This window comes from Eumetopias jubatus, unplaced genomic scaffold (genome assembly GCF_037043125.1).
Source record: "Eumetopias jubatus isolate StellerSeaLion01/CBP00866 unplaced genomic scaffold, mEumJub1_p1.0 scaffold_5, whole genome shotgun sequence".
Lineage (NCBI taxonomy): Eukaryota > Metazoa > Chordata > Mammalia > Carnivora > Otariidae > Eumetopias > Eumetopias jubatus.
In genome coordinates, this window is record NW_028274811.1 from 70479491 (window position 1) to 70551579 (window position 72089).

The window sequence follows — 72089 nt, forward strand, 5'->3', positions numbered from 1 at the left end:
AGAAAGATCATTCGGGATAAAGAAGATGTGGTATATATACACAATGGAATATTATGCAGCCATCAAAAGGAATGAGATCTTGCCATTTGCAACGACGTGGATGGAACTGGAGGGTGTTATGCTGAGTGAAATAAGTCAATCAGAGAAAGACATGTATCACATGACCTCACTGATCTGAGGAATTCTTAATCTCAGGAACAAACTGAGGGTTGCTGGAGTGGTCGGGGGTGGGAGGGATGGGGTGGCTGGGTGATAGACATTGGGGAGGGTATGTGCTACGGTGAGCGCTGTGAATTGTGCAAGACTGTTGAATCACAGTTCTGTACTTCTGAAACAACGCAACATATTTTAAGAAAAAAGAAAAAGAAGAAGATAACAGGAGAGGAAGAAAAGGGGAGTATGTCAGAGGGGGAGACGAACCATGAGAGATGATGGACTCTGAAAAACAAACTGAGGGTTCTAGAGGGGAGGGGGGTAGGGGGATGGGTTAGCCTGGTGATGGGTATTGAGGAGGGCACGTTCTGCATGGAGCACTGGGTGTTATGAACAAACAATGAATCATGGAACACTGCACCAAAAACTAATGATATAATATATGGTGATTAACATAATAAAAAAATTAAAAAAAAAAGAAAGATCATTCGAAGTGCATTTTGAAAGATAGATTTAAATCAGAATGGTATTGCTCTAATCAAGGCAAGAAATCAAGAGGAAGGTGATTAAGTTGGTGCCTGTCAGAACTGAGAAGACAGGAGGAATTTCCGAGTTGCTCTGGGTTACTGACTGGCTAGAGAATGAAAGGAAGTTTTCCTGCTTGACAACCAGGTCAAGGGTAGCATCATTTCGATAGAGCATATGGAGGGAGAAAATATGTAAGAGTGAAAGAGAATTTGTAGCTTGAGCAGGTTTAACCTGAGGTTAACAGGATGTATGAGTAAAAATACATAGTAGGAAGTTAATAACAGTGATTAGTAGCTCTATAAAGAGATCTTGTCAAGAGATACTGAGTATTTGAAGTTGTCAGGAATAGGAATGAGATAACACAGAGAGAGTGAGTAAGGTGAAACTGGAAGTGGACAAAGAAGAGAACAGTGAGGAACATGGAAACAAGAGCCTTGCAGATAAGGCCAATGTCCGAAGGAGGGACAAACAGTGTTGTTGGAAAGTAAGTAGAGAACCAACAGAATGTTGCATTTTCCTAGCTAAGGGAGGCAAAACTTTCAAAGATATGGGAATGGTCAGTAGTGCCAAAGGTATCTTTGGGATTAAGGAAAATGAAGGCTTAAAGTTGACCCTTGACTTTGATAATTAGGAGATGATTATTGATCTTAACAAAAGTAATTTTATTTTGGATATTAATCCCTTGTCAATATATATCATTTGCAAATATCTTCTCCCATTCAGTAGGTTGCCTTTTCATTTTGTTCATGGTTTCCTTTGCTGTGCAAAAGCTTTTTATTTTGGTGTATTCCCAGTAGTTTATTTTTGTTTTTGTTTCCCTTGCCTGAGGAGACATATCTAGAAAAAGGTTGCTAAGGCCAATGTCCGAAAGATTACTGCCTGTGTTTTCTTTTAGGAGTTTTATGGTTTCACATTTAGGTCTTCAGTCCATTTTGAGTTTATTTTTGTATATACAGTATAAGGAAGTGGTCCAGTTTCATTCTTTTGCATGCAGCTGTCCAGTTTTCCTCCACTATCTACTGAGGAGATTGTTTTTTTTTTTTTTTCTCCATTGTATATTCTGGTCTTCTCTGTCAATGATTAATTGATCATGTAAGGATGGGTTTATTTCTGGGCTTTCAATTCTGTTCTGTTGATCTATTTTTCTATTTTTGTGCCAGCACCATACTGTTTTGATTACTACAGCTTTGTAGTATGTCTTGAGATCTGGAATTATGTGATTAAGAGTCAAATTTAGTGGTTAAGAAGTGACTGGGAATTGTGGAAATTGAACAGTGGGTGTATATGACTCCTTAAGAAGCTTGAATCTAAAAGAAACAAGAAATTAAAAAATAAGGTTATGACATAGAGAGTGGGCAAGGAAAAAACGTTTTCTAAATTTACCTTTCATCTTTTGTTTTTCCAATGAAAGATGACTAAAAGACCTCAGCTGAGAGGAAAAACATTAAAGAAATAAATTGTATGTAATATCACTTTTCATTTAAAAAATGAGATGTTTAATGTCAATAGAAGCAGAAGGGTATCTCTCAGAATAAAGATGATCCTTGATATTAAATACTTTATGAAAAACTCTATTTCTTTTCTTTTATGATGTTGATCAGTAAAAACTTGATTGTTGAGCAGAAATATTGATCTAGGTAAGAGGCAAAGGTCTTTTCTTGAATAGGAATAAGGGCCATTTCTTTCCTGGAAGCAGCATGGGATGAGATTATGATGTTTGAGGAGTGAATCATTTTTTGAAAAAAGGTAAGAGGCAGGAAGTTGAGAAAATCAATTCTAGCTGATATTGGTTTTCTCTATAAAATAGGAGGCAAATACATAGTAAGGGCACATAGGTAAATGTTTAATACTGGTTTCAAAGGAATAGTGAAGTTTTGGGACACATACTCTGGAAATGAAAAAGACTACTAATAAAAGGCATTAAAAATTACCCACCTAAAGGGCATTGTTCACATCAGAACCCATATATTTGTAAAAGCTCCAAATGTCATGACTTTGTGATTTTTCTCTTATACCATTCAGTACGTAGAAATGAAGAGAGTGGATGACTGTGCTTACCTAGGGCTGAATGTGTACAGGGCAGAATAGAGGACTTGAGATGCTGCCAACAGAAAGACTTCAATCAGTGATCGAGGATTCTTGGCTGGATAAGGAAGAAGGTAAGACCAGAAGAAAACCCACATAGAGAACTGGAGGACCATGAAGGGTGATGCCTGATGCTTCTGGAAATGTAAGTGCACTCAGAGAAAAGAGGGAAAGAATGAGCTCTTCTTGCAAATATACTGGGAACTACATATATCCAAGTGCAGATGAGTTGAAAGAAGTCACAGGAAGTACAAATGACCCCGAGGAAAACAAAATTATTTTACAAAACAAATCAGGATGATTTTCAATTCATCAAGTGCAAAGTGGTATTTTTAGGGCAAAGACAATAATACAAATACAGAGTAGAGAAATAGACAAAGAGGAGTGGAATACATTTGGAAATGGATTTGGGAAATATCTCAACAAATACCTGTATTATTTAAGGCCTTTGGGGTGGAGGAAACAATCTGGATTATTTTCTTTTAGGCAGTTTCAGAAATTTGAGGATTTAGGGACATTTTTGAAAAGTTAGTTGAATGTGTGAGGCAAGATGGAGGTGCATTTCCTAACTGTAAGAAAGTAAAAAAAAAAAATCTATGAAATTTTCTCCCATCTCTACCCATAGTACAAACAATAGGCTGTCAGGGGCAATGTGCAAGAAATTGTTTGTTGCATAGATATATTTATTTCAGGCAGGACATCAGGAGTCTGTATCATGTTCTTGATTATAATTTACATTGTGACTTTGAATTTTTTTCTCACGGTACTAAAAATAATAAGATTTTTCTAGGAATGGATGGTTATATACAAAACAAGCATTAGCTAGTTTGTTCTCTAATGTCAAATTTGTAATTATACAATACATTGAATGGGATAATAATAAATGACTCATGAGTAGATCAAATGATGGATCTCATACTTGACGTGCATGTAGTCTTACCCTAGGCCACTGAGCCAGACTTTCAGATGGGCCCTTACCTTTTCATTGCTCTCTGTGGGACATAGCTCTCGTCAAGCAGTGTCCCTGGACAGCTGGCTCTGCCATGAACCATCTGGAGTTCTTACTCCCTAGTGATGCCCATTACAGAAAAGTTTCAAGTCCTCAACTTCACCTTTAGGGAATCTATATATCATATAATGAGACATCCAGCAGCACATTTGCAAGATGATGTTGACCAAAAAAAATTGTTTGCAAGAATTCTAACAGTTTTATTTTAAGAGAAATTATAACCACATAAAACTATTGGTATCAGGAGAGGTCCACCTTCCTAAGGAGCAAACAGCAAACACAAACTGAGCAATTACTATGTGCCAGGTACTGTGCTAAGTTGCTTTGAATGCATTATTTCACTCTGCCCACCAAATAATTATTTATAATGTATAAATTAGAAATCTGAGTTTTTATGGGTGAAGTAACTTCCTCAATAAATGAAAAGCAGACTATAAATTCAGAACAGTTTGTGTACGTGTGTTCATTCAACTTTTTGTTTATTCAATATGCTGAGTTTAAGGTATTGTTTTAGGTACAGGGAATAAGAAGATATATATGTAAAACATACATTTCCAGTCAAGCAGTTCAGACTTTCATAGGCCAGGTAAATATGCAAACCACCTTCTAGAATATACCATGGCAAGTTGTAAAATAGAACTCTGTAAACAGTTCTTTGGGGGTAGATAGGAGAACATTTTTTTTTCCTAATGAAGGAGAGAAAGACTTCACAGAGGAGGTGAATTTTGAACTGGGCTATGAGTATGATTGGATCCTACTACAGAAACTTGGGGTACACTGGAATGATTCAGCTTGACATTTTGTTCTCTACAACTTGAGAAAACTGACAAGGTCTTATTTACAAAAATTCTGCTGCCTTATGCTTTTGGAGGGTGGGGGTGGGTGGGTAGTGAACAGTAAAAAACAGAAGAAAGGGGGGAAGAGCAAATAGGGAAAGAAAAGAGAGTGGAGCCAGATATCCAGAAAGGAGAGGGAAATTCAGAAGTAGGTATATGTAAAACAGAGATAAAAGAAGATTAATAATGATTTCCGAAGTGATTGAGAAAAGGAAAGACAGAAGCCAAGAGGAGAGAGGAGATCAGGGGACTGTTGTTGAACTAAAACACAGGGAGGGATGTCTGGGTGGCTCAGTCAATTAAGCGTCTGCCTTCGGCTCAGGTCATGATCCCAGGGTCCTGGGATCGAGTCCCACACCAGCCTCTTTGCTCAGCAGGGAGTCTGCTTCTGCCTCTCCCCCTGCTGCTCTTCCTGCTTGTGCTTTCCCTCTTTCTCTCTCTGATAAATAAATAAAATCTTAAAAAAAACAAACAAACAAACACAGGGAGTCATGATGAAGGAAACAGAATGGAGGTTTGGGTAAGAAGACAAAAGCAACTTTAAAAGATATTATTGCATGGTTATTTTATTTATTTATTTTTAAATATTTTATTTATTTATTTGAAAGGGAGAGAGAGCATTAGGATGGGGGTGCGGGAGTGGGGAGGCTAAAAGCCAGAGGGAGACACAGACTCCCCGCTGAGCAGGGAGCCTGACAGGGGACTCGATCCCAGGACCCCTGGATAATGACCTGAGCCGAAGGCAGCGCTTAACTGACTGAGCCACCCAGGCGCCCCTATTGCATGGTTATTTTAGGTTCTTATTATAAAAATATAATAACATGATAATTTTCATGGAAAATTTTCTCAGAAAAAAATGAAAATGCTTGTTCAGAGTAGCTAAAATCAAGAACGTCCAGAACATGCTTTTGCCTTCCAAGTCCATAACAATGATATCTCCAAATAGAGGAGATAAAAGTTAAAGAGAATCTTAAGTGGTAGCTTTCAAGTATCTTATTTTCTTTCTATGTGTCTGAACCATAATTTGAAAACAAAAAGCAGTGATGCTGATTTTGGAGCCAATCTTCTGAAAATAAAATTCTAGCTTTTCAAGGAGAAGAAATGGCTTTGGTTTAGTATTTTTAAAAGGGTACTCAGTTCATATGTGACTTTCATATAGGATTTTTCAACATATGAGTTTTTATTAAACCTGATCTTCTGTTTTACAAATTGGTGGATTGATGTGCTTTCAGAAAACAGAAGACATCTTTAAGGAAGTGGTGGTGATAACACGGCTTTGGTGCTTTGTGAAAACTCCATTTCTGTTTCTATAGAAATGTTTGTGTTTCAATTCCACTCCCACCCACTGTTTTTTTGTTGTTGTTGGCACTGTTCTGATGTCTTTAAGGGTATGTGTGTGTGTGTTTATGGTTTATGTTGTTGCTGTCGTTATTGTTCTAATAGAAAGACTTTGGGGTGTGGTAGACTTTTCTGACTCTATCGCTATAAACTCTTGCAACACATAACAAACAACCGATCAGAGAAATGGCAAACATTGTCTGTATTCTCTGTGCACTTGGCAGGGATTTTTCATATTGTACGTTATTGGCTCGGCTGTGTGATAGCACAACAGAGCCTTTGTAATGCTCTCCGCAGAGCTATTTATATGCTGCGACTCTACTGAGTATCCTTCCCTCTGCTGGTGTTCTTCCACAGACTCAAAGAGAGAGTGATTCGCCCAAATAAAAGAAGTATAGATTGACATTGCTCAGAGCACAGGAGGCTGCAAAGGCAAAATAAGTCTTTATATAGCTCACATTAAGTATTATTATATTCAATTGAATGGCAAAATGAAAGTTAGCCCAAAATGAGGTAAAAAGAGATTTCTTTGTGGCAGCCCAGGATAATTAGAATCTGGTTGGCATGCACCTGTGTTTGATGCTCCAAATATGTTGTGTCAAAGGGCTCTGGACCCCAGGGTCATCTGGCTTTTAGTGATTTCCTTCAACAACTGTGAGCATCAAAACTTAAAGAGATGAATGCCAAAAGGCCCCCTGTCACCTGTGGTCACTTTTTGAAATGGATTACTGAAAATTTAAATGACTTGGCTATACATACTACCCAACAAGCAGAGTAAATGTAAAATCCAACCAAAAAAAAAAGAACAAATGTTATTTTATCTTCATTATATCCCATCCAAACTAGTCACTAACAATCTGAAGCTGATAGTTCAATTACCTAGGAAGATACAGTTATAATTTTCCTTCATCTCATATTTAGGTTGACACTGGATCATATATATTTGAGGCTTTATTTCCTTCTCAAAATTAACCTGAATCATTTATGTTTTTCTGAACTCAATTAAAATTTGTCAGTGCCCTTATGCTTGTACTTTTATAAGGACACTGGGCTGAGATGACATTCTAGCATTAGCTGGGCATGGAATGTGTTCTCTGTTATCAAATTCAACCAACAAGGGCTTGCCTGCAATCTGACATTTGTATTCATATTAAAAGGTCTGATATTTGGATTCACTCATATTCAGTCATGACATGTTCAGCAGCATGACTTTAAAAATAGCATAAAATGCATAAAAATAATAAGAGAAACAGATACTAGCAGAATGTGATGCACCAGTTAATGTCACACTAACCCGAGGATATAGGAAATGTCAATTCTCAGTGGTTGAGGCAGACCACAGATGTGTGTGCAGTACCAGGAAAAAAATGATTATAAAAGACTGATGATCTTTTATTTGCTATTTGTTCACTTCTTGGTTAACTGTGTAAAAGATCAGGGAGACACAGAAAGAGTAACTTTCTGGTCCTTACTAGCACAATAAGGTGAATCCTAAGAGGAAAAAGGAGAAAAAAAAAAAAAAAAACAGCTTTCAGTTTTTAAAAATAAAGCCTTGTCATGTGCTTGCTTAATGAGTGCCATTATTTTGATGAAAAAAGAGCAGGTACTTTGTTCTCCTGCCAATATAATCTTATGTATTCCTTGTTTGGGGATTTTTAAAAGATCTGCAACAACTATATATCCAGTTGTTATCTGATTTGTTTTCTCTGTGTAGGACATGGGCACAAAATATTTACTTAGATTTATTATTTAGAAAATAGTTAAATAGATTGTATTATATGAAAACTTGCTGAGCTAGCAAAAAAAATGAAGACGTGAAATGGTTTGTATTCCAACTTTCAAATTTAATGGGTGTGTTAAAAACTTACTGTAACAAAATTATGTTGAGTAAGAGGAAGTTGACTGACTTGAAATACAGAGGGTTTAGCTAGGTATAAGACAACTATTCTTGGGGCACCTGGGTGGCTCAGTCGGTTAAGCATCTACCTGCAGCTCAGGTCATGATCTCAGGGTCCTTGGATAGAGCCCTGTGTTGGGCTCCCTGCTTGGCGGGAAATCTACTTCTGCTTTTCCCTCTCCCTAGCGCCCCCCCACCCCGGGGCTTGTGTCCTCTCTCTCTCAAATAAATAAATAGATAAATAAACCTTTTAACAAAAAAAGACAACTATTCTTAAAATTAGTTCCTGAAATAAATTAGATTCCTAATTTGATTCCTCAAAAGCCTATAGAGTTTTCCCCCTGAAAAATAACTATGCTAGATCCTTAAAAGTATGGCATGGCCTTTGAACACGCCATTGGGTCTGACAAATAGAGTATATAGAGCTTAGCTATGCTCGAATGACTTCTCAGAGTAGAAATTCAGGCAGAGAAACGTAAAACAGCTTCTCCCAATAGTATATAAAATAGCATATATTATAGAATAGTAGGCCATTTAAATATTTGGAAAAAATGGATTCTCCTGTCAAATATGTGTGGGACACCTTAGGTGTCTTTAACCCTCTCTCAAATTTTTTTTTTTTAAGATTTTATTTATTTGAGAGACAGAGAGCATGCAAGTGAGAGAGCACAAGCAGGGGGAGCAGCAGAGGGAGAGGGAGAAGCATACTTCCCACTGATAAGATCAATAGGTTCCTTACTTCCTCTTCTCCTGGCTTAGATCCCAGGGGCCATTGTTCTATCACCCCCTTGCACCTTTCCCATTGCTTAACTCTCCCTACTTCTTTAGCGGCTTAGTAAATCCTCACCTGTGTTTTCAATAACTCTCCACCCACTCCATGCATCCGTACAAGGTGACTGATCGGAAGTCACCTGCTCTTCCCCTGTCTTTGACCACCAGTTCCTATTTTCTTTCCTCTACTCAAACTTCTGACCCAGCTCCATATCATCATGCTCTGCTGACGACCTTGTTACCTATTTCACAGAGCACACAGAAGCAGGTAAGAATCAGAGAAGAACTTGCACACGTCTGTCAGTACACTTGCACGTGTGTCTGTGTTCTGCCTTCTCTTGGTTATCATGGAACTGATTATTTATCCATATTTCCATCCTTATTTCAACCTCTTTCCTTTACACTAAAGTTCCTCAAAAATCTTGTGTATTTATTATCAGGAATTTCCCTCCCAAGCTCTCTCAAAGCTGTTCTCATCAGGCTTTTTGGTCCTTTCACTCCCCTGCAACAACTGTTGTCACAGGCACCCGTGACCTCCAAGCTGCATGCTGGAATGGTTGCTTTACAACTCACTTTGTAGCAGCATTTTTGACATAACTGATCATCCTCTCCTTCTTGAAACAGTTTCTTCTGTATGTTTGAAGACATCTTCCTCTTGGTGTTCCTACTTAGTGGCTGCTCTTTTTTGTCTCCTTGACTGATTCTCGAGAGGCATCAGCTCCCTGAAACTCTTCTCATTTTTGTCAACTTTCACTGCCTGGATGAGCTCATCTAGACTTCTAGCTTTAAACACCATCTATTTGTTGATGACTCTCAGATGAATACATCCTTCCCAGACCTCTCTCCCATAAGTCTGCACATTGATATCAAAGAGGCACTTCAAATTAGTAATGGATAGAATTGTTGAATCAAAATGTTGTACAACTGACACTAATATAACATTGTATGTTGATTATACTTCAATAAAAATTACTAAAAAATAAACAAGTTAAAATATAAAGTAAAAAAATACTAAAGTGATACAGATAGATAAGGTTTTTTTCTTTAGTTAAAAAAAAATTGAAAACACATTCAAAGATCAAAACAGAAATTCCGAATATCTCTTCTATATAGTCTCCTCCAGTTTTTCCCATCTCAGTCAATAGCAACTCTATCTTTCCATATATTGTTGCTGATTCAGAACAAATACTTCATCATGTAGAACAGCAATTCAGTGGCTTAAGGCATTGTGTACCTACGGACACTTCTGTATTTCATAGATCGCCTTTCACTTCTGTAAGTTCATCTATTTCTGGGTAATGATTTGGTAAGAATGTGAGACTTGTAGGCATCGGTTCTTTACCCACTTCCTTATTTATGAAGCAAATCCCTTGATGATGATGAATGAGACATCTGGTAAGTAATCAGATGATTTTCTGGCAGAAACATGGTAGATAGGGAAAATCCAAATCCAGAAAAACATATTTTTTTCCTAGTGAGCCAAATCTCTGCTTTCTTCATGATAGAAATAGTATAACAAACCATCAAGTGAATGGTAGATTTTAGCCTTTTATGGCAAAATTTGAGGTTTGCAGATTCAACTCTCATGTTGGAATCTTGACACTTGGCAGGGGTAGTGGCCAGATCAATTTGGGTGAAAAAGAGTCCTTTTAATTGGGCTCATAGATGGCCTCTGTATTTGCCATACTAGTACTTTGTTGTGAGTACTATTTATTATATATTAATTTATGTGAAAGTACTGGCTTAAGGAGGTTACTGTGAAAAGAGGCTAAATGGCATTCACAGAGAGGACTATCTTGTCTGCCTGACTTTTGGGAAACTCTTTCATTGTGGAGGTGAGCATTCAAGAATGCAAACATTGAGACCACATTGACAATTTTTCAAGATATCGGCCCAGATACCTTTGCCTAAACCAGTTAGTTATTAATCCTCAGGTATTTTGAATTTCTGACATTTGACCAAACTTTAGCCACTATCCATGTATTGTATAAAGCTTTACATCAGACTATTTCTCCTTCCAGGCAAAGAGGGCAGTGAGATGTGCCATACAAATTTCTACCTCCTGGATTTTCTTCCCTATCCTTCAGGGCTAGTTCTTAAGCTACATTCAGGTTGGAGTCAGCATATGGTACACCTGTAAGACAAATTCAGTTTTTCCCTCTTCCGTTAACTAACATAGGGAACTCCCCTAGAGTCCATAATTAGGGATTGAGAGATCAGTAACTGCATGGCAGGAATTGTCATGTTCAGAGTATAAGTCAAATTTTCCTGCAACTTATTTGCACATTCAGGCCCTCCTAGTCTTTACAATAGGCAAAACTTTCACTTGGCAATTAATGGCTGTTGAGTATACTAGAGTTCATGGTTTTGAATAACTAAGCAAGTCAGGGCACGTGGTTATCTGCTGTTGTACAATGAAGGGTAGAAGAAGTCAAGAGCTATTTCTCAAAAAGAGAACACCTATTTTCAGAAGACACAATTTTACTATAAACCCTGTGAGACGCTGATATGATTCCTTTTGTAACAAGTCTTAGACAGCAACCCAACCCACCTGAGGTTTGGAAAGTACCAATGGATCCACCCGTTCCTAAGGACATAATGACAGAACCACTTCTTTTGAACCTGAAAAATTTGAAGATCCTGTTCTTGTTCTGAGTCTCACAAAAAGCTGGCAGCGTGTGGGGCATCCAGTAATTGGGAGAGAAAAGCACATCTAAATGTGGCATATGCATGCAGTTCTGATATAACACTTTGAAAACACAAATTTCAATTGATGTATTGGGAGACAATTTGTGCATAATGTCTCTATAATTATGATTGTGAGAAAGTCTAGGGGAATGCAGAAAACTGTACTCAGCTGAACTGAGCCACTTAGGCATACACAAAACATACTCATCCAGCCACAATCACACCACAAACCACACCCATCCATGTCTGGTGTAAGTGTTCTATCTGGCTTGAGATAACCCTCCTTCCCCCACTTCATAATAATTCACACTGACTACCTGCTACCATTCACTCATAAGGAAACCTCGGGTGTTTATGAAGGGTAAAGTACCAATTTATTATAGTATTTATGTATTTCTTAACCATTTGACATATGTAAAATTCTGCCTCTGTGGTGTTAAGTTTTGTTTTTTCAAATATGTCACTGATGAAGTTGTGCCCCTAGCTCTATTTTTCTCGTAAGCCCAGTGATTCAACTGTATAATTTTGCATAGCATGGCAATTTTCAGGAATACATATGTCATGTCCGAGCAGAACTAACTGTACAACACAATGTGGGAAAGCAATTCTCACAAACAGGAAGATAAGTCAGATATTTGGAGGCCAAGAAACGGCAATTTTCTATGGAAAATAGAATAATAAGGACTGAGAACTAAAGCAAGAAAGAGATTCCAGGACCACTGTATGGAGTATTTACTATATTCTGGACCCTATGTTAGATATTTTAAACCTCATTATTTCACAGGAGAAGGCTCATGGTAATGTCAGAATGTTGGGACCAGCATCATGTGGCATGGAAAGAGGAAGGGTGGCTACCGAGGAGACAGGTTTTGTTATAGACTTTTAGACACACTGGAGTCATCTAGGCCTCATAAGATAATGGGGCTCTGTCAGTAGTATGGCTTTGACAAGGACAAATTAATAGCCAAGGAAATGCATAAATACAGGATCCACAGGCACTCTCCCTTCGAGCAGTTTAAGATTTATCGTGAGAGTTAAGACATATTCATAAAAGTGTACTAGTGGGTGATATGTTATCAATGCCAAACGTGTGCCATGGATTCTTTAGAGTTGGGACCATGAGAGAACGCTGTTTGCAGAAGATGTTGATTTACCATTCCTTAAAGAAACATTTTGAATACAGAGGAGAAGGGGGAGAGGTCTTTCTCAGACGAACGAAGGATAAGGACTAAGGGGGAGGGGAGAATGCATATCAGAAAACAACTTCAGGAAGAAGTAAATCCAAAGAAAAGAGAGAGAAAGCAGGAAATAAACCAAAGACATTCCGCGAGAAAATGAATGGTGTGCTTAGAAATGTGTGTTCTGTGAAACAGTGGGCATGGAAGTCAAATCAGCTAAATAGGCTGAGGGTGGTGAGGAACTAGAAGCAGTATGGTTCTGGCCATTTATTTTACAAACTTTGATGGAAGAAAAATCAGAGGTTCAGAATGTTGAAGCACTTATCCAAGAGAGGTATGTGTGTGCTTGAATACAGACTTGAAAAAGTATAGAAAAATCTTAAATCAGTGTATATTTTTGACCTAAAGATAAACTAGGCTTATGAGTCAAGAGTATTTCTTTTACTAGAATGTCTCTGAACTATTTTGCATTCCATTTTCTGTTTTTGTCTTCATTAATAAGCTTTTATTTATTTCCCTCATTGTCACATTTATAGACTCGAAAGTGTATTTTTTATCCCAGACCTATAACAGTTCAATTCTACAACAAAATTATGAATATTCTTATAGTTTTCTAATTAAAATGTAAATGTAAATAGTGAATATTGCTTCTGTCCAAACCATGTTCATCTGGAAGTGCTTTGTTACTTATTTATTTATGTTTAAAGATTTATTTATTTGTTTATTTATTTATTAGCGAGAGGGAGCAGGGGAGAGGGAGAGAACCCCAAGCAGACTCCCCACTGAGTGCACAGAGCATGGCTGGGGGTCTGACCCCGGACCCTAAGATCATGACCTGAGCTGAAATCAAGAGTTGGATGCCCAACCAATTGAGCCACCCGGGCACCCCGATTTGGAAGTGTTTTAATCAACTTTGTCATATTTAGTTTTGTTCTCCAGCCCACAAACACTTTTTTCTGATATAGTAACCTAGAACATGGTTTAAGTAAAAGGAATACCTATTAATGAAGATGCCCTTTAATGTCATCTTCACGTATAGCCAGTAAGGATTTGTCATTAGCATTCTTGAGGAAAATTTAGTAACACCTATCAAGAGTCTTAAAAATAATCCTATCACTTGATCTAGAAACTTCAGTTGAGATAATATAAAAATGAATTTCATTAGAGTGCTATTTGTAATGGCGAAAATTTAGAAAAACTCCAAATAGGGGAATGGTTAAATAAGTCATAGCGAAATAAGTCCATTTATGCAATGGAATGTTAGTCAGCAATTTAACAATGTTTTCAAATCTGTATGGTGACACGAATATGCTTCAAGTACAGAGTACAGTGTAAGGAGGGAAATTCAAAAATTACACATTTTAATATGAGTTCAGTGACATGACTATTATGTATATGAGAAAATTTTATCAGAATTAACTAGTTTTTGTTTTGTTCACTGGGGCTTTAAAGATGATTTGAATTTTCCTCTTTGTACCTGCCTGCATTTTACAGATTCTCCTTTATAAGTATAAATTACTTCTATAATTGAAGAAAATTTAAAAATACATATTTTAAAATGACGAACCCCTGATAACATCAAAATTACAAATTTAGAAGAGAGCAAGTTAACTCAGACTCTGACAAAGCTTATACATAGACATGACAGTGTGACATTTTCCACTGTAATCTCAACATGTAGAGAGTGGTGACAACTAGAAATAAGGCAATACTTAGGCCTCCTTGTGAAACCTTGGAAGATGCTGATGACACAGGCAAAGGAGAAATCAAATTCTTTTTTGTGAAGTACATCAGGAGTTTTTTTTTAAAAACAGGATGGAGGTTTGCTACTGAAGCACTTTGCCACCAGATGCTTTCCCTTTAGTTTTTATAAGGACCGTAGTTGTTCACCTCTGAAACATTAACTACTGTTTGGCTGGTGTGCAAATGCTAAGTCAAACACCTGTTTTCAAGACATGCACAGTTGATAATCTGCCGACTCTACTCCATCTGATGCTACAAGTTGCATTTTTCAAGGAGGTATTACCTCAAAGAGGAACTTCCACTTCTAAATGGTGGGAGAACATGGGGGTTTCTCCCTCTGTTCTTTATTTTTTCATTTTTAGATTGCAACCTCTTATTTTTTTATGTTTTTCAGCCCTCATGCTCATTATTTATTTTTTGCTATTGTCTTGTTTTTACTTTGTGTTATTTTCATTGAGAATACATTGTGACCACAGTTACCAACAAGCAATTTTTCTGGTGATTTCATCTTGAGAAATGTCTTCCTCTCCTGTGGAAATCTTTGCTTCTGTTTGCAGGGCTATGTTTCAGAAGGGTTTAGCAGAGATCTCAGCTTTGATTTCAGAGGTAATAGATAGACAGATAGACAGAGGACAGACAGACATAGAGACAGGAAGATGGATATATATGTATGCACATGGAAGTACACACTTCACATCATCGCTATAATAAGGCTTATTTTTCATCTTGAATTAAGTAAATTGCATTAATTTCAAGAGCTTGAATGAATGTGGTATATGGTTAGGTATGAAGCAACAAGTGACTTCTCCATTCATCAAAAGTTTGTTGAAAGCGTGGTTAACCAGTAGAACACAAGAACCTGTGGAGCAGACAAAGATTAATTATACCTGTACTCATGCAGCAATGTTTGTGTTCCAAACAAATTATATTTGCTTGTGTTTAAACGATGCATAAATCTGATGCGTGCAGATGAACGTGTGTTCAGGATGGCTGAGCACACTTGTTTGAATGTCATATTTATCCCTGTATTTTGTCAGAAAATTAACTTCTTTGGAGTTTGTGCTTGAGCTGAGCATATGGTTGTTGATCTCTGGAGATGACAGCCTAGCTGAGCAATAGCTCCTTATGGCTCCAGCTCTCCTCGGCTGGCAGATGCTTTGGGCTTTTCTACAATTAAGTGGAGATCATCACTGTTTTCTTTGAGCACTGCTGTGCCTTGTACTCTGAAGTGTTTTGTTAATCACTGTCTGCCTTCGACAGAAGCTGCCAAAGCTCTCATTAAGTTTGAATTTTGAGATGTCATGCTCGAATGATGGAATTTCATCCTTTTTCTGCATGAATGGAATTGGCTATGGAAAGGTGCCAGAAAAAAAAAATCATGTCACTAAAGTATACTTGCTTTATATTTGGGGGCTGAAACAAAAGGCAGTTAGGGGAGGGGGCTCCCAATAATTTGTCAACTCTAGAGCATATAGTTTCCTAGGTGATGTAATTGTTAAGTGCTCACCCTTATTAACAGGAATGGTTCCTTTGCAGCATATATCAACCATCAGTCATTTCCTTTTTCACAAAGTGAACTTTAAATCTCTTCTCTTTCTTGCCCCAAGACCTTTCATGGCATTTGATATCGACTCTCAAGTATGTTGAAATGGAAAGTAGTATGGAAGTTGCGCAGAAGCAAAGCAATTTCTTTAATAACCTGTCTGTCTAATTGGGGGCAGGAGAAGATATTTGGTAGTAAAGGGGAAAAAAAGCCACTTTTGCCCTTCACAATAATTGCTTGAAGTTGTATAGACTGCAAACTCAATGCATCTGTTGACTATTTAATGATTTGCTGCAGGAAACCAAGTGTTATGGGAAATATGGTTTGAAAAGACATTATCCATTTCTCTTGGTGGATCTAATTGTTTCATTTGAAAGACTAAAAGTAGGAAGTAAGCCTTGAAGAAAAAAAATACTTAGAGTAATTAGCTCTAATGCCTGATCACTGGAGTCATAAGCGTTTGGAAATGTATTAACTGATCCATAACGTCCTATACTTGCAAAGACTGACATCTCCTACTTGTTAGCAAACTTCAAAAGCAACATTGTTTTGTGTCTGCTTTGTCCCTGGCTCACTTTATCTTACTCAACATTTGTGAGGGTTATTTCATTGAAATGTTTTAATGGTCACAAACAAAATAAAATTCAAATCTGTTCCTTCACACCAGGAAGAAGAATGGTTACTCTAACTACAATAACCTTCGCCTCCTTCTTTATGAATACAACATGCGTTTTCCATAAAGCCAGGAGTAGACTTCAGAACACAGACTTCAGAACACACGGTACCATGCCCACTCCTTTTAGACAATTTTAATGAATCTGCATGTTGAAAGTGGCTGAGTAAAATGTTGATTGAGAGTTCTGAGGCAAAATATTACTTACAGCTTTTTTATAGCTGTCTAATGACAAGGAGATTATTAATTTCTACACTCTAGGAACAATTGAGGGACACATTCTAGGCATCTTGCTGTATAATGATAAGATGAGTACCATATGATCTGAGATAGGAACTAGAAGGAAACAGAAATAGAAATAGGAAATAGTCAAGTTTATATGAATATAAATTCCAGTCTTAATCTCCTGTTCCCTGTTTATTTATTTATTTATTTATTTATTTATTTTTTATTTATTTTATTTTGTATTTGACAGAGAGCACAAGCAGGGGGAATGGCAGAGACAGAGGGAGAGGGAGAAGCAGGCTCCCTGCTGAGCAGGGAGCCCGACATGGGGCTCGATCCCAGGACCCTGGGACCATACCTGAGATACCTCAGGACCCTGGGATCATGACCTGAGCTGAAGGCAGATGCTTAACTGGCTGAGCCACCCAGGTGCCCCTCTTCTGTCCCCTGTTTAAACAAAGAAGGTCACCCATCTGATATAATTTGCTTCATGCAATGAGATCCTATTGCCCTTTCCCACCTGGGTTTTAAGAACTGCCTTTAGAAAGAAAAAGGATGTTATATTAAAAAGACACAGGACTGGAAGATCTGGCCTCTGTTCATAGATTTGGGCCAATGGGCAATGGGGAAGCCACAAAACTCTTCAGACTTCATTTACTATTTGGCCTAGATACCTCAAAATGACATTGTAAGTATAATAGAAATTGAGTATAGAAGATCACTGAAAATGTAACACACTGTATAAAGATAAGACAACATAGCTCTAATATCCAACTTCAAAACCTAGTCCTTTCTCCAGACTCCTTTCTCGAGACTCAAGGCTCAAGAAGTATCCACTATTCAATACGAGCCAAAAAGGTATTCTTTTAGTGGACTTTTCTATAATGATATAATAGAGCACTTAGCAAAGCTATGTCCCAGTACATATATTACTTATACATTATTAGGTACACTTTTGAAGACTATATTCTTTGACTTATGATAGCTATTTAAGTATATTTCAATCATATTTATTCTTCTCTAATATTATCCTAAGTCAATCATTTCCTGTGTGTAAAATAAAGTCAATTATTAAGATTTATTTTTATTAATAGCCATTTACATTTCGGCAAGATATAGGCTTGAGGAAACCAACTTCATTTCCAGTAAAATGTGTTTCATACAAAGTGGCAGTTGCGCTGTCTCTTTTCCTTGGATGGTTGGGAGCAGATCGAGTTTACCTTGGATACCCTGCCCTGGGTTTGTTAGTTTTGCACTGTAGGGTTTTGTGGAATTGGGAGCCTAACTGATTTCATTCTTATTTCAATGCAGATCATTGGACCTTCAGATGGAAGTACTTACATTATAGATTATTATGGAACCAGACTTACAAGACTGAGTATTACTAATGGGACATTTAGAAAAACATAGTTATATCCATAAATATTTTTAAAAAGAAACAGATTTGGGCTTCCTTGATTTCAATAGAGCACTCTCAGTATGTGGATTTCCAGATTTTCCTTTTTCTTCATATACCACTTTATGGATTCTTTATAACTTTTTGTTGATATTTTTTGTTTTGTTGTTTTACTTAAAAGCATATTATTCTGAGATTTATTTAATTGGACTTTCTTTGCGAGCTGTGTGATAATTGAGTCTTAGGCTACTGTCTCCATGAGATAAGATAGATATCTTGTTACCCCAATATTCTTTAATGCCTTTTCCAAAGGCGAGTTGTGACTTGTCATTTTTGCTTCTGAAAAATAAAAGAATGACTTATTCACAAAGATTTATTTTTATTAAATGATTTTGAAATTTGTTAAAGTAGAATCTAAAACAGAAAAATGTGTGCAAGGATTTTGTGAAAAAATTCTAAAAGATCTAATCACTTTTAAAATGGTGAATTCTTTTACTTTTATTCAAGAAAATTATTTTGTCTAGTTTCATAAAGGGTACATGGGACAGCAAGGTAAGGGGTTTTTTTTGGTAATTTTAAGTGTCATTTTTGAAAACAAAAGTAGTAACTTCTCATTGTAGAAAATACAGAAAAATACCAGGGCGGGAAAAAAAACAAACACAATCCCATTACTTAGAGATAACTCCCCAAAGATGTAGGAATCGGTCCCTTATCTTAACATTTTTGTCTTATGTAATCATAGCCATCTCAATTTTTGTACAATATTAAATCTTGTGCTTTCTGTATAGTGTTATATGATTCCATGTAAATTCCTTAAGGCTCTAAAACATCTTTCTATATGTGCAATTTTCATATACATGTTATTATTACATATATGGAATATATATTTATTATATATATTTTAACATTTTGCTATTTTGAGCAGGTAGTCTTTTTCCAGTGCTTTGCTGCTCTCTATAAAAATATACTAAATACTTTTGCATATAAAATTTTGTCTGAATTTGGTATCACTTTCTTATTTTAGATTTTAAGAAATTTAATTACTGTCTGAAAGGGCATGAGAATGGTTGAAGTTTTGATATATATAAGGTCAAATTCCTTATTTGGATTTTGACTTGAAGCAGGGTGAACACCCTGTTTTTCAGCAATGGTAGAATTCTGTCTTATTGAACTTCTGATTAGGAAAGTGAAAATATTGTAGTCTTTTACTTTCTCATCACACACACACACACACACACACACACACACACATATTACAAAATGGAGAAAACAATATTTTGCATAAAAATTTCTGATGCCTTTCTGGAAGGAAATCTAGATAACAATGTTGAAATACATATCCGTGAGCAATACCACTCGAGGTTCTTGAGCGGTAGCAGGCGAGGCAGAAAATCTTCCCCAGAAAGGCCACATTCCTTTTTCCTTTTCAGAGATTCTCCAACACTAGCATTCTTAACCTTTTTGTGCCTTTCCTCTTTCTTCCCTCCTGCCATTTCCACTCCTTCGCTACTGTCACATTGGCTTTTAAACATCACCAAGGCATTTTTAAAGAATACAGTTCAAATGGTGTAATAATTGATTGGATTTGCTGTAACATAATCAATCTCTCTCCTTTTTTTGGTTTCCTTTTCATAAGGCTTTTATAAGGATTAAGGTAGATAAGCCATGTTAAGCATCTGACAGAGTATCTAGCATACAACAAGTGCTCAATAAAGCAGGATTTTTTCCTGTTATTAATGAATTGACAGAGCAGTGATACAACACTTGTAAAAACCATAAGGGATCTAGGATGAATTTCCAATATGTATAAAGCGTTCACTGGTTGGAGGAGAGAGGAAAAAAAAATCCTAGAATTTAGGAAACTTTCCCCCAGGGAGAACAAATCTATTATTAAAGGGTCACTTTCTAGAGACATACATTGATTTTCTTTTTTTCCTGCTACAATTCAGAAGAATTTTTCTGGAGCATACACCACTCAAATAGATATCAGAGGTTATGGTAACATTTTAATTATTGGGAAAAAACCAACAAAAATAAAAGATTTTTAAGATAGATTGCTGTCTTTGTACATATGTTTTTGTCTTTTTTTTTACAGAACATTTTTTATCTATAATTAAATGTCACCAGTATGAACTAAGTGCCAAAAACTTTGAAGTATTAAAAATAACTTTTGAAAAATACTTGGATTCATTTAAAATATAAAACAAATTTAAATTATACTCATATTTTAATGTCACATGTATTTTTGAGTATTTCAAAATAATTCATTTTAAAAACAAAATGTGTTGCTTATTTGAGGAAAGATCTTTTGCCAGCAAGCATATCACAGGTATGATGGGATGGCCAGTGGTCTGTTGGAAATAGTGCTGTGTCCTTGCCTCTAAAAAGAGAACATTGGATAACAAATGTAAGAATTGAATTCTATGTTGTGAAATCGGTAATATTTATACCTAATTTATAATACTTCTGTATTGATCATTTTATCGAAAGATATTTAATAATCAATAGGCATTGGCAAATTATTACTGGCATCACATTACACAGTATGCATATTAAGCCCTAACCTTCAATAGAAATGGACATGAAAGTAGATTGAATTACAATACCAATATTCTGAATAAAATTAAGTCCTACCAATTAAAAGGTAACAAAATGAAATATTTTGGATACTCCAGCAGGTGTATAAAAAAAATATTCTCCCTCTGGGGATGCCTGGGTGGCTCAGTCAGTGAAGTGTCTGACTCTTGATTTTGGCTCAGGTCATGATATCAGGGTCCTGAGATCGAGCCCTGACCTGCACTGGGCTCCACGCTCAGTGTGGAGTCTGCTTCTCTCCCTTTCTCTCTCTCCCTCTGCCCCTCCCCCCACTCGTGTGTGCTCTCTCTCATTCTCTCTAAAATAAATAAATAAATAAAATCTTTAAAAAATATTCTTCCCCTAACAGCATTACTTTGGACTTTACTTATGCATATTGTCATAAACCAGATCAGGCTGTTCTCTTCTGGTAATGCTTCCCAGAATAATACTTTTTATAACCAGAAAATTGGGTGTATAAGATCTCTTCATGATCATCTCCCTTCAAAACAAGCCTGAATTTTTTGATGTTGAAGAATGTAAAACAAAATCTATCATTTACAGATTCTTGGACTGATGGGTAAGACTGGTTTTTATTTATTTATTTTTTTACCCCTCTCTCTCTAAGACCTTTTATATTTTATTTTTTAAAGATTTTATTTATTTGTTCATGAGAGGCAGAGAGAGAGAGAGAGAGAGAGAGAGAGAGAGAGAGAGGCAGAGGCAGAGGGATAAGCAGGCTCCCTGCAGAGTGGGGATCCTGATGAGGGACTCAATCCCAGGACCCTGGGATCACGACCTGAGCCGAAGGCAGATGCTTAACCGACTGAGCCACCCAGGCGCCCCAAGACCTTTTATATGTTAGAAGAGAGTGATACATTTGGTACAATTGCTGAGCCTAAACTGATATATCATTATCACCCCAAATCCATACTTTACATTAGTGTTCTTTCTTGGTGGTAGTGTACATTCTGTGGGTTTGGACAAAAGTCTAATGACATGTATTCAACACTATAGTATCAAATAGTGTATTTCCACTACCTTATCTCTTTTTAAATATATGTTAAGTGTATTATAATATAGATTAAGGTATTTTTTTTTTCAGTTTTTAAAATGTCTTCCCTGAGCACGATGATTCTGTTCTTCCCTACTTACTGCCTTAGCTGGTCTTCTAGAATCATTTCTTTCTGCTCTTTTTCCTTATTCCCCTTGCACGCCTCATTATAGTATGAGGGTGAAAGTGTTATTGCAAACAGTATTTCTTTAACCAGGAATCAACTTCCAGGCAACATTTTTTATTGTCTTACTTATATTATTTAATGGCTTTTGCTCTAATTGTTAATCTAATTATTTCCAAGGAGAAAACCTCTGTACAATATATTCTACCCTCAAGGAGTTGACAGTTGAAAAATAAAAGAAAAAATAACCTTCTACATAAATAGAAAGTCAATATAAAACTTTACTATGCTTTTGAATCTTTTGCTTTCTAGAAAATATAACCTTCTCCCTAGCCATCAAATGTCTAGATAAGTATGTGTTATAAAGAAATGTAATGAGAAAAACTTAGTGGGTATTTAGCTTCTGATATTTAAAAAATAGGATTACAGATCTGGTAACTAGCTCTGCAATCAAGGCAATGGTCTTGAGGGAAATTTTTCCAAATTCTCTCATTTTTTTTTTTATGTAGTATTGATCCTGGGGGATCTGGGTCATGGAATTCCTCTAATACATAAAGAAAATATCCCCTTTACCATTTAGTGTTTCCCAGGAATTTGGAGTAGCAAAGAAAGAGAATATGATGTAGTGGAAATTTGTTCTTTTCTAGTTGAGTGTGATATTATTAGAAACTGTGAACAACAACAACAACAACAACAAAAACCAAAACCAAACCAAACCAAAACAAAACAAAAAAACCCCACCAAAAGCGAAACAGAGAAAAGAACCAGTCAAAGTGTCTCCTATCTCACATTTAGAGAGGGGGAAAGTAGCGTTCAATAGATGTGTGGGGAGGAGAGGGCAGGGACTCAGTTACATCAGCATAGCAGCTCCTGGTGGCGGGGTAACAGGAAGACCTGAGCTTAGCTAGTGGAATAGAGATAAGACCAAGAACCAGATGACAAGCAGTCCAGAGAGTTTTACACAGGAGGTATGGTGAATTGAATTACTCTACCTAATATCGCACTAGCTTATGCCGTAGAAGTATGTATTCGCACTGTTTAGTGTAAATTATCAGTGCTTCTGACACTAGTATATGGATCATACACATCTCCCCTCCAATGATTTTGGCTTGGCCATATGATTTTTTAGCCAGTGGGCTCTGGGAAGAAGTGACAGTATGCTATTTCTGAGCCAGAAATATATATATATTTTTAAATTTTTTATTGTTATGTTAATCACCATACATTATATCATTAGTTCTTGATGTAGTGTTCCATGATTCATTGTTTGTGCATAACACCCAGTGCTCCACGCAGTACGTGCCCTTTTTAATACCTATCACCAGGCTAACCCATCCACCCACCCTCCTCCCCTCTAGAACCCAGAAATATATTTTTTAAAGATTCATTTATTTATTTTAGAGAGAGACAGAGAGAGAGAGCACGAGTGGGGAGAGGGGCAAAGGGAGAGGGAGAGAGAGAATCCTCAAGGAGACTCCCCACAGATCACAGAGCCCGATATGGGGCTGGATCCCAGGACCCAGAGATCATGACCTGAGCCGAAACCAAGAGTCAGATGCTCAACCAGTTGAGCCACCCAAGCACCCCTGTCTTAAGAAGCGTTGCATGTTTCTGTTGGCCCCTCTTGCTCTTCTGCTATCCATCATGGAAAGATCCTACTCTGGATAGCGACCGATTCTCAAAAAAACAAACAAACAAAAAAACACATGAAAAAAATCTGAACCAGATCTGTAACCTAAAGCAGAGCCAGCCACACCAAACCATGAACCTTTGAGCAAGAAAAATAAATGTTTTTGTAGGACACTGAGATGCGGAAGAGGAGTTTTGTATGCAACATTATCACAGGGGAAACCTGACTAACCTGACAGGGGGTCACCAGAAGGACTTTGCTGTGCGATGGCTACAGATTGGATTGTCCAAGATTAAATGAAAGGATTCTTGTACCACCAGTCTGAGCCTAGATGAAGCCCAATAGTACATGAACGTTGCTCACTTCCAAAGAGACTGAGATGTCAGATTAGATCATACCATCAGAACTCTCCCCTTCCAAGGCCTCTGGGCAAGCAACACCCATATAACCTTAGGGCCTGGAGGTGGCAGGGGACTTTTCACCTGAGTGCCTGGTCCCACCTGGACTTCATCTTACAGAAAAACATGGAGCAGAGAGGCTGAGAAACAGAAGTATTATTCAAGGCAATAAATACCTCTTAAACTGGCTATATCATTACTTAGTTTAGGCTTTAAAAACCAACCTGTTTATTTCTTTTTTTAAACAGCACCTCTTATTTTTTTTAACTATTTTTTTTATTTGAGTATAGTTGACGCACAATGTTATATTAGTTTCCAGTGTACAACGTAGTGATTGGACAAGCTTACACATTGTGCTGTGCTGCTCACAGGTATAGCTCTCTCTGTCACCATAGGTTCCTATTACAATATCATTGACTGTATTCCCTATGTGGGACTTTTTATTCCTGTGACTTATTCATTCCATAACCAGAAACCTGTATTTCTTACTCCCCTTCACCCATTTTGCTCATCTCCCCCGCCCTGTCACTCTGGCAACCATCAGGTTGTTCTTTGTATTTATATAGCCTTTTAATTTCTTGGTTGCTTGCTTATTTTTTCCTGATAACTATGAACTTGAGGTTAGGAGGAAGACTAATGTGGTTCTAGGCTAAATAAAGAATTTTTTTCTCTACATGATTGAATTGTAAATTGAATGAGGACTAGTTAAGATGGTTTGTAAAGGTTTCAAGGGGAAGTATGATATAATCAGAGTTATGAAAAAATGGGGACAGATAAAGTTTGGTGAATGATGATTAGGGCAAATCTCAATTTTATTCCCTTTTATCTGTATTTGTGCTTACCTGTGCCCTGTGGTTGTTGTGAAGAAGGAAGATCACTCAAAGCCCAGTTTAGTTTTCAAATTCAAGGGAAAATAATATCATAACTTAAATGCCTTTGTTGGTACTTGAGAATTTTTTACTTTTGTCCTTATCAGATAAGAGTGAAGAGCTAAGTAAAAACATGCAAGAGTGTAACTTGTCTTCAACTTAAGGTTCCTATACATATTTAATAACACTTTTCTAGAAAAACTATTTCCGTGAAGGTTAAAAGGCAAAGAAAAAAAAAACATTGTAACATTATTAATTTTCTGAGAAATCACTACCGATGGAACTTTCTTTACCTAGAGTGTACTGTTCTTGCTAAGTAAATCTCTAATAATTCAACTGTCCCCATTCCAATTATTTCTGTTTACTTTACCTGAATCACAGAGGATATTGATATGCTTGTGAAATTTATAAAATATGCACACTGATAAAAAGATGAAGTTATTTTTAAAAAAATCTATCTTTTGGCATTTAAAAAAATCAACAGTACCTGTTTATGGATAGAGTAGGGTTGTGGATATATTTTATACTTTTGGTACTTACAATATTATTGACCCTTAGTCTGTCACATGTTATATTCAAATATCATATGATCTTAATTTATTACAAACATCTAGGATGGGCAATGGAGTCTTCCTGTTCCTGTAGATTATAAAATGAAAGCATAGGGGCTGATTTCATTTATTTCAAGACTATTGATTTCCAGTCCTTCTCTGCTAACTTTAAAAAAGTCACAATAGAGATTCATTTATTTTTATTAAAAATGATAAATCTTCAAGTATATTTTGTCTTTAGGGCTTTCAGATTTTACCTCTTTACATGCTTTTCGTAGTTCACTGAACTATTTCAATGGAAATAATAGTGACAATAGCAGTTTGAACCAGATTAGAAATATAAGTGTTTCCTCTACAGGAAGATGCCTCAGAGATTTGAAGATTGTAGATTCTGTGCATAGATTTTTAGTAAAACATTTTCACTACCTCTGTGTTTGAAAAACATAATAGATAAATATCCTTGATGTTACATATATTCATTGATTTTACTGCACTACTGCACAGGATGCCACCATGCCTTACAAAGCCAGCCCTGCAGATAGAACCTGAAAGGTAGAGTTCCTTATTCTTAGCTCCTCAATAAACATTTTAAATCACGAGTCTCAAAAATCTCAGCCCAATTCCTAGCCCTGGTCACAAAACTAAATGTTCTTATTAAGACAAAACAAAACAAAACAAAAAAATAGAATTATATTTTATAAGTAACGATTTAATCACTTATTGGAAGAGATAAACAGCCTTTCCATCTTTTGGTTTTTGTAAAAATATTTTATTTAGATTTTTCCTTGAAAATAACATATCTAAAACACATCTTTAAAAATATAAAATCACCACTCCTTAAAGTAAGACCAAGAATGTAGACTTCATGTAGTTCTTTCTGAATTTAGTTCTCCTTGCAAATACATGTGTACTGCAATTCTCAGGCATTGGTTCCAGATTTATTATAGTAGCATGGTATTGTAAAAACTCTCAATTCCTCTGAAAAGAATTGTTCTCCAGACTCTTTTTTAAAATGGATTTATTTGTTTTTGTCCAACAGAGAGAGTATGGTAGTTTCATCTCGTGGACCTTGGTTTCCCGATGAAGAAAGATCATACTCCTTCCTTGCCAAAGCCCAGGTAAATGCTCCTCCAAGGGAACACTGCTACAGGTGCTAGGTGTAAGCAGTACTCATATTTGTACAATAAAATTTTTTTCAGGGGCATTATTAAGTTATCTTCAAAATCTTTGCCATATTGTGGCATCTTTAATTTGATACCAAGTCAAAGTAAGTAATGGAGAATTTTCAAAAATCATTTTAGGTTTTGCCTATTTTTTACAAAGTTGAATGCGATTCCTTTTTGTGAACCTATGAAAGGTGTACACAAGGTAGCTACTGTTAGAAAACTTTCTCACTTAGGACCACTCTAGTCAAACGTTTAAAACAAGTTCGTGTGATATTATGATTTCAGTGCTCTTAGATGAAGTGAAAGATACTGTGAGAAAGCTGAAATGTTAAACAAAACAACAATGAAAATAAACCATGTAACTTTAAAATAGATCAACATAACTACTAAAATTAACGAATAAATAAAAAATTTAACATGTCTTTTATAGTTAGGCTTTGGGTTTTAACATAATAATTTTAGCATGGTGTTTTTGTTTTGTGTGTGTGTGGTTTTTTTTGTTTGTTTGTTTTTTTGCATTTTTGTAAATCACACTCACTTTCAGTAATATTGTTCTTTAGGTCCATTTCCATGATATCACGGTTATTCTTTGGAGTTTCCCCAAAGTAAAGACCTTCCAATTCCTTTAGAAATAATATGCAAAGGCAAGTCAGTGCATATAAACACACACGGGCATACACACACACACTCACAGATAGTAAAAAGGAACTTCTGAAATCCTGACAAATGTCATAGATTTGTTCATGGAAGAATACATGAGAGTCACTGAGGGTGCCTTGACATCGCGATGCCATGGACCATTCTTCGGTCTATTCCCATCATCGTTATTTCACATATTTCCTTTACATGTAACATGGGACCCCTTAAAGGTTTTTTTCTACAATTTTTCTTTTATGTACCGTAAAAGCATTTCAAACGCTGTGTGATCAATGTCAACAGCTCTGCAACTTTATTATGCATTCTGATAGATGCATTCTCATTATTACATGTATCAAAGTGAACTTAGGAATTTTAATGGCCTTATTAGATTTAGTATTTGTCTGTATATTGTTGTGTGTGTGTAGATGTATAAATGCACAGACAGAAGCTTCCCATGAAATATGGTATTGAGAGGGTTAGATATGTTCAGAAATCTCACACATAGATTATTGGTCAGATTGTAGAGATATTTGATGCAGAAAAGACGTTAGCTCAGCATAATGAATATGTCTGCCAGCCATTTTTATAATGACTTGCTGCAGTTTTTATTGTCTGACAAACCGTATGCTGTGCTGTGCTGTGAGCTTTCTTGTTCGACATAATAAAAAATGGTGCAGTGTATCCCTAGAAGTCTAGCTGGATGAAAAGAAGGCAGCAGAGTGTTGCTTCTGCCAATAGTTTGGTTGCATAGTCTGTGGAAATTATTTTGCAGGTGATAAATACACAATTACCATCGTTTATAATGCATTCTTCATGATCTCTAGTAGAAACATTATTCAGATATGGAGCTTTTAAATCTATTCATACACCTAAAGTTTTTTTACACATATTTAATAAACCACCAGGTGTATCTGAACATTTTGAGATGAAAATATTTACCTATATTTAGAGAGCCACGAAATAGCTTACTTTTGGTTTGTTAATTTATTACTACTGTATTTCACTTGACTTTTAAAAAAAATTTGCTCATCAGGGAACTAATAGTTTAAGAGATAAAGGGTTCCGGTTACTTAATAGTTAAGTACATCAATATTACATTAAAGATTTAGGCCTAATATGAATGATCATTTTCAGTTTAGCATTTCCATATATACGAAAAGATCTATGCTTAGTTTTAATAAGAATGTATTACTATAAGGTCTGTAAAGTACACTGGGCAGGAGTGTGGTACAATAGAACTGCATGGTATGTATATTCACTTTGGTGATAAATGCTTCGTTCCTTCTTTAGAGGATTATTAGAAGCGTTCTCTAGAGGAATAAAATGGTGGAAGTCACACATTTAATAGCTCAGGTACAAAGAGTCAGATTGTGCCAGTTGGCAAAAGTTAGCAGGAAGCTGTCACAATAAATGGCAGCAGCTGCTCATAGTTCTAAAGAGTATGTCCCAGTCAGAACTGAAAACTGATGGCATCTACATTAATACTACCTTAATGGCCCATCTGCTGCTCCATAGGGTCCCTAGCTGCTGTATGGAGTCATAGGCATTTGACAGGCAGTCTCTGTATGCCAGACGCACATTGTGCCAAATGTTTTAGGCTGCTTCATCTCGTTCTGATCTGTCAAATTCTCCCTACTCATTTATCAGGCAAGGAGTTATGAGGGTTTTTCTTTTCTACACATCATTGGCTTTCAGCATTGGGGCAGCTAAGAATTTGGAAGGCAAACTACTTTGGTTATTATTATTTTTTTTTCTAATTGACAATGCAAGGCAAAGTTGTCTGATATACTGTACTGTAGTGGGTACGTTAACAAAGCGCTGTGACAAGCAAGCCCTGTGGAGAAATCAATCGTGGGCGTTTTAAAACACGGTGCTGCATAAATATGTTTTTGTGATTGTATTGGGGGCAATAGTACATATTTATGTAGAGCCTTATTAACTGGGCAGATATGAGAGCTTACTTTTAGGTTGGTGAGTTATAAAAATACTAATACTGCAACACCGTTAAAATACTTTGATGGAAGATGGAAAGTTAGCATTTAAAAACATCTCTTAAACTTCTCTTTTTTAAAGTGGACTACATTTTACACAGTACAGTCAAACAGGTATAAATAAGGATGTGGTTTGTAACAGTTGGTTAAATTCTGCAGAAATAATATTGTTCAACATTGAGGATAAAGTATTATTTATTCTAAGTATACTGAATAACCAAGGTAGTGCAATTCGTGTATCATTGAGTAAATAATAGCAAATGTATAATCAGGTTTATAACATTTCTTACATCAAAAATTGCAAGTCTTTCTTTTTGAAAAAAATCTCCAGACAGTGGGATCGAGCACTACTCTTGAGTCAAAAGATACGGACTTTTCAATTTTGGGGATCAATTGCAAAATGGCTGCCAAATATATACGTTTTAGACGACCTACCCCCTTTCTCATAAAGACAGTTGACAGGTAAACCCTGTTTCTACTGGGATCTTCCAAGCTTGCCTGACTTTATATAAAGTTTCCGAAACATAACGGTTCCATATTTGCCAGAGTTCTTCATATGTTCTTAAATATGATGGGCTATATGTTTTTCTTGGTGTCTCCTTTTGTTGCCAGTTTTTTGAGTTACCAGCTTTTTGGTCTTACCTGATTGCTTTAAGAATTTATAATAAATAAAAAAAAGATACACAAAAATAACCCTACTAATTGGGGTAAGCAAACTAGATGTGTCACATATTAAGGTACTCAAACAAGAATGTGGGTGGAACTGTTACTTTATTCCAGGTTCCAGCACACTTCCTAATCATAATCAACAACAATATTAATGATAATTTAAAAAGCAGCTATTATATATTGTGTGTTTTCTTAAAAAACTTAAGGAATTTGCCTTGAAGAATAATAGATCACGTTTAAATGACAAAGTTTAATGTAAGTGTGTGTGTGTGGGGGGGGTGTGGGTGTGTGGGTGGGTGGGTGTATGAGTGATTAGGCATGTGACATAAAGGAATGAGGAATGTTTTTGGTGGGTTCACACAATTCATTATTGTTAATTTTTTCTTAATTTCTGTGAGTAGCTGTTACTTCAGTATACATGTTTAAACATATACAACAGTCAACAAAGTTTAATATACTGCTTTTAGACATCCTTAAAATTTCTTAAATATGTTTCTACTTTCAAATAGACCCAATATTACAGTGACTGTTAACCAATCTGCCAGTTGAATTAGAGTCTCAATTAAGTACTGAAACCAATTTGTAATTCATGCTATTTGCTATTGTGACATCTTAGGTGTATTTTCTGGGCAGGTACGTAGCACAGAAACTTTTGGTAGGAAGGATCAGATACAGCTCTATTTTCTTTTTACATGCTCTCGCATCACTGATTTTCATTGGCATTTGGGAAGCTTCTAGAATGAAAAACATAAGATTTAGTATTTAGGATATCCTAGAGGCTGTGTTAGAAACAGTAGGCATTGTGTTCGATCTGTACAGCCCTGTGAAAAAGTATTACTTCACATAATCATACACAGAAGCTGAGGCTTTGCAATGGTGAATGATTTACCCAGGGTCACAATGAGATTGAGCTGAATTTGAACTGTATCTGTGAGAACTGTATCTGTAAGGTTAGACTGTGTCTTTATTTACAGTTATGTTTTGAAAAGGTAAAATATCAGGCATACTACAGATATCCTAAAGTAAGCAGGACTGAAAGTAGCAGTGTGTGCCTTGAGAACCGGCTCACCATAAAGAGTCTGACAAAGCGAGCCTCAGGGTAAGGCCTATACGTCAGAGGGGAGTGCTGGTTCTCACGCAGCATCTTGCTGACAGCAGGGCTCATCATGACCCACCATCGCTTTGACATTTGTAGGTTCTTGAGAAATGGCTTTGTCTGTGGATCGGAAGGGCTACAAATCTTTGGGCTCTAGGCCACTTTGCAGTGGGGTAGCCCTTGATGAAATGTCATACAGACAGAGAGTGATGCTTCTCACTCGGAGGGAGGTGGCCCTGCTGATAAATTTTCAGTGCAAAGAGCATCCAGTTGGCTTCAGCAATTGCTTGTGAATTCCCACGGAAGTATCTGGCCCAGAGAACTACCCCTCAGTTCTAGCTTCTCCCACTGGACACAGAGTGTCCAACAAACAGCTTGATTTGTGGAGGCAGGTAAGCAGACAAGGAAATTGAAAAATAAGAGAGTAAAAACACAGAAGATAGCTGTCCTCTTGTGAGTCAAATAAATAAGACCACCACAGAGAAAGGCATGAGAAGTTTGAGTGTGATAGAATTCATATTTTTAGCCTTTGTTGTCAGAGTTCATTCTTCTCCAGATACTTGAGCATAATTTCAGTAGGCTGGAGATGTGGAAGGTGCCCATCATGTGTCTGCAGTGATTAGTATGTAGGAAGGAATCCAAGGTAATTGGTAGTCTTTACCATTGCTTTTATTGGAGTAGAAGATTTTTTTTTAAAGATTTTTCTTTGTTTATTTGAGATAGAGAGAGCAAGAGAGTGAGCACAAGCAGGGGTCAGGGGAGAAGCAGGCTCCCCGCTGAGCAGAGAGCAGGATGCGAGGCTCGATCCCAGGACCCTGGATCATGACCTGAGCCGAAAGCAGACTCTTAACCAACTGAGCCTCCCAGGACCCTGGATCATGACCTGAGCCGAAAGCAGACTCTTAACCAACTGAGCCACCCAGGCACCCCTGTTTTTTTTTCCCAGAATTTTATCTAAGGCTTTGGGTACATACATTATTTTTGCCCAAAAATAAGTAAAATGAGCAAAGAAACAAAAACTATAGGAATTCTGGAGACAGGAAAAAGAAACAATGAAAAATCATTCTCTTAGTTGTTTATAACTCTAATTTTAAAGAGGTTTCCATGCAACGTTTTCCACTTGGGGGTTTCTCTTTGTCTGTCTGTCTCTCTCTCTTTTTTTAACTTTTAATTACTGGAAAAGCTATATCCACATAAGACCTTTTTACAGATCTTTTATAAGATCTTTCTCTTTGTGATGCCCATGAGCTCATATTACTTATATGTTACAAAACATTCTCAACTAGAATAATAAATAAGGTGATAGCAAAAGAATGGCTCACTATTCCCAGCTAGACATGTTGACAAGATCCCATGCTGACAGGTTTTGCTGTTAAAGAACTTTCTGGGGAGTACTGAATTTTTCTTAAAACACAATCTTGAAAAATAAAAGAATGAATGTGTAAGAGAGTAACAGAGTTGGCCTTAACAGGAAAAAAATATCTTGAAAGTGCCTTCAGATTTATTTTTGAAGCAAACAGTTATGTTGCAAATAGAATTATAAGGGACTCTAAGTTGTTCTCATGTGCCCTTCTAGTACTTCTACTGGGATCTTGCCTGCCATTTGCTCCTATAAATTCAGTTTCCTCATTCAGACTGAACTGATCTAGGGCCTTAACATGGCATAGTATGTCTTATGAACGTGGCTAGATTTTATAAGTCTCTGTGGGTTGGTTTGTTTGTTTAGTTGTGTGTGTGTCTATGTGTGTATTTCTTCATTTTGATGATAATAGGTTATAAGAGTTTTAATGAGATAAACTCATTCTTGTTGTGCAGCTACAACCAATATATTCTCTCTCTAGGTAGTCTACTGCTGTAACGGCTAAAACCAATTAAACTTTTATAAATAGTAATCAGTAAATATGTAATGGACATAAGGATTTCTGGGGGAGGTGGACTCAGTGGCAAATTGGTATTAGACTTTCTAAAAAGGCATTTTTCTATACATTCTTGGTAACTGAGCCCTGGTTTGTCTTTGTAGTGTCTTTGTCTTTCAAAAAATCCGGGGAACTCCCCCACTACAATAGGTGAATCTTGATTTGTCTAAACTCTTACAAGTGATCTCATTGTTCTTTTTTTTTTTTTTTTTGTAGTGTTATGTTAGTCACCATACAGTACATCATTAGTTTTTGATGTAGTGTTCCTTGATTCACTTTTGCGTATAACACCCAGTGCTCCAAGCAATATGTGCCTTCTTTGATACCCATCACCGGGCTAACCCATCCCCCCACACACCTCCCCTCTAAAACTCTCAGTTTGTTTCTCAGAGTCCATAGTCTCTCGTGATTCATCTCTCCCTCCGATTTCCCCCCTTCATTTTTCCCTTCCTTCTCCTAATGTCCTCCATGCTATTCCATATGTTCCACAAATAAGTGAAACCATATGGTAATTGACTTTCTCTGCTTATTTCACTTAGCATCATCTCCTCCATTCCCATCCATGTTGATATAAAAGTTGGGTATTCATCCTTTCTGATGGCTGAGTAATATTCCATTGTATTCGTGTCCTAGAGGCAGAGAGGACCCCTCCCAAGATCAAGGAGAACAGACAAATGCCCTGGCATGTCATAGTAAAACTTGCAAATCTTAGAACCAAGGAAACTATCTTAAGGGCAGTTAGGGGGAAGAGATTCCTTACATACAGAGGGAGAAACATCAGAATAATGTCAGACCTAACCACAGAGATGCCCTTCAACAGATGAATGGATAAAGAAGATGTGATCTCACTATTCTTACCAAGTGAATGATTTAGAGATTGGAGCTTGACACAATTTAATCTGTGGAGGTTTTGGTTAATATACCAAATACAGTTTAACAGAAAGTTAGAAAAATTCGTGTCAATGATATCACTGAGCTATTAAAAAACCAAAGCTGAAAAAAGAAAAACCCACTTGAAGAATTTTTGTTAGGTGAAGTAATAAGCCAGCTCCTATTTAAGCAATTTTGAATTGAGTACTCAGTTGCTAGTAACTGAAATTATTCTAGCTGTTGTGGTCCTTTTATAAAAGAGTTTATGACAAGACATACCGTAGTAAGTTGGTTTAAGTGTCTGAGTCTAGTCAGAGAAGAATGTATATGAGTTGAAGCTGAGGAAGGCAGGTTAGAATTGGACTATGGGGGTTTTGAATTCCAATTTTAGGCATTTGACCGGCATCATGTAGACAAAGGGGAAGGACTGTTTTGGCGACATTGGTCTTGACCTTGTGGCAATGCCTATAATCTGTTGGAGGAGAAAGCGACATAAACTAGAAAAATGAAATAGGAGTCCAGGTGTGAAACAGTGAGGGCTAGGAAGGGGGTCATGATGAAAAGGAAGGGTTCAGCTGACAGATGTCTGAAAGAGAACTGGTGGACACAGTTGCTGATTAAATGCAGGGGATGAAAATATGGATGAGCCGATGGCTGCTCTGAGCTTCTGAGCCTGAGTAAATCAAAGACTGGCCCCATGAGGTGAATACAAGTCAATCAAAAAATGAAGTTAATTTTGAGAGATAGAAATCAAATGGAACTTAAGATAATAGTGGGGCATTCAATAGAACATATCTATTAGGCTGCTAGAAATTCAGAACTGTCCTTTAAGATGAAGATTTCAGACCGAGTTGAGCTGTCTTTTTGTATACAGACACCACTTTTTTATGCAAAACCCACACCTTTTCTTCCACATGGTGTGGGAGTCTCAGTAGGAACTCACATTTGATTAGCAGCAGGAATAGACGGTTGGAATTCCTACATCTTAAATTTTAGTTCCCATTTATTATATAGTACCTAATTTGTTCTTAAGTAGGTGATAACAGAGATTGAACTCTTAAAATAGAGACTGATTATTATGTCATTACAGTGTACTTTAAAAAGAACTCCTATAGACTGTAGGAATGAAGAAAAATATATTGGAGGCAAAGGTTTTGGGATGTGTGCACGTGTGCGCGTGCGTGCGTGCATGCATATCTGTAATTGTTGTAACCCAAGCACATGAGAAAAAAAGAAACATAATACCTTTTTTAATTAACTCTGGTAAATTGAGTAACTGTTTCTTGACACGAAAAAAGAAGAATCTTTTTATTTTTATTTTTTTTTACTCCTGCTCTAGTTGGTAATACCAATTATAATAAGGGAGGGTAGAGGGAAAATATTTTTCTGCAAGGAGAAGCCATAGTGGACAAATCTGAGAAAAGGGCCTGAAAATGAGATGTTAGAATTTCTGGTTATAGTATTCACTTTTTAGAAAGGAATCTGAGCAAAGGGTGCACTAAGAGCACCATCAGTGTAGCTGTATGGGAACACAGGAAGGATCCTTGAAGAGAAATCAGGCAGTCTGTGACTTGGTTCACTTGCTAGCACATTGTAGAAGCCAAACATATGTCGACCAGTTCAGTGCAGTGACTACATCTGAGTGTGGTTTGAAGGATAGTAGGGAGCAGGTTCAACATGTGGTTGCTAGAAGTGATCCGCAGTTGTCTTGCTGAGGACCTAAAGCATGGTCTCTGTCACGCCAATCCCCCACCTTGCTCAGTGGGAATAGCCATTCTCTAATTCACAGAATTGTGGGCAATATTTCAAAATGTTTATATATTTTGAAAAATATAAAATTTTATAAATATGCAGGGAATTAAGATCATTTTATTTGATGGAGTAAAATAATTTTTGCCTATTTCTAACATAAAAGTGAATGCAACCAATTGAGGTATCACACAACCATGGGGGAAGGAGGCCTCTCATTTAAGAAATGATGCAAACAATAAAAGGATTTTATTTTGGATTATGGTTTTAAATATATTCTCTACTCATAATTTTGTTTTTCTCCTTTAGGGACTCAGGGGATATGAATATTATTCGTTCTTTGTTGGTCTTTCATTTCTACTACTTTCTAAGCTTTTTTTACTCTTTTCATTTTATCATTTTTATTTTCTTGGTTGTTTTCAGTGTTGTTTTTTGGTTGTTTTCTTGTCTGTCTTCAGTGCCCCTTATTCAATTTTTATTTGAGTCTTTCATGTTCAGGCACCCAGTAATTTGTTCTTTATTTCTGATTTAATTTTGCTTTATGTTTTTCCATTTCTTTCCTGAGTTCAATCAACTTATTTTTTTTAATTTTTTTCATTTCTTCCTATTTATGTCTGTTTCTGTTTATTGTACTTGGATTTCTAATGTAAATTGTTTTTTTCATATCCTCAAATTTGGGATCTTTTTTTAAAAGATTTTATTTATTTATTTGAGAGAGAGAGAGAGAGACAAAGATAGCGACAGAGATGGCAAGAGAGAGCAAGAGTGGGGAGGAGAGGGAGAAGCAGACTCCCCACTGAGCAGGGAGGCTGATGTGGGACTCTCCATCCCAGGACCCTGAGATCATGACCTGAGCCGAAGGCAGACACTTAACCAACTGAGCCACCCAGGTGCCCTTGAGATTGAGTATTTTAATCATACTTGTAATGTGGATTTTTCATTTTCTTCTGCTTCTTGTTATTTATTTATTTATTTATTTATTTATTTATTTATTTATTTATTTATTTCTGGAGAATGTTTTTTAATCACTTGGTCAATGTGACATTGCGTTTCCTAATTTTTTTCAGTAATTACATGGACTTACTGAGCTTCTTTTTGTTCACTTTTTATGATACTGGGGTATTTAACAAGATTCCTAGTTTAATGTCAGTCTAATTTATTAGTGGAACACAATCTGGGTACTTTGTCTTTTTGTTTGTTTCTTTTCTTTTCTTTTCTTTTCTTTCTTTCTTTCTTTCTTTCTTTCTTTCTTTCTTTCTTTCTTTCTTTCTTTTCTTTTCTTTTTTTTTTTTTTTTTGTATTGGTATAATGGGGCAGAGTTTGAGGCAAGCAAGGGCAGATATAGTAAAACTTTCATAGAAGGCAGGCCTCTTTCCCCTTTGGTTGTATGATACTTCAATTGGCCAAATTTACTTTTGTGTGGGAAATAGTGAAAATTATTTTAGTCTAAACTAGCTATATAAATTTATAGATATATGCTTTTTTATTTTTTATTTTATTTATTTAGTTAGGTTTTGCTTTTCCCCTTCACTACCCAATTGCTAAGGAGTGATTTTCCCATTCTTGTTTGTTCTATTTTATTCCTCAGAAGCTGTAAATTTTGAAAAGTCCCCCCTTTTAAATTGAGCCTGTTCTTTTAAAATCATATGTTCTTTGAAATTCCTTCCCTATAGTCCATGCTGTGATCGGCCTGAACATTTTTAAAATATTTTTATTTTTATTTATTCATTTAATTTACTTTTAAAAATATTTATTTATTTGAGAGAGAGAGGAGAGAGAGAGAGAAAAAGCATGAGCACGGGGGTAGAGGTGGCTGAGGGGCAGAGGGAGAGGGAGAGTTTTAAGCAGACTCCATACTGATCATGGAGCCTGATACCGGGCCCAATCTCAAGACCCTGAGATTATAACCTGAGCAGAAACCAAGTGTCTTTCACTTAACCAACTGTGCGACCCAGGTTTCCCATTTTTAAGTGTTTTTAGATTTAGATTAAACCTAACCTTCCTGACCATTGTTTTGATCCCCCTCAGGTCCTTTCACTAGTTCCCTGTTATTTCCTCCCTCAAGTTTTTTCGGTCTGCCTTTGCTTGCCTCAAAGCCCTGCAACAGGGCAACAGAGCAGGGATGGAGTGAGAGCAGGAAAGATGGTGTGCAGGAATTTGGTGATTTCTCTCTTTATTGTTTGTATTTATTTTGACATTTCAGTATTGTCTATCTTCAGTTGGTGTTGAGGACATAGTTTTGTGTGCAATTTAATTTTCTCCCCTTGTTCATTATTGTTAAGGGCCATATTAGGAAGTAGGAAGCTACATAGCTGCCACTGTCTTTGGCCTTCCAGAAGTACCAGGCTTTTATGTATGACTGTTATGTGTACAAGTTTTTTTTGTGGTTGTATATTTTCATTGTTTTGAATAATTATTTAGAGGTGGAATTGCTGGGTCATAAAACTGATATACATTTAATATTAAAAGAAATTGTCTAAGAGTTCTCTAAACTTTTTGTACCAGTACTTTCCCACTTGCAATAGAGAAAACTGTATATTCTTTTGATACAGACATTAGAGCAGATTGAAAATATTCCATGTTTTTTCTATTGCTGCTGTTGAGAAGTCCGCTGTCCATTTTATTGCTTTCCTTCATATTGGATTTTTAAATTTTATCTCTGGTTACACTTACTATCTCCTTTTTGTCTTTGATGTTCTATAATTTCACCATGATACAGATGTGATTATCATTTAATATGCTTTAGGTTCATTTGGCTTTCTTGGTCTCAGGTTAATGCCTTCCCTTAGCCTAAAAAATTCTATGCCATTGTCTCTGATAATTGCCTTGTCTCCTTATTCTCATATTTTTCTTCAAAATCTCCAAGTTCTAATATGTTAGACCATCTTTAATTATCTTTCAAATTTTCCATTTATTGGTCTGTTTGAATGGTCTGTTTTACATAATTCTTTTGATCTGTGTTTTAATTCAATAATTCTCATTTCACTAATGTATAGTATGCTCTTTAATATGTCCAATTAATTTTACATTTTAATTATATTTTACATTTTGTGTTATATTTTGTTCATTTTCAGTATATTAGTATCCCTTTATAGACACGTTCCTTGCTTGTGTTTTTGAGCTTATCTTTTATTTCTTCTTATACATAGCCACGCTTATTTTATATTTGCTTGCTGATAATTTTAATATCTAAAGTCTTTAGGGATATAAATTTGCTGTTAGGAAATTCCCTTAGATAACATTCATGGTGCTTTTTTTCCTGTGTGTATTTTGTAATTTTTTTGTGAATGTATGCTGCTTATTTACCTTGGAAATTTTTGTGTGAAAATTCATTCTTGCTGGCTTAAAATTACATTCTTCCAGAGGATTTTTGCTGTGCTTCCCTCAAAATCAAACCAGAGCCCCTGAAAATTAAATTTTCCTCATGAGGTTTTTCAGAAAACAGTTACTACATGAGAATATGATTAGAACAAATATGTAAGGGGAAATTTTGTTTGTTACCTTCAATCAGTGCCAAGTTTGAAACAGGCCAATTTTCTTGTTCCTCTCTTCTCTGTGGCAACTTTGTTTTTGCTTCACCATTACACTGATGGTATGTCCAGTAAGGCCTCATCTTGTGATGAGGAGGGTATCTTATTATATTCCCTAATTTAGCAGGTTCTAGGCTTTATATAGCATTCCCCATGCTGTGCAGCCATCAGTGGGAAATTGAGGCAATCTGGATTTAGCAACATATATCATGGAAAGATTTAGCTAACTAGATTCCTCTTTTCACTAATTTTTGCCCATTTCAGTGAATTTTACTTGTTCAGAGTATCTTATCTGCCATTCTGTTAGCTCTGGAAATCTGAACGCTGTTTTAAGTGACTGTTGAGACACTAGTGGAGAAGTTTAGCTAGAGCAATGAACTAGATACTTCTATAAAGAGAGGAGGAAGAGAAAGTTTGATTCTTCCCAGAGACTTGGAGAAAAGAAATTAAATAATTATGCTTCAAAATTAAGAAATATTCCATTTAGCACTGTGTTTATATTGACAATCTATATGCATTTGAAAGTATATTATAAAGAATGTGAAACACCAGTGTCTCCATGATACTCTTGGCTATTTCACCAAAAAAATCAGAGACACAAAGAGATTAATCCCAATTTAAGTCAAAATGTTAACCATAATGATCTCAAAGTTACACAATGCCAATATTTTTCAGTCTTAATAACTATAGAGAGAAAACACAGGCAAAACAATTGCTAGGTAGGAGATTAAAATAGCACTGTTAAGAATTGTAAGCTGGAGATTAATTGGTTTAGAAATTATAGAAAAAAACCCAAAACAACAATGTTTTTAAAAATGAAGAACTGATTCCAGATGCCAATAAAACTGATATATCTCAGTATAATAGAGAAATTAACAAGGTAGGAAATGAATAACTTTGTTAAACCAGAATCATTTTGTATATGAAATTTAACTTTGTTTTTAACAGATTTAATTTTTATTTGCACTTTTTTAAAATTTTGATTTGTACAGTTCTAGTTCCAGAATTTAAATAGACTCAAACTTAACTGGTATATATCTATTATAAAATCTGGCAAAAATTTGGGAATGTATTAAAAACTATATGGTATTAAGTTGTTTGGACAGACAATGCCAACAGTCTCAGTCCAATGAAACATAATGCCTTCCCTCTGAATATTGAAAGTACCTCTTAAATCTTTATTTTCCTGTAAATTAAAAAGCAACTTAGAACATTTTAATTCTTTAAAAGTGCTAAATCTTAATGTTCTTGGACTAAGTGATGAGAACCAGAGACTGGAGCCTATTTCATCTATAATTCATAAATCCATGTACATATTTTAGTATTTTTTTAATTTAAATATCCCCTCCCATTGAGGGCCAAGAACCTTGGTTGTTTATTTTGGTTTAATCAGGTTCTACCTCAATGTTTGGCAGCTTTAGGTGCTCAACAGTATTACTAAATGAATAGTTTAGGAGACTTCAGAATTTTTGTATCTCTGAATGGCCATGATGTACATATTTACAAAGTTTTCACATGTATGCACGCCTCCATGTTTTATACATATGTACATCTTTAATTCTAAATGTTTCTATGAAAAGAGCATATACGTAACCTTCACTCTTCTTGTGTGAAAAATTTGACCTTGAGAGATTAAGAAAAATAGTTGTTCCAATCACTATACTCTAACTCCAGATTTCCTATGTTGGTTAAATGTGGATTTATTTAGGAGATGAGGGGATAAACTCTACTTGTAAGAAAAAATAATCATAGACTTCAAACATGCATTCTCCCACCTTTTCTTGTTTAAAAATACTGTGGGTCTTTGGCCAGCATCCAGAATACATGATGGACATTTAAGGATATCGATTTCAAATTGCTGTTCTTAGAAGGAAACCTAGTTCTTTTTGAATTTATTTCGGTTATCTTTCTTTATCTAACACGATTCAGAGTTGAAAGTATTGCAGTGAGATTTAGCTATTCTGCCTTTGTGCGCTTGTTCTGATTTTCCTTTTGTCTGAATACATCTATATAATATCCTACATTTATTTAAGCTTTATATTTGAAAGCACTTCTGTATCTATCATCTCATTTTATCTTTACAACAACCATCTGTGCTTCATAGGGAGTTACTACTATACCACTTACAGGTGGACAAAATGACACCGAGAAAGGTCAAGTGGTTTGTTTAATATCATGAAATTATTAAAGGAGCCACAGGACTAAAGCCTAGGTGTTCTCAACCTTTGTCTAAGAGTTTTCTCTTTAGATCATATTGCATGTCTTTTCTTATCCATAGTGCAATTCATTTATTATATCAGCAAAAATATACAAAATATTTTATGAAATATTTGATTAATGACTAAGTATTTTTTGAGTGGACACAGTAATTATTTGATTTTAGCATGTACTTGTTCATAAAACTAAGCATTTTACTTTGCTTTGAGTGATTTTATTCAACAAAAGTCTTGGGTTTCTACTATACTAGATATTCTCCTGCACCATGTTTTTATCATGATAATAAAACTCAGTTAATATTTTTTTCCTTTTTTAGAAAATTACTGCAACTTTGCTCAGCTAAAAGGAAGTACTATTCACAAATTCAGAGTAAAAGTAAATAATTTGGAGCCTCCAGTTTTTACCATATTCTTGTTTATACTAGTTTGGAAATATAGGGGGTTGAAAAGTCCATATAGTTTTGAAATGTACCAAAAATTATATTCTGTGGTCATAGAGCTGTATGTATATACATAGTAATATATGTGTGTGTATATATATATGTATATATTCACATAGCTGTATATATATACAAAGTAATCTTATTTATGTATATACCTAGTAATATATGTATATATGTATATATTCACATAGCTGTATATATATATATATATATATATATATATACAAAGTAATCTTATAACAAAGGAATAAAATAAATCAATGCTTTATCTTTCACCACAGGAATAAGGCATTCACATAAGTGAAATTTCCAGACTACCAATTATCAATTTTTCAAATACCAAGTACTAACAATTTAGATGAAAATATTTTTAAATGTAATACACAGTTTCATTTCCTTCTTAACATGAAGCTAATTTAAACATTTGTGATGACTCAGTCCTATCTTTATGCTCATATGTGTTTCAATATTACTATAGTGAGTAGCTCTAAGCCACTGTGTACTTGGTGTTTCTTTTGGCTTCACCTTCTCTTCTATTTAAAATGTCTTATTCTGCCACAATAATCTTGATATTTGTTTTTAATTTCTTTGCTGCATACCATAATTTAGAAAGAAATAATCCTTGAAAGGTAAACACATAGGCAGCTTTAGCTTAAAATCAGCTTGCTTTTCATTGGAGGTAAAACTATACAATAAAATAAATGAACCTAAATGTATGGGAAATGTTTAATCTCAATAATAAAAATGCCTATTAAAACATTTTTAAAATGCCTATTAAATTTCCAGTTTTCTTCCATCAAATTGGTAATTTTTTATATTACGATCACATAATATAATGCTCACATTTTTTAACTGTGGAAAAATGAACATTATTGTATACTGTTGCAGTTTAGTGATATGTATCAATAGCCATAACATGGTACATAGCATTAATATAGAAGTTATACTCCTATATATTTATACTAAAAAAGTTAGGTAATTGCACAAATACTTGAGTAGGTGTATATGTATATTATGTTGTATGTTATTCCTTTGTGTTCTCTCTCTTTTTTTCTTTGTGTTCTCTCTTAGAGACGGAGATAGGTAAATAGAGAAAGAGAAATAGATGTATGTGTATTTGTATAGAGGAGGCATAATAAGTTATTAAATGAAAAAAGCTAGTTTTAACTATTCTCTTTTCATAAAACATTTATGTATTTATAAATATATAGAAACAGAAATTAGTCCAGAATGATGAACAGCAAATGGTCAGTAATAGTTATCTCTGAGTGGTGAGAATATGGAGGAGTTTCCTTATTTTTTACATCTCTGTATAATAGAGAAGGGTATGTGCATGGGTGTATTCCAGGCATTCCAGTCCTAGGGGATCATACAAGTAATGCCCAAGATATGAGAAGTGTTGAAAATGTTCTTGGAACTGGAAGTGGTTGTGTAACTTTGGCATAGAAGGATTGTGAGAATGGCAAAAGCTGTAGAAACAAACTAGGCTGGTAAAGAAAGTGATGATCATATCCTGAAGAGCCTTGGTGCCAGGCTAATGGATTAGAATTTTATTTTATTGTCAGCAGGGAGTCACTAAAGTATTTCTATTGTGTAATGATCTGATCAGAGTTGTACTTTAGGAAGATTAGGTCAATAGTTGCGCATTCTGTGGATTACTGGGGAAGAATCCAGAGTTAAGGAACTGAACTAGGACAGTTTTGAATGTTTGTGTGTGTGTGTGTGTGTGTGTGTATGTGTGTGTGTAAAACTATACCTTTGCCTTTACAGTATCCACAGAACTGATTATATAAAATATTTAAATAAAAGAGTAATGTACCATGAGAGAGATCAAATACTTTGAGAACATTTTATGTGGAAAAAGTATGAATTAATGAAGAACCAACAAAGAGTTATACCTCTATGTCTGGGGTTTGTCCTTTTTTAAATACAAGATGTCCTATTTACTTGGGCTTTTAGTATAATTGGGTTTTTAATATGCTAAGTTGGATATCAAAGCAAAAGTCATTATAATCTGAAAATTATTCACAAATAAACCAATCAGTTATGAAATTAGTGTCCACTGAAGCATTTCCCCCAACAATTAACCCTAATGTCTACCTTGTATTTGTATAGTTCATTATCTTTCTAATTGTCAGATGTTATATGTTTGTAATGGGACTATTGTTGTCTTCATTTTGATTGAGACATGATAATAGAAATTTAAAGGAGATGATCAAAAGTAGTTAGATTAATTATACAAATCAAGACTATAAATGGGTCAGGTTGTAGGAAACTATAAAGAATTTGAGGGGGAAGACTTCTTTGGAAAGAGCATGGTTGGGATTCTGATTATCCTAAACAAAGGGGTATAAGTAGATGTGCTGCTCCTCACCTTGAATTTTCAGCTGGACTGCAGGGACAGCTTGAAATGTGTTCCTTGCAATACAGGGAGACAATGGATGACGTCTGACTCACACTGAAAAGGGAACTAAAGGACCAGAGTCTGGCAAAAGTAGCCTGGGTCAGAAGAGGAGGCCACATGAGGACTTCTGCCACAGCACGAGAGCACTGCAGAAATTGAAGGGAAATATTAAGCCATAAGCCAAAGGATTATAATGATTGCATCATGAAAGTTAAAATTGGAGAAATCCCATAAGGGCATTCTCTAAAATACAGAAAAAAAAAATAGATTTAGGCATTTCCCTCGAACAAAGAGCTTGAAACCATTTCATAAGAAGAACAATCATTTGAGAAATTTTTGCTTTCTCTGGCCCCCTGCCTATTTCCACATCTCTCTGAACTTAACTTGCTTTAACCTTGATTGGAAATGGCAGAAACTCTGGTTAGTAATAGAAATGATATAGACATGTCATATAGATATCATATGAGGAAAGAGGGAAAAAGAAACTTACACGATGCACATTCAAGAGACTACAGAATTTTTCTTCTAACATATCTAGAAGTTGGAAAGATTAAATTAATTTGAAAGTTTCAATTATTATCTGGTTCTGGGCATTCTAAATTACAAGTTGAAACTTAGTACCTAGGGTTACCAATGAAGTCCTGGAGCCTGCCTGAGCCTCTATCTGGGAATGGGGACTGGGGGAGAAAGGTATACACATCAACGGGACTTAAAAGGAAAGTGAGAACATGATAAAGTTGCTTTAATAATTTCACTACATCAAAAGCTAATGATGTAATGTATGGTGATTAACATAACAATAAAAATAAATAAATAAATAAATAAATAAATAAATAAATAAATAAATAAAAATTTCACTACAGGAGTCCTGCTTACTTAACTTAGTGATATGGTGTTGCCAAAAAAAAAAAAAAAAGAGAGAGAGAGAAATTGCAAATTATACAAATGATGAAGATTTAAATGAAGTCAATGGAAACGATATTGGGATTTGATTAACAAATGAAAAGTCAAGTAGCTCATATACATAGTTCTAAAGGAAAAATAATATTAAACCCACTCTTGTAACTGCTATAATTTCACCCTTCAAACAGAATTATATCAACACTTTTGGTTAAATAAATATCCACTGTTTATGTTATTTTTCTATATAACTAGTTTCATAGCTAAATCAGAAAGTGCATCATCATTGTATTTCTTTTCTTATAAGATCTTTTATAAACTTTTTTTTTCTTGGAGCTAACCTGTTTTCAAAAATTTTAAATTGCTTTTTAAAAATGTATTTATTACTAATACTATTCAAAGTTTCCAACAGAACTGTAAAACCTTTATTAGTGTGGTTAAGCTTGTTAGGAGTTTCTATCAGTATTTTTTAAATTGGGTAAATACCTCACAGAATCTTTCATCTTTCTGTTCTAAGCTGAGTTCTTTGCCTTTAAGCCTGCTTCAAACCTGTCATTCTGGATTTTTACCTAAGCACTATCTTGACAAAACTCTAGCCTCTGTAATGTATTGGGTCCCCAGTTTTCCATAGCCTATCTTACATTTTCTTTTTTCTAAGTTTACTTTCTATTTTCATAGATTATATTTTCCAATAGTTTTCTGCAAAGTATAAATGGGAAATAAAAAATTTTGAGAAAAAAAATCAAGACTTTGCACATCAGAATATTCCTTTAATTTATTTTCAGAGCTAATTGAACTTTATCTTGTATAGATAATTCTAGATTGGAAATGATTTTCTGCAAATGCTGAAGGCATTCCTTATTTTCTTCATGTTTTCAGTGTTAGTCTTGAGACATCTAAAGGTCACCTAGTTTTCATTAGTGTTGATGTACTTTTTTTTCTTTCTGGAAAATTTTAATAATCTTACCCCTAGTACTCTGAAATATAATCAAAATATTTCTTATGTTGGTCTTTTTAATTAATTTGTTGCCCTAGGAAATTGGTCTCCTCATTCTGGAAACTTACATCCTTTAGTATGGATTTTCTTTCAAATACTATTTCTCTGATAATTTTCTCTGTCCATTTTCCTGTACTCATTGTTTCTCTTCTGTTTATGAGTCAAATGTTGAACCTTGTAGATATATCTCCTCATTTTTTAAAAAAGATTTATTTGTTTATTAGAGAGAGAGAGCGCGAGCAAGCACAAGTTGGGGGAGGGGCGGAGGGAGAGGGCAGAATCTCCAGCAGACTCCCCGCTGAGCATGGAGCCCCAGGCAGAGCTCGATATCATGACCAGAAGATCATGACCTGAGCCAAAATCAAGAGTTGGGTATTTAACTGACTCAGCCAACCAGGTGTTCCTATCTCATTTTTGTTTTATTTTTTTACCTCTTTTCTTCCTTGTGAGCTTTTGCTAAGATATTATTTCTATGTTATTTTTAATTCCAAGGACTCTTTTTGGTCTCTAAACATCCCTTTCTGTAGAATATTATTCTGAGTTCATGGGTGCAACATTTTTCCCCTAATTCTTTAAGAATATTTATTATATTGTTTTAAATTTTTATTTGTACTACCCACTTTCTTTGAGTTCCGTTTTTTTTTTTCGGTTTGTAAGTATGATCTTTATCTTTCAAGTTAGAAACTTCTCAAGTATTTTGATGATCTTAACTATTGATACTTTCTTTATACCTGTGTGATGGTGAAGCTCTTAAGGAAGCTGTGCATGACACAGAACAGAACTTTTGATTCTGGCCTTCACTATTGAGTGATTGGATTGGAATCAAGGTGTTTGGCAAGATTTTCTCTCAATAAAATGAACTTTCAATTTGTTTACATTGCTACTTTTTTTCCATATCCTTCAGTACTGTGAGAAGTGGGAAGTGAAAAACTTTGCTGTCAAATATGTGGGTACCCTGGCCCATAGTGAGGGAAGAAATGAATCTGAGGCTCTGATGTTCCAGCATGTAGAGCTTTCTTAATCCCTTGGTTTCCAAATACAGTATTTCACATTCCTGTTCTTTGCTATCCCTGGCATCTTCAAATCCTCTGCTCTTTGGTTTAGTCTTTCCAAAGTGTATACTCTGGCCTTCTTCGTCTTTTTTAAGTCTGCTTTCAAAAATAGCTAGTATCTCCAAATTCTGAGCCTCTCTCACTGTATAATCGGTTCACTTCTTCTGGATACCCTTGCTCAGATTTAGCTTTTTCCACTTGGCTGAATAAACCATCTGCTTTCCATCTGCCGAAGTTTAATATCCTTTATGTCTTCTGTCACTTCCTTCACTGTTTTCTTAGCCTATGGTTTATATTATTTTATTCCTTTATTGTCATGGGCAAGAAACAAACTCTTGTGTGGTAAATTCAGTGTTTTCTTCTGAAATGGTCTTTTTCTGTGAGGGTATTGTCTTTATTTCCCCAAGTAATAGCGATAATAAAGGAAGCTAACATTTACTGTCTACTCTTAACAGGCATTGTACTAGGCATTACACAAATTACCCCATTTAATCCTTATGATATCCTATAACATAGTACTATTATTATCTAGGATTTACAGTGAGGAAACTGAGGTTTACAGAGCTTAAGTGATTTGCCTCATGGCAGATAAGCAGCAAATAGGAGATCTGGGATTTGTATCAGAGCCGTCTGATTTTATTCACTTTGTTTTAGCTCTTATTCAGCTGTGTATATTAATTGTCCATTAGTCAAGGTTTGACAAAGTCTGTATAGACCATTCCAGGAATAGTTGGTCAGGTGTTGGCAAAAATGGTTTTATTGTGTTTTGTTTGGGTTTTAATGGCCATAGTTTTTTCTACAAGCCAGAGGACACTATGAGTATTACTATCAGTATTTTTAACATTGTTTATTAATCCATATTTTATGTAACATAAGATCCATCCATTTTAAGAATACAGCCCTGAATTTTAGGAACTTTCTAATGTAAAACAATCATCACCACATATCTGTTTTAGAATATCTTTATTCTTTCAGTAAGATACCTTATACTCTCATATATAGTGAATCCCTATTTCCACCCCAGCCTCTAGGCAACCAATAATTTACTTTATGTCTCTACAAATTTCTCATTTCTGAAAATTTCACGTAAATGGGATCATGATACATAGTCTCTTATGTCTGACTCCTTTTGCCTAGCAAAATGTTTTTGAGGTTCATCCATGATATTGCCTGTGTCAGTAGTTCATTTCTTTTTATCACCGAATAGCATTCAATTGTGTGACTATATCACAATTAATCTTATTCACAACTTGATGGACATTTAATTTGTCCAGCTTGGGACTATTATGAATAATGCTGCCCTTAGGTTGTAAATTTTTGCCGGGTCATATAACAGTTTTATATCTAACTTTTTGAGAAACTGCTAAACTGTTTTCCAAAGTAGCCGCAGCTTTTAATACTAGTATTTTTAAGGCCTTGAAACCTTAACATTTATTCTTCCTTCCCTTGTTTTTCCTGGCCACGGCCTAAATGACCCACAAAAGAGATCGTCTCTCTAAAGTGACCTACAGGATCTCTTCAGACTTCCTCTTTCCATTTTCACATTTTCTCACATTCCATTTTTCCAAACTTTCTTGAAGACCTTTTTAACTTTTAATTTTAAGTAAACTATTTTATTTTTTTATTTATATTTCTTTCTTTATTTTTTTTAGAGAGAGAGTAAGCATGCATGAGCGGGGAGGGGGGGAAAGAGGGAGAGGGAGAGAGAGAGAATCTCAAGCAGGCTCCATGCCCAGTGCAAAGCTCAATGTGGTGCTTGATCTCATGAGCGTGAGATCATGACCTGAGATGAAATCCAGTCGGACGTTTAACCAATGAGCTACCCAGGTGCCCCTAAGTAAACTATTTTAAGTTAAACACACACACACACACATACACACACACACACACACACAAATCCTAAATGAACTGCTTCATGGTGTTTTACAAATTTAATACATACTCATGTAAGCACAACACATTTCATGATATGGGATAAGACCAGCAGACGGGAAATTTGCTCATTATTCCACCCTGTCCCCATGAGAGGACCACTATTCTGCCTTTTATGATAATAGATTTGTTTTTAAAATTATTGATTCTTATATAAAATGAATTGCTTTTATTCTGTCTTTATAATAGCTGTATTGAACTATAAGTTAAATACGATAAAGTATACCCTGATAAAATTAAAATTTATTGGTTTTTATTATAGTTACATGGTTGTGCAACCATCAGCACTATCTAATTTTTATCATCCTCAAAACCTATATCCATTGACCCATATCACTTCCTATGCCCTTCCCATCTCATCTATTTCCATGGTTATAAATAAACATATTCTGGACATTTTATATAAATGGAATCACACATTATATGTATTTTGCGACTGGCTTCTTTAACATAGCAAAATGCTTACAAAGTTCATTCATGTTGTCATATGTATCAGTACTCATTCTTTCTTTAATTTTGAATAAGATTCCATCACATGGATATACCACATTAGGCTATCCATTTATCGGTTGATGGACATTTTAGTTTCCACATTTTGGCTATTATGACTGTTGCTTCTATGAACACTTGTATACATTTTTTTCTGTGGATGTATATTTTTAATTCTCTTGGATATATATCTACAAATGGAATTGTTGCCTTATATAGGAACTCTATGTTTAATATATTGCAAAATTACCAAACTGTTTTCCAAAGTGACTGCACTATTTTACAGTCCCACACTTAATTCATGAGGATTCCAATCTCTTCACTTCTCCTCCAAACTTACTACTGTTTGTCTTTTTTTTAACTATTTTAATGAGACTGACATGGCATTTCATTGTGGTTTTGCTTTCCATTTCCCTAATTACTAATGCTGTTAAGCATCTTTTTATGTACTTGTTGACCATACATTTATATTAATTGGATAAACATATTTTGAAATCTTTTCCTGATTTTAATTTGATTATCTTTTTATTGATGAGTTGAAAGATTTTCTTATATATTCTTGATACAAGTCCCTTATCTGATATATCATTTGCAAATGATTCTTCCTAATATCTGGGTTGTCTTTTCACTTCCTAACTGTATTCTCTGAAGCACAAGATTTTTAATTTTAGTGAATTCCAATTTGTCTAATATTTGTGTGTATATGTGTGTGTGTGCATGTTTGGTGGCATATCTAAGAAATCATTGTTAATCCAAGATCACAAAGATTTACTCTTCTGCTTCCTTCTAGTAGTTTAATAATTTTTGCCCTTATATAGGTCTGTGATCCATTGGAGTTAATTTTTGTTTATGGTGTAAGATAGGAATCCAACTTTAGTTTTTACATGTAAGTATTCATTTGTCCTAGCAGTTTTTATTGAAACACCATTCTTTCTCCCATTCAATTGTCTTGGCACCATTGTTGAAAATCAATTGACCATAATTATAAGGGTTTATTTCTGGACTCTCAATTGGATTCCATTGGTCAAATGTCTATCTTTATGCCAATACCATACTGTCTTGAATATCATAACATTGTAGTAGGTTTTGTAATCAGAATGCTTCTGTCCTTAAACTTTCTTTTTCAAGATTATTTTGGCTATTCTGCCTCCCTTGAGTTTCTGTATGAATTTTAGAGTCAGTTTGTCAATTGTGAAAAATAGCATCCAAGATTTTGATGGGAATTTCTCTGAATCTGCAGATCAATTTAGGAAGTATCACCACCTTCACAATTTAAATCCTCCATTCTATGAATATGAATATGTGAAGCCTTTCCATTTACTTGTCTCTTTTAAATTTTTCAATAATATTTTGTACTTTTCAATAAAAAGTACACTACTTTTATTAAATTTACCATTATGTATTTAATTATTTTTTCATGCCAGTGTAGGTTGCTATTAATTATTTTCTTAATTTTATTTTTAATTGTGCATTGCTAATGTATAGAGATACAATTGGTTTTTGTATGTTGATTTTGCATCCTGCAACTTCGTTGAACTCATTCATTAGTTCTAATAGTATATTGTATGAATTCCTTAGGATTTTCTAGAAATAAGATTTTGTCATTTAAGAATAGAAATGGTTATACTTCTTTCTTTCCAACTGGGTGCCTTTGCTTTTCCTGCCTAATTGCCCTAGAAAGAACCTCCAGTACAGAATTAAATAGAAATGGTAAGAGAGGACAGCTTTTCTTTGTTCCTGATGTTAAGGGGGAAGTATTCAGTCTTTCATAAAATATGGTGTGAGCTGTGGGTTTCTCGTAGATACTCATTATTAGGTTGAGGATGTTCTCTTGTACTTCTAGTTTGTTGAATCTTTTTTATTATTACAGTGCATTGGATTTTGTTAAATATCTTTTCTGCCTCTCTTTATTGTATTATGATGTAGTCTTTTTATCCTCCCAGTAAGTTGTATTATAGTAACTGATATTAGGTATTAAAGCAAACCCTGCATTCTTGGATAACTCTCACGTGGTCATGGTACGTATAATCTTTGTATATAGCTGGATTCTGTGTGCTACTATTTTGTTGAGGATTTTTACATATATATATTTATAATGGATATTGGTCCGTAGTTATTCTTTTCTGTGATGCATTTTTCTGGTTGTGGTATCAGAGTAATATTAGTCTTAGTGTTCTACCCTATTCTATTTCTTGGAAGATTCTGTGAAGGATTGGAATTAATTCTTCTTAAAGTGTTTGGTAAAATTCATTTGTAAAGCCATCTGGGCCTGAACTTTCCATTGTTGTAAGTTGGTTTTTGTTTGTTTTTTAAGTAGCAAGTCAGTGTCTTTTCTTTTTATAAGTCCATACAAGTTTCCTATTTCTTCATGAGTCACTTTGGTTGCTGGTGTCTTTCTAGGAATTTGTCAATTTCATCCAGCTAATTTTTTGCATTAAGTTGTTAATAATATTCCTTGATAACCATTTTTATTTCAGTAAGGAAGTAGTGGTGCCTTCTATTTTATTTCTGATTTTAATAATTTGAATCATGTCATTTTTTCTTGGTCAGCCTAACTAAAAGTTTGTCAATTTTGTTGGTCTTTTCAAAGACCCAACCTTTGGTTTTGCTATTATTTTTCAAGGATTTAGCTATTCTCTATTTCAATTTTTTTTCTCAAATCCTCATTATCTCCTTTATGCTTGCTTTGAGTTTACTTTGATTTTTCTTTCTAGTTTTGTAAGATGGAATTTTAGGTTATTGATTTGAGATCTTTCTTCTTTTTTTAATGTAAGTGTTTACTGATATAAATTTCCCTCTGAACACTATTTTTGCTGCACCAAATACATTCATTTGTACTGTGTTTTAATTTCTATTCTTCTCAAAATATTGTCTAATTTCTCTTGCAGTTTTTTTTGGCAAGGAAGAATAGTCATTTTTAAATGGTTATTTATGAGTATATTGCTTAATTCCCACAAATTTGTGAAGTTTGCCAAACTTCATTCTGTTAATTGATTTCTAACTTTATTCCATTTTGGTTAGAGAACATAGTTTGTATGAATTCAATAATTTTAAGCTTACTTAGACTTTCTTTCTTTCTCTCTTTCTTTTTTCTTCTTGGCTTCTTTCACTCAACATTGTTTTTGTGAGATTCATCTCTGTAGTTTGTTTGTTTGTTTAGCCATATAATGCACAGTGGTATGAATATTATACAATTAATTACCTATTAAATTGATGGGTAATGGTGGGTAAACTGTTTAGATTATCTGCATTATTTTTGCATTTTAAATGCATATTTTGGAGTGCATATGTATGCATTTCTGTTGTGCATATAGCTTGGAAATGAATTACTGTGTTATAGGAATATATGTATTACGTGTATGTGTGCGTGTGTGTGTGTGTGTGTGTGTGTGTGTGTGTAGGTATTCAAATTTAGCAGATCCCTTAGCAGATAATTTGTTTTCACACAAACAACATATGAGAATTTTACTTGCTTCACATCCTCATCAGCATTGTACTCTCACTATTTTTAACTTTAGAAGTTTTGGTGGGTATATAGGGAAATCTCAACATGACTTTAATTTGCATTCTCTGGTGGCTAATGAAGTTGAGCACCTTTTCATGTTTGTTGGATCTTAGGACATACTCTTTTGTTAAAGGTCTACTCCATAACTTTTTTGCCTATTTATTTTCATCTTATTGCCTATAACTTTTAGGAGTGTATGTATATTCTGAGTATGCATATTTTGTATGTGTGTGTATATGTACTAAAAATATCTTCTAGATGAAGGAATTCTCATATTTTTAGTTTGCTGTATTTATATTGATTAGGGGAAGAATTTTAATAAATTTTGTGTCAATGGAGATGTTATATGAATTTGTTCATTTATTCCTTAGCACATATATTTATTTTTTAGTATGAAACTAATCTTGCACTCTTGAAATAAAATTAACGTTGTCCAGATGTATGATATTTTTAAATTTTTACTAGATTTAATTTTCTATTATTTTGTTTAATATTTTGGGATCATTTTCACCAAAGAGATTGACATGTGATTTTCTGTCTTATGGTATTTTTTCCAAGTTTGGTTCCAGAGTCATGCTGCTCTCACAGAATGACTTTGAAGGTATTTTTCTATTCTTTGGGAGAGTTTGTTTAAATAGCCATGTCTCATTTTACATATTTGAAAAATTTGCCAGTGAAGCAATCTGATCCTAAGGTTCTCTCTCTGTCTCTCTTTTAGAAGATGTTATTTATTTATCTGAGAGAGAGCAAGAGTGAGAGAGAGAGAGAGAGAGAGAGAGAGAGAGAGAGAGAGAGAGACCGTGCGCGCGCGCACTAGCAGGGGGGAGGGGCAGAGGGAGAGGGAGGAGCATACTTCCCACTGAGCAGGGAACAGAGCCTGGGGCTCCATCCCAGGACCCTGGGATCATGACCTGAGCTGAAGGCAGACACTTAACTGATTGAGCACTCAGCTACCCCCTTAAGATTTTCTTTGTGGGTAGGTTTTTCTTTATGAATTCAGTTTATTAATAGCTATAAAACTATTCAGATTACTTATTTTTCTGTCAGTTTTGATGTTATGTTTTCAAATTTACTGGCATATCATTGGTCATAATACCCTATTTTTATCTTTGTAGTGTTTCTATATATGTGATGATATTCTCTTTCTGATTATTGATATTGGTTATTTGTTATTTCCCCTTTTTCCCCCCCTTGGCCGATATTTCTGGGTTTTCTTAATCTTTCCAAATAACCAACTGTTTTCTGCTTTTTTTTTCTAATGTTGACATATCTCTTACTTCATTAACCTCTCATCTTATTTTTGTTATTTCTTTCCTGGTACATTCTGTGGGTTTAATTTTCTCTTCTTTTTCTAACTTCTTGAAATCATTATCACGATAAATGATTCTTTTTTTGTACTTAAGCTTGCAAATTTGTCTCCAAACTTATCTATAGCTTCATAACAAAAGTTTGATATGCAATATTTGTAATTCAGTTCAAAATATTTTATAACTTCAACTGTTATTTCTGGTCAGTTTTGTGTGTTATTTGGAAGTGTGATCTTTGATATCTAAACATATGTTAATTTTTTATGCTACATTTAAAAAATGATTTCTAACATTATAATTATGTTCTAAATAAGTATGTATGCATGTATGATTTAAATACTTTGATATTTTTTGAGACTACTTTTATGGTCCAGCATATATTAAATTTTTATATATATTCCATGTGCTTTTGAAAATAAAGTACAGTTAGAAATAGATTTGAAGATTTAAATATGGTTGTTTGCTATTCCTTTTGTTCTAATTTGATATATCTCTACTGATTCTATACCTTCCTGTTTTAATAGTTACAAAGATTGAAATTTAAAAATTTTCAACTCTGATTTTGGATTGTTCCGCTCTCCTTGTTCTGAGGTCAGTTTTTTCTTTATGTATTTTGGGACCATTCATTAACTGCAAAAAGTTTAAGACTCTTATGTATTTTGGTTGGATTGTTCCTTCATCATTATTAAAAATAAACCCCTATACTCTGTGCCTGTGAATTGTTGTGAGAAAATATTTGCAAATCATATGTCTGATAAACATATCAGAACATATATTCAGAACATATAATGAAATTTCAAAACCCCAAAATATACAAGCAAAATATATGTCAGATTGGGTGTTTAAAAAAAAAAAGACGTAAATGCAGTTTTTTTCTCTATATAATTTTTAAATAACCTATTTTTAAATAATGTGTAAAGAAAATCTAATTTTTATAATCATAAAAAATAGAAATGTACTTCCATATTTATACGGTATTCCCATTTATTTTAAAATAAAAGAAACTAGAAGTTGATAGCTACATTTCACCTATCACTCACTGTCTTCTTAAGCCATTAGCATGGGTCAAAGTTGACTTGAACTCTTTATAAGATTTTTTTTTAAGAGACAGAAATGGAAAAAAAAAGATTGATAAATTATAAAAGACAAGAAGATTTCTATAAAGTTAAAATGTGGTGCAATTAGATGGGAAGAAAATAACAATGTGTATTGTAAGGTTTTGAATAAAGTGATCTGCAAATTACCTAGAAAGTTCAGAAAGAAGACTGGGATAATTTTAGTGACATTTTATTCCGTAGCCATTTCCTGAAGTATTCTTAGTAATACATCACATATTCTATAGATATATGACTGGCAAAAGATAATGTCAAAATGTCCATAATATGTGATGAATTCTGTTTTAATTTTATGAAGGCTTTTAGTAAAATCACATTGAAAAATTCACCTATTCTTGTTTGAAGTCTAAGACATCTGGCATTGGGTCTGAGATTTTTTGTACAAAGGAATTTTTTTCTCAGGAAACATCATGTGTCTCTAGTACTAAAGAGTTCTTTCATTCACTGACACATATTTATTACCTACTATGTGTCATGCTTGTGCTAGGAACTGAGAATTTACAGGGTAGGAAAAATTTATTAACCTTTAAGGTAATTTTTGGAGCATTGGTCAGATCACCCAGCATACAATTTGATGTGACTGCTATAAATACTGTTATTAATAATAATAGCAGCTAATAGCAAAAAGCACTTGCTATATTCCAAACTCTGTTTTAAGCATTTTCTCTGTATTAACTCAGCTAATAATAGGACACAGGCTGTTCCTGTAATTCAATGAGTGGACAGCTACCTAATCCCTGTGATACCATAGAAGGCTTCCTGCAGAAGGTGGTGATTGAGCTGAGTCTTAAAGCATAAATAAGGCCAAGAAAAGAAAGAATCAAAGAAGCACTAGGGACATAGTCTAAATAGAATAGCATTTGCAAATATATGGATGCATAAATCAGCCAGTACATTGAACTACAAATAATTTAATATATTGGGAGCTTTAGGTACGTGGAAGAATGGTGGAAGGAAAGATTGGAAACATTTAACAATCAGATAACGAGGAACGTGTATATCATGCTGGTGATGTTGGACTCTCCAGGAAGTGAAGGGGAGATAGTTAATAATTTTAAACATGGAATTAGCATAATCAAAATAATCATTCTACTTAGTGTGGAGAATGGATTAGGAGGGAAATGTTGGAGTCAGAGTGTTAAGAGAATATTGCAATAGTCAAGGCAGGGGATAATAGCCTGGGCTTCCCACAGTGGGTAAAGGGATGGAGACAGTGGACAAAGTTGATAGATATAAATATGTAAAATAGGTAGGAAATGGTGATCAATTTTTTCATGAGGGAGTGTGATAGGTAATTTTATGTGTCAGCCTGGCTAAGCCACAGTACTCAGATATTTGACTAAGCATTACTCTAGATGTTTCTGTGAAGGCATTGTTTAGATGAGATTAAGATTTAAATCAATAGACTTTGAGTGAAGCAGATTATCCTTCATAATGTGGGTGAGGCTCAATCACTCAGTTGGCCTTCATAGAAAAAAGACTGATCTCCCCAGAAGAAAAGGGAATTCTGCCAGCCAGCTTGGATGTGAACGGCAGCTCTTCCCTGGATCTCCAGTCTGCCAACCTACTCTGCAGATTTTGGACTTGCCAAGACTCCACAATCATGTGAGCCAATTCCTTAAAATAAATCTCTCTATTATATTACCTATCTTGTTGGTTTTGTTTCTCTCGGGAACCCTAACTAATGTAGAGGGAGGGTAAAAAGGAAGAGTCTTGGATTATTCCTGCATTGAATGGTTGGTGGAGACATTGAGACATTGGAAACACAGGAGAGATGACTTAGCAGGATATGAAGAATTTAGTTCTGACATATTTAATGTGAAGTGTCTGGGGGTGCATACAAATGGAGAGGATCAGTAGATACTTTTATGTGGCTGAAAGTCAAGCAAGATATCTGGGCTACGTATTTCACTCTAGGAGGGGACTTCTGTAGTTAAAAACACATTCCGAAAGACAATAGGCGCGGCAACACTGAGACCTAGAGACACAAAGTAAGAAGAGAAGCCTGGGGTAAGAGGACAAGAAGACGGACAAGAGTCTTCTAGAGTTGAAAATAGAAACTAAAACAGGATGGTATCACAGAAGTCAAGAGAAGAGAGAATTTTAAGTAAGGATGAGTCAAATGCTATTGAATGATCTAATTTTTAAATTAGGAGGAAGTCAGTGATCTCAGAAAGAAGTTTCTAGAGTTATAAACTAAAAGCCAATTAGCACTTACTACAGTATTTTCCAGAAAAACAAATCACATCTGTAGTCAACATATAACCATATTTATAATGAAATTAGGAGAGAAAATTTCATTTAGGATACATGTATTGGTCTGCAGAATAGCTCTGAGGCTGAGAGAGTCAGGAAACCTGCCAGTTCTCCCTTAGGCAAGCACTAGATCCAGAATTTGAACTTGGATGTCCAGTGCTCCATAGGGGACTCAGAATAATACACTGGCTCCCAGAGCTGTAAAAGCGAGGCAGGAACTCACATATAGCAAGAGCTGAACACGTGGGAGAGAAAAAGACAAAGGAAAAAGATGGGGGAAAAAATCATAGACAAAAACTTGTACTTCTTTATAAGAGAAGAAAAATATGGAGGCTATCAGACTGGAAGATAAAGGCGTTTATAGTTGGCACATCTGAAGAATAAGACAGGATTCCCTAATTGTCAGTGTTAAGAAGAGTGTCCAAATATTTTTCAAAACATAGCAATATAGAAAAATATCAATCAAAACAAACTGAGGGTTGCCGGAGTGGTGGGGGGTGGGAGGGATGGGGTGGCTGGGTGATGGACACTGGGGAGGGTATGCGCTATGGTGAGCGCTGTGAATTGTGCAAGACTGTTGAATCACAGATCTGTACCTCTGAAACAAATAATGCAATATATGTTAAGAAAAAAAAGAAGAAGAAGAAGAAGAAGATAGCAGGAGGGGAAGAATGAAGGGGGGGAAATCGGAGGGGGAGACGAACCATGAGAGACAACGGACTCTGCAAAACAAACAGGGTTCTAGAGGGGAGGAGGGTAGGGGGATGGGTTAGCCTGGTGATGGGTATTAAAGAGGGCACGTTCTGCGTGGAGCACTGGGTGTTATGCACAAACAATGAATCATGGAACACTACATTAAAAACTAATGATGTAATGTACGGTGATTAACATAACATAATGAAATAAAAAAATCAATCAATTGCCCTTTTAAAATATTATATAAATTATTTATTTGACTGAATGAATGCTCTTTTGCTTGTTAACATTTAGAACATAGAATGATAAATCAAAAGTAAGATAAGTAAAAAATATTTAAAGTAAATTAAAAAGATCTTCACAAAGCATAAATTTTGACATAAAAGAACTGTATAGAATAAAATGCTTGATGCCTAAAAACACTTCTAATTGGATTTTTTTAATTAAAAAATACTGTTTGTGTGCTACTTATAATGGGAAAAAGGTATATTTGCAGTATTTGAGATATCACTCTAGAATTAGCACCTTAATGCTTATTTTAATACTATCTAATTCTGAAATGTCATATTTTTTTTGAATAGCTGGATCAATGAAAATTTCAGGAAAATACATCAACAATAATCACCCCACCATCCAACATACAGTTCTTGATAATCTCTCTGTCTTTATTTTCTTCTGTTCCTATAAGTGGATGTACATTTTCCTTTTCTTTTTTTTTTTTTAAGATTTTATTTATTTATTTGAGAGAGAGAGAGAATGAGAGATAGGAAGCATGAGAGGGAAGAGGGTCAGAGGGAGAAGCAGACTCCCTGCTGAGCAGGGAGCCCGATGTGGGACTCGATCCCGGGACTCCAGGACCATGACCTGAGCTGAAGGCAGTCGCTTAACCAACTGAGCCACCCAGGCACCCGTACATTTTCCTTTTCAAATAAGGTATTTTATCTTGGGCTGACTGGTAAAATCTATTGTCTCATTCAGATAAAATGATTGCTTTAGGTAGTTTCACCCCATAGATCTTATTGTGTAGTTTTAAGAATTATTTTGGAAGAGTATTGAATATCTTGATGGTAGTATTTCATTCATTATTTCTTTAAGAAATCTTTGGAATGTTCAAGGGATGAATACATAGATTTTTCTTCTGTATTTTCCCACTCCCTTCTGTCATACACCCTCAAAATTGTACGTAGCAACATAGTAATGCCTGTCCACCAACCACACTCCATTTTGTCAACGTAATCACCTAGTGGTTGTGTGCATCATTTCATTATACTTGTAGAGAATTAGCATTCATTCTCCAGTTTTATAAAAATGTGATTAACCTATGTTAGATATTATCCTAATTATATGTAAATATAATTGAATTTGCAAACCCTCTTTTCCTAGTCAGGTTGTTTTTAATTGTTTGTAATTTTCATTACTTTACTTTACTAAATAGATGATATGGTTATGTTTATACCTGACTTCCATTAGTAATTATAGTTTTATATCTCGCAGCATTCTTAGACCTTTCCATACTGGTTGAATGGTTATTTAAGGCAATCCAGACAGGAAAGAGATAAAACATGAATGCACGAACTTTAATTAAACTTGTGAAATAAATATTTTGTATTACCTGATGTTGTCCTCTAAAATTAGTTTAACTAAAACCTAGAATATTTCTTCATGCATTTCTTTTTTTCTGAAATTCTCATAAAGTCATTCCAATAATTCAGTAATTATTCCTTTCAAATAAACAAGTGATTTATTTCATTTTTTGAAAGCCATTTAAGTTGTGTTTGTAATTTAAATTATAAGTTATATAGATTTTATAACCTCTATATGAGTAAGAATATATTTGCAAATGTAGATAAATTTTCCTCAGTGTATACCCGCATTTAGCACAAATTGCTTAAAGTTGACAAAATTTAACTCTGAATACTTGTTTTTGTAATTACACTTCACTCTGTGTACAACATTTACTGATATGCAAAGATTTTAAGTTTCCAGGTATGGGAATGGATCACTGATTTCTAGCAATGAGTGGAAGTAACTTATTTTACAGATAATTGTCAAGTAATCTTTTTTCAACAAGCACTTTCTCTGAAATTGCTATACAATGTGGTAGATTTAGTAATATGCTACTTTGTACGATAAAGAGCAACATTTCCAATATAAGCACTTCAGGAAATGGTCTTTATTGGAGAAAACAGACACTGAATTTTATTTCCAGAGTTTCTCCGTGCCAACAAGGAAGACAACAGGCATTACACACCATTTCCTATCACTAAAATTATAAAGTAAAATTTCTTCTTTCAGGCTTAAGTGGAAAACATGGAACTTTTCTTTTAAAATAGGAATCCTATGCCCAGCTTTTTTGTTCTCAAACCACCAGATGCTTTATGATAAAACTCTTCCAAGTTTCTTAGTTTTCAAACTTCTATCGATTTCTTAGTATCTAAAATTATTTTTTCTCTCACAGAAATCCCAAATACCTGAATATCCTCTTCTCTTTTAATACATATTCTAACTTTTGTTATGGTAAATCCAAATTTACTTTGCTTAATCTATTTAACTGCCCATAAAAGCAGTCTTATTTTTCTCCTTCACTGACTCATATTTTAGCAAATTGCCTATTACTCAAGTCTTGAGGAGATTGCTCTTAGTTTGTTGCTTTACTTCTTAGAGGGAAGGAAATATTTCTCATTTTCAAGTTCTTAATTTTAATTGGGGTATTTTTGGGGTGGGGATTGTTTATACTGACCACTCCTTTCCGTGTTCTTCAGGGTTCACGGAAAAGCCATAGCAACTGGGGGGACTCTAATGTGTACATTGCCACCTGGCCAACAATTTGATACTTGTAAATTAAATTTGAAATGGATGTAACTCTTGGGAAATTGTTACGTTAATTTGTCTTTTGTCGGTTTTCAAAAAGTTGTGCTTTTAAATTTAGGGAAATAAATTTAATAAAACCACACCAGAAGGAGCAAATTTAATGCTATTATAATGCCTCTAGAGGGCAGTATTAAATTATTTGAGGCTATAACTTTGCATTTTCTCGTGCAAGTCACTCTCCATTCGAAGAGGTGACGGTGCAAATGTAAGAGGGGAGTGTTCTTTCTGTAATCTTATTCATGGATGCGAATGGCTGTGAAATCTAAGTCCTCACCCTTGAATCAACAAGTGTTGTGAGAAGGGGATTTTTAAAATTGAGCTTCTTCAGAGAATGAGCTGACTTTCTCCTATTAGGACTTATGGACCATTATTGGCATGCTCAAAATATATGAAGCTTAGAATGTGAAGAATATACGGGCACTTGTCCTTCAGTAGGCATCTTTCCTTGCAAGCCCCTATAAAAACCACAGTGTGGTCAGGTCACATGATTTTCACATACCTGATTTGAATTATGAATTTAAGGAAAAAAGTATTTAAAGAAATTGTCTTAGTAATCTTTTAAGGGGCACCTGGGTGGCTCAGTAGGTTAAGCGGCTGCCTTCGGCTCAGGTCATGATCCTGGGGGCCTGGGATCGAGCCCCACGTCCGGCTCCCAGCTCGGCGGAGACGTTGCTTCTCCCTCTCCCTCTGCCTACTTGTGCTCTCTATCTCTCTGTCAAATAAATAATAATAATAATAATCTTTTAAAATTTATCAGATGCAAGGATAATTTTTATCCTATGAGGATTCTCTATTTGTAGAATCTCTGTAGATCTCTATGGATAGAGAAATCCAGATATAGATCTACACACATATAGATAATGTTTCAAGCTATTTCTAGTGTTCCTATTAATGAAAAAAACAAGTAAATATAAGGAATTATGAAAGCTTTACTAGCTGCTGTCACTGAACTTCAGCGTTTTTCTCACAGAAACCATTCCCCATCCCTGAAGCATAGGAGATATTCCTAAGACCAGGGTGAGTTATTTGGCCTTTTCAAGTAGGGAATTATAATTTACAGTTTTTCATTTCGGTTCTTTTCTTTGTAGATGTACCTTTCCAAAGTTATAAAGTCAATTTGATTTTTCCTGACTAATCATGTCACACCCTGAAGTGATGAAAGAGGATTCTAGGCCCTGCTACTTTCCTGTATTCAAAACTGGTTGAAAGCATGAAGGTTTATTCTTCTTGTTGTTGATATAAAAGGTAAGATCAGCATGACTGCTTTACTTGTATTTTGGCATTCTCTTTGGGAGTGTAGAATGTATTTTCTTTTATAGAATATGCTTCCAAACTGAATACAGAATCTGAGGGATGGTTTTGCGTTTCTTCCAATTTTTTTTTTGCGAAGGAAATAATAAGTATGCCCTTTAAATTTGTACAAGTCATGCTTAATTTAAAATTAAGTGCATAAGAAAATGTAGATTTCAGTAAAAAATGTATTTAAGATAATTTATAGAGCTCATATTTCTTAGTAATATATTTGTACAGTACTGTGACTATTTTATGAGAACTTACATATCTCTCTGAGAGGTACATAGTATTATTCCTGCTTTAAAAATGGGAATGTGGAATTTTAGAGTCAAAAGTGATTTCTATAAGGTCACACGTAGATCAACATTGATATAAGTAAGAAAAAAATTTTTCTGATTCCTATCTAAAATTTCTTATTACAAAGAAATCTTTTCTACATCAGAAAACAGACATCCTCTGAAAGTAAAGAGGAACCAAAGTCCATTTGCTTCCAACTTTCTCTAAGTAACAGGAGCTTCCTCAGAAAGCAGACTTCTAGTCTCTCCTCCAGTACCACACGTTCCTTCCGTGGCCCTCTTCTTGGCCAGTGGCGCACATGCAGTGAGCGACACGTTCCTGCTCTTAAATCCAAAACCACAATGAACTGCTCGTTTTGTCTTGGAATAGTCTATGCATCTACTGGGGATGAGTATGAGACTGACTGATATATAAACTCATGGCTCTTCTGATACTTTCAATAATACATGTGAGCATTCCAGGAAAGTCCCTGATTTGGAACTTATAATTGAAATCTCTCACCAGTTTCCATGGCAGAAAAGATAATATGGTCCTCCATTATGACTCTGGCCTTACGAATGGTTCTGCTCATCACACATCCTCATGCTCACTCTAGTTTCTTAAACTCACAGAGGTGGCATGGACTGTGGAATGCACTGAGTTCCAGCAATAACTTCATTCTTTTGAGTTGTAAGCCAAAATCTTTGTATCCATTTCCTGAACCATCACCTCCACCTGTTGTCCCAACTTCCAGGTTTTCTCTTTTTACTCTAATACATTCCACCACTGCTGCTTGTCAAATTGTGTCCAGACTAAACTCCAAACTCCTCTATAAATTTGCCCAATTTTGCTTACTTATTCAAGCAAATTTTCTTTTCCCCTGCAGGATCTACATTGTTTGAGCTACTTTGAATTCTTCTCTGTTACTTGCATATTAAAGCAGCTTAATTGTTAAATGATATTTAAACTATTATTTCATGCATGTTGATCTTAAGTCTCTACTCAAAATTCAGAATCATTTTATGTTTCCCAGCATCAGATAGTATTTTTGCACATAATAAATATTCAATAAATATCTGCTCATTAATTATATTCTTCCTAAAATTGTATTAGATTTATTCATCTTTGTCTTTAAGGCAAATATTTTATGCACTTCCATTAATATTAAAGAAATACTTAGACACAGGATTATCAAACCATTCCATATCAAACCATACATAAAATGTATTTGTTGAATGGCTTTAATGCAATTTTCTTTCCTTTTCCTTTATTATGAGACCAGAGAATGTTTAGATTTAAAAAAGACCATATAGATGATCTAGCCCAACTCCTTTTTGTAGACTTAGGTTCCATGACTCGGAGATGAGACGAATGATACATCTACTAAACTTTCACCAATCTATAGTTTGACTTTCAAAATAGTTCTGTATACATTAGTCTGAACTCTTTGCAAAACATGCGGACTTGGCTACATCATACTCTTTTGAATTATCCATTGGATCGAGTGCAAAAATATTACCTGAAAAATATCTAAATCTATTGACCATTCTGACTCAACTTCCTTTAACATTGCTTCCACTACTTTGTACCATTTCCTATATTGTAATGCATTATCTAGCAAAGTCTCGTACCTTTTCCCACATGCAGTCATGTTTCTCCCAGGATACAGTCTATTGTCTGTAAGATAAGGCAAAATATTGTAGCTCTTAGGAGCCGGGGCTCTGCACTGCCTTAGAAACCCCACCTCTCTACTTGCTGGCTGTGGGAACTTGGGGGAATTTTAATTAATTTCTCAGGGCCCCTGTTTCCTCATATACGGAACAGGAAAAGAATAGTACTGATTCTCTAAGATAGTTGTAAGGATTAAATTATTTAATACATGAAGCTCAAGGGACATCATAAGCGCTCAGTGAGTTTATATATTATTTATTTATTTATATTTTATTTATTTATTAGAGAGAGAGAGAGAGAAAGCACAAGCAACAGGAGTGGCAGGCAGAGGGAGAAGCAGGCTCCTCACTGAGCAAGGAGACTGATGTGGGACTCGATCCCAGGATCCTGGGATCATGACCTGAGCCGAAGGCAGATGCTTAACTGACTGAGCCACCCAGGCATACCCTATAATGATTGGTACCTATTGTCAATTTATAAACAGAAGAAAACAAAGCAAAAGGACATTCTTAAAATACCATGTCTAAGGAAAGTTGATACATATCCAAATCCTGAATGGTGAGCTGACTTTTGCATTACAAAAAACAAAGACAATAGCAAAAATGCTATGTATCTTTATACTTTTAAATGTTTAATGACCATCATGATAAAGTACTAAATAGAATTCTATTATACATACATACACACACACACACACAGAGAGAGAGAGAGAGAGACAGAGACAGAGACAGAGACAGAGGGAATATATAGTCATTGATAGGAGAAGGGATACATCTATTTTTTACTAATTTTCTTTAAAAGATGTTTAGTTTCACAACTGGTTCAAATGTGCAGCTGCTTCTTAGAGATTATTTCAGGTATCCCTCAGGTTAGGGATAGATAACTAAGAGCAGTTGATAGGGAATGATTAACAGTAAAATACTGGTCATGGGATCAAAGTGAAAATAAGGAATAAGACTTTAGTTTGATGGAATTAAAAGGTGAGATAATGACAAAGTCATTAATAATGTTTTGTGGTTTCCAAAGTGCTTCACATACAATATTATTGTTGATACATTACAGAGAAGAATTTCCTAATCACTCAATTCCTACCCTGGATTTATACCCTTTTGATTTATTGAAAGGGCTTATTTGTTTATTTTCTGATATTTATATTTGCTTCTCCTTATTTCAAATTACACTTATGCACACTTAATGCATCAATTTAAAGATAATTTTGTATATTTTATATGACCCAATTCTGAATTACTGCAAAAAAATTCTCTCACTCTATCTGATTCCTATAAAGAAATTCGCTATCTCTTGTATGTATATGAAGAAAGGTTGCTGAGTGGTCTGTAGCAAGAACTGCTAGGAAGCATCTTGATCCACTGCGGAGCTGGTTTGGTGAGTTAAGAGGTAGGGTGGTAGGAATAGGAGAAGGGAACAGAAGGAAGAGCATACATTTCTTGCTCACAGTTTCCTCCAATTGGCAACTCAATCCTTTTGTTTTAACAAGCTCTTCTGGGATTATAAATAACCACCAGGAAGGCCAGAACTGCAGATCATCCATTTTTTATCCTTTGTCTAGATCATATCAACAGCAAGCAGAGACTAGAGATTATATTACTATATGAGAAGAAGGGAGAGAAATTCTGGAATGTAGGCAAAAAGAAGAAAAACAGGGTGGATGTTGCCAGGGCTGGCGAGGCATCTCTAATCAGAAGCATCATTTGTTTATAGACTCCCTGTAACTCCTCCTTCTTCACCTTTCCTGCACTGTTGACTAGGGTTTCCTTTATTCTTGGGCTTCTTAAAAGACATCTTTAGTAAAGGTGGAGATCTCCTTTATCTGTTTAACTCAGGCTTTCACTGGGATGCAGGTTGGGGGCAAGAGGTGCCACCCAAAGTGGCCAGGAAGTGGCTACCATCTATTTCCCAAGTATCTCTTCAAATTGAATTCAAGTTGACCTTGATAGGTGTATATGGCAGGATGACAAAAAATAGGATGCCAAGATTTGTCTTACCACTTAATTCATTCTCTCATAACAAAGAGAGTTGGGGGGTGTTCATAAGTGTTAAGCTTTCCACATACAACGTCTTCCCTCCAGATCTTTATCTGTGCTTCTCAAATCTCCATGCCCCTCTACCCTGCCTGTGTATGCACGTGCGTGTGCATGCGTGCAAACCCCCTCCCCCCCCACTTCATTCTCCTGTAAGAACCTCTCTAACCTCTAAGTTTTGGTTTTGCCAGTACCTTCTTGCATCAGAAATATGCCCATCTATCTTGTGATGGCCACTGTCATAGGCTTCAGTCTCCAATCTCTCCTCTTTTTTTATGAACACTTATTCTATCAAGGGTAAGATAACAGGGATAAGGGAACAGTCTAGTGGCGGATATGGTAAATTTCTGCAAAAATTACTTAAAAGCAAGTTTGCTTACAACAGTCATCAGCATAGTCTATCTCATGAGAAAGGTACATCCCTTCTAATAATCTCACTTTGACCCTACTTTTTTAAAAATAACAACTCAGTATTATTTTATTAATTTCTAAGCCAGCTTATTAACCATAGGCTTCCATATAAAATGAAAAGAACTTTGAGCCTTCAGAATAGGTGGTATCAGCAGCTTCAAAAAGAATCTGACTCCCAGCTTTATCTCCCAAGAAAAATGGATTGCCTTCAGTTCATTCCATTATACATTGGGGGGGGGGGGAGACACTATAGCTTTCTTAAACAATGGTCTGAAGGCTGATGTAACTTCCTCAAGTTAACCTTCCTGATAATTTGAAAAAAATGTGTAAGAATGACAGGAATGTACTAGATGTTCAAAAAATATTTATTGAATTTAATAGAGATAAAATTGGCAAGTTTACTTCTATTAATTGTCTTCAATATTTGTCAAATGAGGTTATTCCTCCATTGAACAATGACTACTGAGGGCTTGCCATGTACCACATACTATTCTAGAATACTATTTCTCTCTTTTTTCTTTTGTATCTTGTATTATTTTTTAAAAACTTTTATTTATTTGTTTATTTTTATTATGTTCAATTAGAAAACATGTAGTACATCATTAGTTTTTGATGTAGTGTTCAATGATTCATTAGCTGCGTATAGCACCCAATGCTCATCACCACACATGCCCTCCTTAATACCCATCACCCGGTTACCCCATTCCCCCACCCTTCTCCCTTCTGTAACCCTCAGTTTAGGATACTATTTCTCTTTTTTTCCCCAACTCTAAAAAATTTATATGCAGAATACAACCTTAGTAATATGTCTCATCATTTGTGGTGATTTTCAAAGGCACTTGAGGGAGAAATGTTCTCTTAGCAAAGTTGCATTGGAATGGCTGGTTAACAGAGAGCCGTGTGTAGTTTGAGAAGCTTGATCCCATTTTCATATTCCGCTCAGATATCCCAGATATTCTTGACCTTCTATTTTCCCTTCTTAAATGTCAGTAGCCAAGAGGAGAAGAAGAAAGCCTCCTGAAGAATTTGAATTTGGCTAATGTACAGTATGATACATTTTATAAATGACAGTAATTTTTATAAACATAAGGTTTCAACTTCCTTTGAATGCAACCATGTATTGAAGGAGTTTAAAATTTTTGTCTGTGAGGTACCTGTTTTCCTTCTAATACTAAAATTATATTATGCCTAAAAAGAAACTTTAAAATAGAAAAGAAAAAAAATCTTTTCTTTTTTTTACATAATGTTTATTAAAAGACTTTCCTGTCAGTTCATATTATGATAATATACTCAAAATTAAATTATTTCTCCAAGCACACAGGTAGCTTTGGTGGGTCAGTCAGTTAAGCTCCTGCCTTCTGCTCAGGTCATGATCCCAGGGTCCTGGGATCCAATCCAGCATTGGGCTCCTTGCTCAGCAGGGAGCCTGCTTCTCCCTCTCTTTCTCTGTCAAATAAATAAATAAAATATATATTTTTTAAAAACACACACTGGTGGAACTTTTGAGAATCAGATACCACAATAAAAAAATTTAGACTTCTGGGGCACCTGAGTGGCTCAGTTGGTTAAGCGTTTGCCTTTGGCTCCCTGCTCAGCAGAGTCTGTTCTCCCTCTCCCTCTGCTGCTTTGCCTACTTGTGCCCTCTCTCTCTGTGTCAAATAAATAAATAAAATCTTTAAAAAAATTTAGACTTAATTTTTCTAAGAGTTTAGGAACCAGGGTTGGTTTGCTTTTTAAAAAATTCATTGGAAGGGGGCGGAGCAAGATGGCGGAGTAGTAGAAGACCTGGATTTCATCTGGTCTCAGAAATTCAGCTGGATAGGGATCAAACCATTCTGAACACCTACGAACTCAACAGGAGATCGAAGAAAAGAATAGCAACAACTCTCTGAACAGAAAAGCGACCACTTTCTGGAAGGTAGGATGTGCGGAGAAGTGAATCCGAGGTGATATTCGGGAGGATAGACGGCGGGGGAGGGGCCTCCGTCGGCCGCTTCTGGCAAGTGATAGAGCCGCGGAGCACAAAATCGGAACTTTTAGAAGTCGGCTCCGCTGAGGGACGTCACTCCAGTGGCTAAGCGGGAGGTGAAACCCTCGTGGGACAGTGTGGTCTCAGGACCCTCAGGGTCACAGAAAGACCGGGGGTGCCTGAGTGCAGCAGAGCTCCCAGGTATTGGAGCGGGGAAGCCAGCTGCTGAGATGGAGCCAAGGCATGGGCTCTCAGCTCGGGGTGGCCATAAACTGTGATCCACAACACAGTCGGGCCACTGCTCCTCCAGCAGGGACCCAAAAAGCGGCAGATCTGGGGAGACTCCCCTTCCTCCCCCGGGAGGAGCGGTGCGGCAGTGCACCGCAGGGATCTGCTGGGTTTGGAGACTCCACACTGAGTCGCGTACCAGATAGAAACGCTCGGTCACAGGCCGGGTGAGCACGGAGTGCGGCCGGAGACCTGGGAGATGGGAGTGACTGACTGCTTTTCTCTGGGGCGCACTGAGGAGCGGGGCCCTGAGTTCTCGGCTCCTCCGGGACGGAGATTGGAAGGCCGCCATTTTCACTCTCGTCCTCCAAAGCTGTGCGGAGAGCTTGCAGGGAACAAAAGCTCCTGAGAGCAAACCTGAGCAGATGACTTAGCCCGGACCGACAAGGGTGGGGCAATTCCGCCTCCAGCAGAGATATTTGGGAACCACGGCAACAGGCCCCTCCCCCAGAAGGTCAGCACGAACAGCCAGCGAGACCAAGTTTACCAATCAAGAACGGTAGAACTCCAGCGCTAGGGGAATGCTGCGTGTAGAATTCATGGCTTTTTTACCATGATTCTATAGTCTTTCAAAGTTAATTTTTTTTAACTGTCTTTTTTTTTTGGAATTTTTCTTTTTTCCTTTTTCAACCAACATCTTGTCAATCCCTTTTTTAAAAAAAAACATTTTTATTTTTCATTTTTAGAATCATATTCTATCCCTTCATGGTAGTTACCCTTATTTTTGGCATATATATATAAGTTGTTCTCTCTTTAAAATTTTGAGATACAGTTTCTTCTAACAGGTCAAAATATACCCTAAATCTCTACTGTATGGCTTTGTTCTAGTCTCCTGCCAGATCACATTCTCTCTTCCCCTTTTTTTCTTTCTTTTTTTTAATCCTCTTTTCTTTTTTCAAACAACTTCTTATCAATTCCTTTTATAAAATTTTTTATACTTTTCATCTTTACAGTCATATTCCATCCCTTCGTCATATCAACCCTTATTTTGTACACATATAAATCTTTCTTTCTTTAAAATTTTGGGAGGCACTTTCTTCTAACAGACCAAAATACACCCAAAATCTAGTGTGTGGATCTATGCACCAGCCTGATCATATTTGATCATATTCTGTTTTTTTGTTTTGTTTTGTTTTGTTATGTTTTTGTTTGTTTTTATCTTTTTCTGTTTCTTTTTTTTCTCTTTTTTCTTTTTTTTCCTTTCTTTTCCCCTGGTTTCAGGTTTTTTCTGATTTGTTTAGAGTATATTTTCTGGGGACGTTGTTACCCTGTTAGCATTTTGTTTTCTCATTCATCTATTCTCCTATGGACAAAAATGACAATATGGAAAAAAATCACCTCAACAAAAAGAACAAGAGGTAGTACCATCTGCCAGGGACCTACTCAATACGGACATTAGTACAATGTCGGACTTAGAATTCAGAATCTTGATTTTAAAGACACTAGCTGGGCTTGAAAAAAGCATGGAAGTTATTAGAGAAACCCTTTCTGGAGAAATAAAAGAACTAAAATCTAACCAAGTCGAAATCAAAAAGGCTATTAATGAGGTGCAATAAAAAATGGGGGCACTAACTGCTAGGATAAATGAGGCAGAAGAGAGAATCAGTGATATAGAGGACCAAATGATGGAAAATAAAGAAGCTGAGAAAAAGAGAGATAAACAACTACTGGATCACAAGGGCAGAATTTGAGAGATAAGTGATACCATAAGACGAAACAACATTAGAATAATTGGGATCCCAGAAGAAGAAGAAAGAGAGAGAGGGGCAGAAGGTATATTGGAGCAAATTATAACAGAGAACTTCCCTAATGTGGGGAAGGAAACAGGCATCAAAATTCAGGATGCACAGAGAACCCCTCTCAAAATCAATAAAAATAGGTCAACACCCCGACATCTAATAGTAAAACTTATGAGTCTCAGAGACAAAAAGAAAATCCTAGGTAGCTCGGGAGAAGAGATATGTAACCTACAATGGTACAAACATTAGATTGGCAACAGACCTATCCACAGAGACCCGGCAGGTCAGAAAGGACTGGTATGATATATTCAGAGCACTAAACGAGAAAAATATGCAGCTAAGAATACTATATCCAGCTAGGCTGTCATTGAAAATAGAAGGAGAGATAAAAAGCTTCCAGGACAAACAAAAACTAAAGGAATTTGCAAACACGAAACCAGCCCTACAAGAAATATTGAAAGGGGTCCTCTAAGCAAAGAGAGAGCCTAAAAGCAGCATAGAACAGAAAGGAACACAGACAATATACAGTAACAGTCACCTTACAGGCAATACAATGGCACTAAATTCATATCTTTCAATAGTTACCCTGAACATAAATGGGCTAAATGCCCCAATCAAAAGACACAGGCTATTAGATTGGATTAAAAAACAAGACCCATCAATACGCTGTCTGCAAGAGACTCATTTTGGACCCAAAGACACCCCCAGATTGAAAGTGAAGGTGTGGGAAACGATTTACCATGCTAATGGACACCAAAAGAAAGCTGAGGTGGCAATCCTTATATCAGACAAATTAGATTTTAAAACAAAGACTGTAATAAGAGATGAGGAAGGACACTATATCCTACTTAAAGTGTCTATCCAACAAGAAGATCTAACAATTGTAAATATCTATGCCCCTAATATGGAAGCAGCGAATTATATGAGGCAATTAATAACAAAAGCAAAGAAACACATTGACAACAATACAATAATAGTGGGGGACTTTTACACCCTCCTGACTGAAATGGACAGATCATCTAAGCAAAAGATCAACAAGGAAATAAAGACTAAACAACCCACTGGACCAAATGGACTTCACAGACATATTCAGAACATTCCATCCCAAAGCAACGGAATACACATTCTTCTCTAGTGCCCATGGAACATTCTCCAGAATAGATCACATCCTAGGTCACAAATCAGGTCTCAACTGGTACCAAAAGACTGGGATCATTCCCTGCATATTTTCAGACCACAATGCTTTGAAACTAGAACTCAATCACAAGAGGAAATTCGGAAAGAACTCAAATACATGGAGGCTAAAGAGCATCCTACTAAAGAATGAA